The sequence below is a fragment of the Taudactylus pleione genome, unplaced genomic scaffold, assembly GCF_031769625.1.
Source record: "Taudactylus pleione unplaced genomic scaffold, aTauple2 ptg000306l, whole genome shotgun sequence".
In the NCBI taxonomy this organism is placed as follows: Eukaryota; Metazoa; Chordata; class Amphibia; order Anura; family Myobatrachidae; genus Taudactylus; species Taudactylus pleione.
The window spans coordinates 7771594-7843682 of record NW_028284707.1 but is presented as its reverse complement, the minus strand read 5'-3'; positions in this window follow the sequence as shown (position 1 = coordinate 7843682).

Sequence of the window (72089 nt, the reverse complement as noted above, 5' to 3'; positions counted from 1 at the left end):
AGTCATTACTCACTGACACATTTTAAAAGATTCACAGGTACTGTAGAGCTAATTATTTCACTTGTGATTCTATGAGGAGACCTAGAGAACATGCACTGTTTGGGGTCCTGAGGACCGAGTTTGAAAACCTGTGGTCTATGATATCTGTCCTAGTGAGATTTTTTACCACTTCGATAGCTGGGTGCACCTGAAGCATGAAAGTACACTATGGGACACAACTCCCTTGTTTCTAGCTGTTGTGAGATTAGTAGTCCAAGCGAAATGACGTTCTTCATCTTTCTTTGTAATAGGGTTGAAGAGATACTCCCTCTTCTTAGACAAGACACAGGGGGAGATGTACTAAGCCTTGGAAAGAGATAACGTGGACAGAGATAAAGTACCAACCAATCAGCTCCTTACTGTCACTTTACAGGCTGTGTTTGAAAAATGATAGTAAGAAGCAGATTGGTTGGTATAGTAGTTTATCAATCTCCAATTTATCACTTTCCAGAGCTTAGTACATCTTCCCCAAGGTGTTTTGATGAAAGTAGATGATTATAGTTATATCCCCTTTCTCTGAACTTCTTCATTACTAAGTTGTTCAGAAGCTTCTGCCAGATTGCTAGTAATACATACAATTGTAAACATTTGTTCAAGGCGGATGATGGCTACTGGCTTCCAGCATTTCTGTCTGCATCCTTATGAAACACTGAAGTGGTGACACAACCATTGGCCAAAGTGATCATCTGAAAAGTTAAGTTAATTACTGCTGCATTGATAAATGAACTTTATCGGTGAAGGTAATTGGTTGACCCAGAGTGTCCCAAACTCCACCATTACAGTCCACGTTTTAAGGATATTCATGCTGGAGTCCATATGGTTAAATCAAATTGACTGAGGTACTAATTAAGTCACCTGTGCTAAAACATGGATATACTTGAAACCTGGACTGTAATGGCAGAGTTTGGGAAACTTTGTAAGTGTTGCATCATGCTGAAAAATTATTCTTGGCCCCAATCCCCAACATATAGAGATTGTCTATGTAGCGAGTGTATTAGATTATATATTTACTAATCCTGGGTTTTAAAATTTTTTATTTTTTTTATGAAACATACTGTATATGCATTGGCCACATTTGACCACATCGCACATCATGATTGTTGGAGATACAATTCCTCATCATACAGGAAATAGTTGCGGGTCAGAGTGACTTGGAAAAGTTTATAAATGTGTTCAATCTCCAATCTCAAAGATGAGTTCAGATTGTCTATGAACATTTTAATTGCCACCAAATCAGATGTATAGAAACTATATCCCTCCATTGTGCACATAATGGTCCCATCACAGATGTAAGAGTGATTGTTCAGCAATGTTCTTTCAAGTAATGTTTTTACAGTTTATATTCTGTGTATTTTACAGACTCCCTGTGCCAAGGTAACTCAATTGGGCTAGGGATGGGCTGTCTATTCAGTTGGGACTGCAGTCTGCTCCAAAGTTTTTTTGACTACTGGCTGCTGCCATCTTGGAGTAGTAACCGGAGTTCCAGCTTTGGTCTCCACTAATGGGCACTGCCATTTTGCAGATGCCTCAACACCCCAGTCTCATCTCAGCTGACTAATACAGCCAATCACAGAGGCTAGTGGCCTATTTAAACCACTTCCTCTTTGTCAGGTCCTTGTCTAACTACAGGGATAAGACTCTGTGACTCTCCTGTGGTTTTCATCTACTGCTGCAACCTCCAGTGTTATCTTATGTGTACGAGACCTGGCCTGGATCCACCTCTGCACTTTCACAATGTGCCCTCGACTTATTGGCTTCCAATTCCATCTGCGAACCTCTGACCTTTAGCTTGATTTACCTCCACTTGAATTCTGCCTTTGTACTGCAAAATTACACTTTCACTACGACTCCCAGCTAGTTCTTTGGTATTCATCCAGGAGGTCATGACCTGCAGGGTTCCCACAGCAAAGCCCATATCTTCTTCACTGGAAGACCGGCAGTGAAGATCCCAGCAGGTAAGTATTTTAAGTATTCACTAACCTAACCCCCTAAACCTAACCCTCCCTTAGGGGTGCCGAACCCTAACCTCCAGCCCAAGTGCCTAACCCTAACCCCCCCTCTAAGTGCCTAAACCTAATCCCCTCTTCCCCACAGCCTAAACCTAAGTCTCTCGAGGTGGTGCCTAACCCTAACCTCCCCCTGGGGGTGCCTAACCCTAACCCCCCTTCCCCTAGCCTAACACTAACCCTCCCAGGGGGGTGCCAAACCCTAAGTCCCCCCCAAGAGCCCCTAACCTAACCTCCCCCTGCAGCTGTCTGCATCCGCTGCCCGGCTTATCTTCAATCGGTAGGCCGGGCGTCGGGCTCCTGGCATAGATAACATGACAGGCGTCAGGATTTCGATGCCTGTCATTAGACTCCTGCCGGGATTAGACAGTCGGTAAGCTGGTGGTTGGCATTTCACCATCGGCTTCCTGACTGCATTCCCTTCTTGTGGGGTTCCCTTTGTGAAAAACAGATTCCCATTAGACTCCCCTCAGATGAGTCTCGCTAAACCAATTGTAAATAATAGAATCCTTACAATTCATGTGAATTCTGACAGAGCATCTGTAAACCCATAAACGTATTCATATCCTCATTTACATGGGTGTTACTTAAGCTGTGTCAATTTGAACAGCTTCTGGAAGGTACAGGAGGCAACTCAATCAGAACTTTAAAAAAGTATCTTTCACTGACCCCTGTGAGGATACTTGAGGCGAGGCAGATAATAATAAAAAGTCTGTGTGTGTGTTAGTTTATTAAGCAATATTTCAATGTCACTTTAAAACTGTTTATATTACATATCAAAATGTTTGATATAATGATATCAATAGGAAAAAAATCTCAAAAAATAATTTATTTCAATAAACCTTTTTTTCTATTAAACAAAATATAACAACTTTTGCTTAATATTTTGATGACATTGGTGTATAGTTTATAAAAAAAAAACAATTTTGATGCTTTTGTACGATTAAAGTCTCATTTACTATTTCAAAGTTGTCATCTCTGTCCAAATTGAAGAGAGTGGGCTATTAATATCTTTCAAATATAGATGCTGCTTCATAGATAACTGCTTCCCAAATCAGGCAATATGGCTTTTATTGCATTATTAGCATTGAATTTTAAATTACTTCAAAGACCAAATGGCGGTGAAGCAGTGCATTATGTGTTGAAATCAGATGGTCATTCTCCCTGAAAAATGTCATCTATATTACGGTATCTATTCATGTACTAATCAAAACTGAATTAGCAGACACGAAAACTTCAAGCACCATTTGTCATCTGGAACTGGTGTTCATCAGCTGTGTTCCTCGCATTCTCTGCTGGGTGAGAGACAAAGTCAGGTCTAAAATTACCATAATATTCAGTGCTAAAGAGTAATGCATTTAAAAGTGAAATGCACAGAAAATTGAATGCCAACCAAGAATAAATGATGGCACCTTTTAAAATTAATTATAAAACATTTTTTTTCTCTCTCCCTGTCCTTCTCTTTCTGTCATCTTCATTCAGAGCACCTGTCACTTCTTTTCTCCATTTATAACCTGTGAGAAGAAAGGTTTTGAATATGAAACAAGACGCAGATCGTGTTTGAGGTTGATGAAATGTTTTGTTCCAAAACTCCAGTCTGTGGCAGAGAGTATCGATGGGAGACAGTACATACGCTCTCAGCTATTAGTGGGTAATTGCCAATGGCAGTAAGTTATTTTGGACTTTTATATTAAAAACACAAACTGTCGTTGGTCAATTTGGTCAATTTGGTTAAACTGAAAATATATATAATATATACAGCGTGTGATCTCCTTATCTGATCAAAGTCAAATCCAATATGGTTCTACATTATACCCCTTTTACACCAGAGCAAAAACCTGGGTTTTTGCTGGGTCTACCCGGGTTGCAGCTCAGTGTAAAAGGGTCCCTGAAAAATAACTTGGGTCAAATGACCCAGCAATCCAACCCAGGTAGCTATCAAGGTTGGACCCAGGATGGACCTTGGTAATGGTGCAGTGTAAATGGCGCAACCTGGGTTATACGACCTGGGTCATGCCTAAAATGAGCTGATTGGTGGTTGTGTTGCAGTCACCTTCCACTTTTTATGACCTCACAAGTTTAGCAGGGCAGACCCAGGTTCAGTGTGAATGGGGCTGACCTGAGATTGATGGTGCTGTGTAAACAGTTTCTGACCTGGGTTGGAACCATGTCTAAAAACCCAGGTCGGACCCGGGTTTTTGGTGGAAAAGAGGTACTAGTGAGCCCCATGGACATTCAAACTATGGAGGGTATTCGATTATCATGAATATGCAGCTGGGGAATGGGGGGAATTGTACTAAGCCTTGGGGAGAAATAAAGTGGAAAGAAATAAAGTACCAATTAAATTAGCTTTTCACTGTCAATTTACAGGCCGTTTTTTGAAAAATGACAGTTAGGAGCTGATTGGTTGGTACTTGATCTATCTCCACGGCTTAGTACATCTCCAATGGGCCTGATTTAGAGGTTAACAGTGTTGATTTCAGTCACAAGCAGCAGGTGTTTTCAGCCTGCTCATGCATCCGAGGCACACTGGGGGTCATTCAGACCCGCTCGTGAGCGGCAGTACGCTCGTAAGCGGGTCGATGCTCCCCACTGCGCATGCGCACAACGGAGGGAGCTATGTCGTGCGCATGCGCGAGACCCGGCGAGCGACGGGCTCTCCATCGCTCCGGGTCTCGCACCAAAGGGGGCGTGCTGTCGATGTTGATTGACAGCATGCCCCCTTTGGTGGGCGTGCCGGGGGCGTGCCTGCCAGATGGACGCATTCCCATGGGAACGCCTACCGTCTCAAGCCGGCCCCACTGACATCACTAGTGATGTCAGTGGGAGTGATTTTGGCTCTGATAGAGCCAAAATCACTCAAGGGCTTGCGGCAGCGAGACCCTACCGCAGGGTCTCCGTCGCAAGCCCGATGGTCGCGATGGTCAAGACCATCGCGACCATCATCATGGACGCTCGCTATAGCTGTGGGTGGTAACCCGCAGCTATGCGAGCGTCCATGATAACGCTCCAAAAAAAGGTAGGAGGGCCCTGATTCAGAGCGAGCGCTCTGGTCAGAGCGTTCAGCTCTGAATCAGGCCCTCTGCGCATGCGCCCCAATGGTTATCGCCGGGGGAGGCAGAATGATTTTGAACAAAGAGAATCATTTCTGCGGGCATTCTTGGGTGGTAATAGGGGGTGGCTAGCCAAACGCCGGTTTGTCACGGTCAAGATGTCACGGCCAGTGACTGCATCTTTTTAGCAGTTGAGGCACCAGTGACCATGTTCTGATGTACATTCTGAGCAACCATGGGGCTGATATTATGTCAATGGTGTGACCGATGTTTTGTCCGATGGCGCTGATGCTGTAAGTTATTAAGCAAAGTGGTGGATTTTAGTCGCAACAGGCGGGCATCTCTGTACGAATCGCATTGGCTACAGCATTAGCATAAAGACGCAGTCGCGCTGCATAAGAAGATGCAGTCATGGTGGCAGTACTGTCCATCTCTGAGTCATGGCCATGATGTGCAGCTGTGCATATCACAAGGGGATGGGTACGGGATGCCAGTGCTCAGGATCCCTGCGGTCAAAATCCCTACCAGGGCCATAACTAGGGTAGTGTGACCAGTGCCATTGGGTCTGTCAGTTTTCCTGTTTATTATAATTCTCACTTGTAGCTTCCTCCTCTTTTTATCCCCAGCATTTCCTGGCTGACCCTATCTCTTCCCTGGCCCTTCCCCATGAGGCCATGGCCCCTTTTCAGGTGCACTATCTTATGTCCCTATTTAAAAAATGGGGGGGTGGGTGCCAAAGTCTAGTTACGGCTCCGATCCCGATGCCAGCATCCCAACAGGGTTAGGATACTGACACATCGGTCAGTATCCTAACCCTCCCCCTCTTCCTACCTTTATCCTTAACCCTCCCTCCCTGCTGTCTAAACCTAGCCTCTCCCCCTAGTGTCTAAACCTAACCTCCCCATGCACCCTAAAGCTGACCCTCCATCCTTTGGGCCTGATTCAGACTCGCTCGCGAGCGCTGAGCGCTCGCAAGCGGGTCGATGTTGGCCCAGTGCGCATACGCACGAGGGAGCCGGCTCCGTCGTGCGCATGCGCGAGACCCGGATAGCGACGGCCAGGCCGTCGCTCCGGGTCTCGCTACAAAGGGGGCGTGCTGTCGATGGTGAGTGACAGCACGCCCCCTTTGGTGGGCGTGCCAGGGGCGTGGCTGGCCGTCTGGGGCCGGCCCCACTGACATCACAGCCGGGATAAAGCCACATCCCGGCTGTCTAGCTGCACCTCGGTCCACAAGACCGCACTTCAAGCTGTTACCATCTCAGTTCTCAAAGCCGCATCCTGGCTGTCTAGCCACATCTCAGCCTACTAAGCCGCATCTCAGTCTGTTTCCATCTCAGCTATCAAAGCTGCAACCAGGTTGTCTAGCCGCATCTTGGCCTACTAGGCCGCATCTCAGTCTGTTACCATCTCAGCTATCACAGCTGCATCCCGGCCGTCTAGCCGTACCTCGGCCCATAAAGTAGCACCTTAGTCTGTTACAATCTTGGCTCTCAAACCTGCATGCTAGCTGTCTAGCTGCACCTTGGCCCTCTAGGCCGTATCTCAGTCTGTTACCATCTCGGCTATAAAGCCGCATCCCGGCTGTCTAGCTGCACCTCGGTCCACAAGGCCGCACCTCAAGCTGTTACCATCTCAGTTCTCAAAGCCGCATCCTGGTTGTCTATCCACATCTCAGCCTACTAGGCTGCATCTCAGTCTGTTACCATCTCAGCTATCAAAGCTGCATCCAGGCTGTCTATGTGCACCTTGGCCTACAAGGCCGCATCACAGTCTATTACCATCTCAGCTTTCAAAGCCACATCCCAGCTGTCTAGCTGCACCTTGGCCCCCTCGGCTGCATCTTAGTCTTAGTCACAAGTGATGTCAGTGGGAGTGCTCTCGGCTCTGATAGAGCCGAAAGCACTCCAGGGTTTGCGGCAGATGAGACCCTACCACAAGGGTCTCGTCGCAAACCCATCTTTTTGTCCGCTCGCTATAGCTGTGGGTGGTCACCCACAGCTATGCGAGCGGCCAGGAGGCCGCTCAAAAAAACAGAGGGACGCCCCTGATTCAGAGCGAGCGCTCTGTCAGAGAGTCCAGCTCTGAATCAGGGCCTTAGTGCCTAACTCTCCCCCTATTGCCTAACTCTTACTCCTAAACTTACCCCTTCCCCTAACCCCAGTACTTACCATCGGGATGCTGGCGCCTGAATTCTGACAGGAGTCAGGATTCCGGCACCGGCATTCCTAGCACCGGCATCCCGACTGTCGGTATTTTGACCACCTCCCCATCACCAGTAATTACGGTACAGCAACATTGCAGTTTCCTGTGCACCTCTACTGTATAGCACACAAGGCAAAAATCTGCAATGTTAATGGCTTTGAGGTGCCAGAGGAATTATTGGAATGCCAGCACCTTGCAGCCATTGTCGCTAACTGAATACGCCTTTATAAGTGCAGTCATTTGATGTGTATGAGATCAATGCAATTTGGTCAGCAGGTTGTGCTGTTATATTGCTCACAGAATCAGTAGTGGGTCATTTGTGTATTTCTTTTTAAATCTCCCTAAGCTCTGTAATATATTGTTATAATATTAGACATATTTCGTATTATCCAAAATAATGCATAATGCAAGCTTAATTGTTGTTAAAATATTTGCTTTGTACAAAGGGCTGCAATTGTTATTAGAGAAAAGTGGCTTTAATCTGATTTGGTACTTCCCACCGAGTTCAGATATGAAAAGGGGGCAAAGCATAATTTTTCCAGAAAGCTCAGATCTCACATGTTGTGGATAGAAGGTCATTTTCTGGGACAACAACATTTTGTTGGGAAGAACTGAGCCACATCCAAGCGGTTCATCTCTAGTTAACTTATTATGGCTTTATCGGTCATAAGATCAGATTCAGAGATGATTGCTAACACAAAGCCTGATTCAGATATGGACGCTAATGCATATTTACTGTAGATCGAGCAAATTTTTTGCCATCATGCATGCATATAAACCGCACTGCACGTGCGCAACGATCGCATTGTGATATTACGAATGTACAGAGGATCCTATCACAAAATTACTGACAGGTTTTGCTTTGTTTTAGAACTCTTATCCCACACTCTCACTCCGTCATCTACTGTGTTCATTTTTGTGCTGCCTGCGGTGCTCCTGGTTGTGCTGTGCCTGTGGCCTCACCGCTCATTGTTGTCAGATATACCATCTCAGCCTGTTAGCATCTCGCCTCTCAAAGCCATATCCCTCTGTCTAGCTGCACCTCAGCCCACTAGGCCGCATCTCAGTCTGTTACCATTTCGGCTATCAAAGCTGCATCCCGGCTGTCTAGGCCAACCTTGGCCCATAAGGCCACACCTCAGTCTGTTGCCATCTTGGCTCTCTAAACCGAAACCCAGCTGTCTAGCTGCACCTCGGCCCATTAGGCGGCATCTCAGTCTGTTACCATCTCAACTATAAAAGCCGCATCCTTGCTGTTTAGCCGCACCTCGGCCCACAAGACCGCATCTCAAGCTTTTACCCTCTCGGCTCTCAAAGCTGCATCCCGGCTGTCTAGCCGCATCTTGGCCCACTTGGCTGCATCTCAGTCTGTTACCATCTCAGCTCTCAAAGCCGCATCCTGGTTGTCTAGCTGCGTCTTGGCCTACTAGGCCGCATTTCAGTCTATTACCATCTCGGCTTTCAAAGCCACATCCCAGCTGTCTAGCCGCACCTGGCCCACTAGGCCGATTCTCAGTCTGTTACCATCTCAGCTATCACAGCTGCATCCTGGCTGTCTAGCCGTACCTCAGCCCATAAAGTAGCACCTTAGTCTGTTACAATCTCAGCTCCCAAAGCTGCATGCTTGCTGTCTAGCTGCACCTGACCCACTAGGCCGTCTCTCAGTCTGCTACCATCTCGGCTATAAAGCCGCATCCCAGCTGTCTAGCTTCACCTCGGTCCACAAGGCTGCACCTAGAGCTGTTACCATCTCAGTTCTCAAAGCCACATCCCAGCTGTCACATCTCAGCCTACTAAGCCGCATCTCAGTCTGTTACCATCTCAGCTATCAAAGCTGCATCCAGGCTGTCTATGTGCACCTTGGCCAACAAGGCTGCTCCTCAAGCTGTTACCATCTTGGCTCTCAAAGCTGCATCCCGGCTGTCTAGCCGCATCTCGGCCTACTAGGCCGCATCTCCGTCTGCTACCATCTCAACTTTCAAAGCCGCATCCCGGTTGTCTAGCCGCATCTTGGCCTACTAGGCAGCATCTCAGTCTGTTACCATCTCAGCTATCAAAGCTGCATCCAGGCTGTCTATGTGCACCTTGGCCTACAAGGCCGCATCTCAGTCTATTAACATCTCAGCTTTCAAAGCCACATCCCAGCTGTCTAGCCGCACCTTGGCCCAGTCGGCTGACTCTTAGTCTGTTACCATCTCAGCTATCAAAGCTGTATCCCGGCGGTCTAGCCGCACCTCGGCCCATAAGTTAGCACCTTAGACTGTTAAAATCTCAGCTCTCAAAGCTGCATGGCAGCTGTTTAGCTGCACCTTGGCCCACTGGGCCGTATCTCAGTCTGTTACCATCGCGGCTATAAATCCGCATCACGGCTGTCTAGCTGCACCTCGGTGATGTTACCATCTCAGTTCTCAAAGCCACATCCTGGCTGTCTAGCCACATCTCAGCCTACTAGGCCGCATCTCAGTCTGTTACCATCTCAGCTATCAAAGCTCATCCAGGCTGTCTAGCTGTACCTTGGCCTACAAGGCCGCACCTCAAACTGTTACCATCTAAGCTCTCAAAGCTGCATCCCGGCTGTCTAGCCGCATCTCGGCCTACTACGCCGCATCTCTGTCTGTTACCATCTCGGATTTCAAAGCCACATCCCTGCTGTCTAGCTGCACCTTGGTCCACAAGGCCACATATCAGCCTGTTACCATCTCAGCTCTCAAAGCTGTATCCCAGCTGTCTAGCCGCACCTCGGGTCACAAGGCGACATCTTAGCTTGTTGCCACTGTAGCAGGGCTGAGTGCACCAGTGCGGTCACTCACCCTGCTACTAGGTATCCTCACCCTCCACGCCTGGATGGTGGGGGTGCCTTGGGGCAGCGGGAGCCCCGGGCATCAGAGTGGGGTGGGATCCAGAGAGATCCCAGCCCCGTTCGAGCGTGTGGCGGGGCCCATCCGCAAGCTGGCCAGCGGGTCAGGATCGGTCGTGATCCCACCCCCCATCCAGCGCAGCGTGCATGGAGGTAGCGGCGGATTGCCGCCGCTACTCCACGGGCATGATGGCAAGTCTGAATCCTGGAGGATTCAGACTCAGCCAATCAGCACGTGCCCCTTTGAATGTGGCGCCGACTGTGAACCAATCAGGGCTCACAGATCAGCAGCCAGCAGGGGATGGCCACGGCGAGCCAATCGTAGCTCGCCGCGTCATCACCCCGCCCCCTGGCGTCGGCTTGAATTAGCTGGCGCGAGGAGAGGACGAGAAGTGCGACGGCCGGGACGGAGCGGTGAAGAGCTCCCGAAGATAGGAGAAGGAAGACGTCGGAAGTCCCGCCGGGCGGCGGCCATCGAAAAAGAGCTCCCCCAGGCCGCCGCCCGCCGGGCGAAGAGCTGCAGACCGGCGCCCACCAGGAGTGAGGACGGAGAAGGTACCGGAGGCCCTGGGGCAGCAGTGTGCGACGCAAAAGAGCTAGCCCCGGCCACTGCTGCCCAGGTGAAGACTGCAGGAAGCCCGGAGGTGGCGGACGTTGTTCCACCTCCGGTGAAGACCACGCGGAGGCTGGGTCAGGCTCGGCTCCACCGGAGACCCCGGGACTGGTAAGTCCCTCACACCTCCCTAGACCACCAGGGTTCGGCGCTAGGCCGTCCCCCATTGTAGTTCGGCGCTAGGCCGTGGGTCATTGTAACTCGGCGCTAGGCCGTGGGTCATTGTAATTCGGCGCTAGGCCGTGGGTCATTGTAACTCGGCGCTAGGCCGTGGGTCATTGTAACTCGGCGCTAGGCCGTGGGTCATTGTAGTTCGGCGCTAGGCCATGGGTCATTGTAATTCGGCGGTAGGCCGTGTCTCATGGTAATTCGGCGGTAGGCCGTGTCTCATGGTAATTCGGCGCTAGGCCGTGGGTAATTGTAATTCGGCGGTAGGCCGTGTCTCATGGTAAGTCGGCGCTAGGCCGTGGGGTATGTTAATTCGGCACCAGGCCGTGGTCACTGTGAGTCTGTGTTAGGCCATAGGAGTTGTTGCTGTCGGCGTTAGGCCGTGATCTTTGTAGTTCGGCGCTAGGCCTTGGACAAGGGACAGTCAGGCTAGGCCACAGGTACGCAAGGGCAGAAGGCCCTAGAAGCATCGTGAAAATTGGTCAGGCGGTCAGGCCCCTATCAAAGGTAGACCGGGCTGGGACCAGGACGTTCTCCCCCTCAGTCAGGCCCCCATTAAAGGTAGGCTGTTGGTAAGTCGCTGCACCCCCCTCAGTTAGGCCCCCATTAAAGGTAGGCTGTTGGTAAGTCGCTGTATCTCCCACAGTCAGGCCCCCATTAAAGGTAGGCAGTGGTAAGGTATCTGTTATTGTATCGGGTACTGTGCAGGGCTCTTGCTGTTGTGTTCATCTACAGGTGCTGAGATCAGGACTCGTCCAGCAAAGGGACAAGATTATTTCTGGTGAGCGTAATTGTTTTGTTTGCTGTTTGTGTTGTGTGTCACCCAACTTCCCTTTTCCCTGTCGGGCGTTTTCGTTCGGGGTACACCCTTGTGCTTGGCACGTAGGTGTAGCCAGTCTGAGGCCACAAGTGCCAATGATGACCATCCACTGATCCCAGTGGAGGTCACCCCACCTCAGCACCTTGTTCTTTTCCAGGGCCAGGAGTGGAAACCCAGTTCGCGACTGTCCGCGTCCGACCTGTGCTCCAGGACCGTCGACGGGAGCGGCCTGAAGGTGAGAGTCTGGGAGTCAGGAGGTAAGTGCCCGAGTCCACCGGCACCGCAGCCGAGGCTCCACTCAGCCAGTTCAGGGGGACCCCCCCTCCCACCTCTTACACCACCTCGCCTCTAAAAGCCGTATCTCCATCAGTCACATAACATCTAGTCACCCTAGCTTAACCGTGCAAGCCTCTACTATCTCGAGTTAGTCCAGGCGGCCACCTAAGTACCAGTGAACTTGTCCAGTTCTATGGGAACAGCGGGTGGCTGGTGAAGACCTCATCTGAGTGATTCTAGAGGTCCTGCACGGTGAGGCCTAGGTGACCGTAACAGGCATGATATACTGCCACACAGTGTCCCCCATTAAACAAGATGCCACACAGTGCCCCCAGATCACATAATCCCACACAGTGTTCTCATTTTACATGACTGCCACACAATGCCCTCAGTTCACATGGAACAGTGCCTTCAGTTAGCATGGAACAGTGGGCCTGATTATTTCAGACCTGGTCACTAAGCTGCGCTCGCTCCCTGCCAAAAAGGTCCTTATATGCAAATTCTGCGATTGCACTGTCTGGCTTAAGGACGCCCTCTATGTCTTAGAGGGTGATGTCAGTGAGCGTATGTAGGAGTATAAAGCCGGCCACCTTTCTCTCTAAGCACACGTCATCTCCAAGAAGTGTGTGATTAATTGGGTACATCGAGACCCAGCGGAGCTGCACGCAGCACTTGAGGTAGCCCCTACCCCACCGCAAGCACTGTGATCGGTTCAGGCAACAAAACAACCAAGTGACGTGTTCAATGACGCTACTTTGCTAATTATGCACACCCATTAAACTCTGTTTTGATGCTCAGACATGCCTGCGTTCGCACATCCACTCCCCTGTTCACAAGCACCTTCCCCTGTCGCCACCCACAAACGGTGCTGTCACTCAAAGTAGCGTCCAGTCTGTGTACTACGAGCGCACGATTCCCGGCTGCAGTGACTGGTATGCGCATGCGTACTTTGACACATACACATGCGCAGATGTGTGATTATCGCCCCTAGCAAGCGTTCGCAACTTAGCGACTGGTTTTGAATCAGGCCCAGTGCCTTCAGTTCACATGTGACCACACCTTGCTCCCAGTTCACATGGTGTCATAGTGGCCCTAGTTCACGTTATACCACACAATGCTGGCACCCACTGCTACCCACCCTAAGGTTCTCTGGTAATCCGCTTTCAGAATGCCTTTGGGAGGCTCAACCTGTTTGTTGCATTCCATAACTCTGAGGAGCAGGGGTAGGAAAAATATGACATTCAGACCATATATGGTCTGCTATGCAATTGTGTCCACCCCATTGCTTCTTTTACCACTCTGATATGGTGATGCCTGAATTGAAGCAAACTCCCCCAGTGGGAGAAGCAGACAGACACCCATCAGTAGGAGATCTGGCATTAGAGACTGCACACAATATACAATTTTCTATACAGGTGGAGAGAGGAATTTTTCTGCTAAACCAGTATATTGGCAAAACATCTCTAGGGGGAGCAGTGAGAGAGCAGAGACAGCCAGTGACCAGTCAGTGGAAGCCATCATTGATTCAGCCTGTGGGCTTGTAAGAGATGGGGACATCAGTGACACAAGAAAGAAGGGGACATACATGATCTGAGGTTATCCACAAGAAATACTATTCTTTTATACCATCTGCATAGCAGTGTGCCACTAGTGAGAATTTACAGTAATACTAATATAATATAATAATAACTTTTCTTCTTTCATCTACCAACATTACAAAACTAAGTAATGGTTCTGCCTCTCCCCTGCTGTCAACAATCCACTAACACCTACAGTACATACCTTTGCGTACATAGCCCCAGATTCAAAGTCAGACGCTCTGAAAGAGTGCTCGCTCTGAATCAGGGCATTTTTTTTTTTTTTTTCTGGAGCGGCCTCCTGGCTATTGCGAGCGGCGAGGTTGATGGTCGCGATGGTCAAGACCATCGGGCTTGCGACGAGACTTTTGTGGTAGGGTCTCGTGGCCGCAAGCCCCAGAGAGCTTCTGGCTCTAATAGAGCCAGAAGCTCTCCCACTGACATCACTGGTGATGTCAGTGAGGCCGCCCACAAACGGCAGCCGTTCACATGGGAACGCCTCCGTTTGTGAAGCCACCCCCACACCACGCCTCCAAAACGGTGCGAGCTATCGATCAAAATTGACAGCCGCCCCCTTTTGGTGCGAGACCCGGAGCGACGGAGCGCCCGTCACTAGCTGGGTCTCGCGCATGTGCACGTCGGAGCCGACTCCGGCGTGCGCATGCGCAGTGGCCTAACATCGACCCGCTCGCGAGTGCATAGCGCTTGCGAGCGGGTCTGAATAAGGCCCAGAGCTCCCTATCTTTGTAATTCTCTAAAATTATTACTCTAGGTTCGTACCATAAATACCATTACAATTTCAAGGATAAGTATTGTACATATATGCAGTGTCAGACTGGGACATGAAGGGCCCACTGGGTGAATGCAGTGGTAAGGGCCCATGCTTAAGGGGAGTGGTCATCCACCAGAGGGGGTGTGGCCAGCCACCACAGACACTTGGCTAACCATTAAGCAAATCTTGATGTAGTCTCTATAGAAGGGAACCAAACCCCCATGATAGTCAGTGGTCCTGCTCCATAAAATAACTGACCATCTAATAGAGTATCAATCTATAATTTGAGTTCTGGAACCTGACATCTAGAAGAGAGGGGTGGGCCCACAGGTAGTGGTGCCGACCGGGGATTTCCCCTTTACCCCTGTGGGCCAGTCCAACCCTGCATGAATGTATCCATTGGGACCATGAACCCCCAATGGATACACATTAGAAGTTACAGCTATACCTGATCATACCATTGCCAGGGATTTCAATAATCCACTTTTAGTTTACACAGTGTATGTTCATTATTTTTAAAAAGCACAAATAACATGTCACTGGTTATTTAATAGGGTTATGATGACTGAATCGGTAAGTGTATCTTACCTTATCTCATGTACTATTCTGATTTATAGTATACAACATTTGCTACTAGTATATACTATATGGTCATAAAAATGTGTTTACATATTTATTATTTGTTGCAGGATAAAGAGAAAATGATTTACTGATTTTTTTTTTTTTTACCCGTTGACGTCTGTTCTAAGCCAATGTGTATTCTTTATTATTGAATAAACTTAAAATATATTATTGTGCTCCTGCTCTTGAGAGTGGGCAGAGGAGACACTTGTCTTAAATATTAGAATCACTTCATTGCTTTCCACCGTTATTGCTCTATGACTTTTCCCCTGAGTTTCTTTTATGAGACCAATGACATTTTGAATAGACAGGTAACTCATGAATTACATTCCCTAAGTGGCGACGTGCAGACTTTTGGACCTATATCATTAAGAATCTGGTGCCTTGTGGGTAATAAAAGTGAATAGTTATTGGTATAGACATTTAGTACATGGCTTATTCGAAGGTACAGATTAAAAAAAAATAAAAGCACCAACGTCGTACAGGTATTTCAAATTATTTTAAAGGACAGCGGAATACAAACAGTATTTTTAAATATGTTAGAGCTAAGACAAAATGTTTTTAAAACTTTCCTTGATGGGCAGAAGAGATCTGTTCCCTCTTTGCCTACTGACCTTCCAAATGACTGGCAAAATGGGTGTACATTATTAGGACTTTACAGGGTCAAGTGAACTAGAGGTCATTTATGAACATACAAAAAATGCACCCCTGTAATAGATTTATATTTGCTGAAATTAACCTTGTTATCTATCTCAGTCACACTGGGGTTCTTAATAGCATCACAGGCATACTTTTATAGGTTTGTTGGCCTGGCTGGAAATGCATTGGGGAACGAGTAAAAATGTCAATTGTAAGTCGAGCCTAGTGATGTTTTTAGAGATGTGTGCGGGCCCCCATGTTTTGTTTTTGGTTTTGGATCTGGATTCAGCTTCGTGTTTTGGTTATGGATTCGGATAAATATCTATAAAAATTGATTAAAAATCTTTAAGAATTGATAAAAAACAGATAAAATACTGTATCTGAATCCAAAACCAGAGTTAGGCTTTTAAATCCGAGTTTCGAACCGGAAACAGATCCGAACCAAGACCTGTTTCGAACCAGGACACAAAAGTGAGTCCGAACCTTGACCCAGTTCTACTCGGTACCCCTAAATATGGATGTGTTCTGATTTTCTGAAATCTGGACCTGCACATCTCTAATTTTTTTAAGGATAAATCCCGACTATGGGCCTGATTCAGAGCCGTTCGCTATTTGCGGTCGTTCGTTCAAAAACAAGGGGTGGCTATTCAAATGATCCGTTCGCAAATTGCAGTCTGTTCACACCTCTAAGTCTGAATGAGCGAGCAAAACATACGCTCGTTTATTTGATAAAAACGCCCACTGGCCGCTCGCACCATACGTCATGTCCACTATTTATTAGATTAATCGAGTACATCGTACAGCGTATGAACTGCTCGCTATTCTTGTGGTTGGTTTTTTCAACCGCTATTTTGCGAGCAGTTCTGAGTTAAAAAAAAACAAGTGACGTGGTCAATGACGCTGCTGTATTAATTATGCACTCCCTTAAAACGCCCGTTTTGACCTTTAAGCACCCCTGCGTTCGAATTCCACTCCCCCGTTTTCAAACACCTTCCCCTGTTACCACCCACATACGCCTCATTCTGTCACTCAAAATAGCAGGCACTCGCTATATAGTGTACAAACGATTTTCGGCCGCACTGACTGGTTCGCGCATGCGTACTAAAAACCGTACGCATGCGCAGATGTGCGAACATCGCTCGGAACGAGCGTACGGCCGCTAGCGAGCGGCTCTGAATGAGGGCCTATATTAGGTAAAAGGTTAGATATACCTCCTAAAATGCATTTTGTTCTATCCACATTTAGATCATATGCTAGGATTGAGGAACTTTTTAGACTTTACATCGGAAAAACATCGGTACGTTTACATAGACCAACACACAAATCCTTTATTTACTGTCATTCAATTTGAAATCGACCTTCAAATCGAACACCAAATCTCCAAATGAATAGACCAGCTTCATGCTTTCGATTTGAGCATGAGCAGATCGGATTGACACAGATACATGCAGACATCAGTGAGATGTATGCATGTATCTTACTGTAAAAAGCTAAGAAAGAGTTAAATTTATAAAAAAAAAAAAAGACGTGGGGTCACACCCTACAATAGAACCAGCCCTGGACTTTTCATAGCTAGTCCTGGTTGTTTAGGTACAGGGAAAAAAATACATAGGGTTCCACTGTACTTATTACAACCAGCACTGGTTTCTAGGAACCAGTCCTGGTTCTGGATTTACAGGGAAAAATTTGTGTAGGGTTCCCCAGTAAGATCGAGAACTAGCACCGGACCCTTTCTAGCGGGGGACTGATGCCACAGCCAGGGGAGCTCTATCACTGGGCCCCCAGCTGCAGCATCAGCCTTGACCACTAGTCAGCCCAGGCCAGGGATCCCTGGGGAGTTGGGGACCCCTCCAATGAAGGGGTCTCCCTTTCCAGGGCACCCCTAGCCAAGGTTGATAGCCCAGGGGTGGTGGGATGATAGTGTAGGTGTGGTGTAAAAAATAGACTGTAAAAACATTGGGCCTGATTCAGACCCACTCGCAAGCGGCTGTCCGCTCACAAGTGGGTCGATGTTGTGCTCTGCGCATGCGCACGACGGCGGGAGCTCCGTCGTGCACATGCGCCAGACGCGACGAGCGAAGGACTTTCCTTCGCTCGTTGTGTCTGATCAAAGGGGGGCGTGCTGTCGATGTTGATTGACAGCACACCCCCTTTGGTGGGCGTGCCGGGGGCGTGCCTCCCTGATGGGGGCGTTTCACACGGGAACGCCTCCCGTCAGAAGCCGGCCCACTGACATCACTAGTGATGTCAGTGGGAGTGATTTTGGCTCTGATAGAGCCAAAATCACTCCGGGGATTGCGGTTGAAAACCTCAACCGCAGGCTCCGGCTCGCAGTTTCGATGGTCGCGATGGGCACGACCATCGCGGCCATCAAACTGCACGCTCGTATAGGCTGTGGGTGGTGACCCACAGCTATACGAGCGTCCAGGAGGACGCTCCATTTTTATGGAGGGCGGCCCTCATTCAGAGCGTGCGCTCTGCTCAGAGCGTACGGCTCTGAATGAGGGCCATTGTCTTTACAGTAGAACTGCAGGTTCCAGCAAGCCTCCCCTGCATGCTGGTACTTGGAGAACCACAAGTACCAGCATGCAGGGCATTAAACACAAGACACACACACCGTGAGGTAAAGTTTTAATCCATATATACACACTCACACATACTCACCTACATTGCCTGGAGTGGTCCACTTCTCCCTGTAGGCATCCAAGGTCTTCTTAAAATAAAAAAATGAAAAACGCGACCCACGCACTAGATAACAACCAGGATGGTTATCTCCTGAATGAAGCGCTCAGACGTGGCTATTTCCTTTGAAAGTCCATACCTGAGCATTCATTGGTCAGCCCTCATTGGTCAGCCCTCATCTCTCAGCCAATGAACAGCTCCTCCATTGAAGTCAATGATGGGAGCCGCAAAGTAAACTTTAGTTACCCTGCGGCTCTCCATTGACTTCAATTATAGGAACCGTTCATTGGCTGAGAGAGGCAGGGGCTCACCTCTCTTAGCCAATGAATGCTCAGACACAGGCCTTCAAAGGAAGAAGCCACATCTAAGCACTTCATTCTGGAGATAACAACAATCCTGGTTGTTATCTAGTGCGTGGGTCGCGTATTTAATTTTTTTATTTTAAGAGGACCTAGGATGCCTATTTTGGAATGAAGAGGACAGAACCACGCATAGGAAAAGGTGAGTATGTTTTTTTCCCACAGGTACCATATGGAAATGCTACTGGACAAGTGAACCGATACTACAGGGATACATAGGTGAGTATGAGTACATGTGTGAGTGCATGTATGTTTAATAAAATAATATTTTGTACGGTGTGTGTGTCCTTTTTTAATATTGATTTTGCCATGGAACTACAGGTACCAGAGGGCCCTTAATGCCCCGCATGCTGGCACTTGTGGTTATCCAAGTACCAGCATGCATGGGAGGCTTGCTGGGACCTGCAGTTCCACAGCAAAAGACAATATTTTATATTTTTTCAAATGCACTACACTTACACTATCAACCTGCCACCCACTGCCCAGGGGTGGTGGGGATAGCCCCGGCTATCAGCCTAGGCTAGGGGTGCCCTATAGAGGGGGACTCCTTTACTGGAGGGGTCCCCAACTCCCCAGGGATCCCTGCCTTGGGCTGACTAGGGGTCAGGGCTGATGCTGCGGCTTGGGGGCCCAGTGATCGGGCTCCCCTGGCTATGGCATCAGTCCCTCCCACTAGAAAGGGTCCGGTGCTGGTTCTAGATCTTACAGGGGATCCCTACACAATTTTTTCCCTGCAAATCCAGAACCAGGACTGGTTCCCAGAGCCCAGTGCTGGTTGTATTAAGTATAGGGGAACCCTACATATTTTGTTCACTGTTCCAAACCGAACCAAATCAAATTAGATTTGAGAAATGCTTCTCAAAACAAATATTAGTAAATAAGGGATTTGAAGAGGGATTTGAACTTTTGATTTGAGCCGGTTTGGGGTGAGCTAGATCAAACTACAGGATGAAAGTCAAATTGACCCTTAATGTCTGGCTAGCCCCTGCTAGGAATCTTCTTAACAATAGAGAATTTGACTCTAGGGAGCCTCCTATTCCACGTAAACTTCATAAATGTTTGGCTTTTAAAACATCAATTGGCTTTCCAAAAATTATTTTTGTGTAATGTGAGGTAAAACAAGGCAATACCATTATCAAAATGCAAACATTATTACAGAGCCAAAGATTATGGCAAAACAGAGGAATAAAGGTGTACAAGTATCGACACATAAGCCAATTTACTGATGATACCCTATGACAGTATGTACTGGAAGAGAACAAATTGTGGTAGATATAATAAGGGAACCCTAACAGGTAATATAAAAGTTTATTATCTTAAAGTAAAACTTTAATACTATATGAAGAAAGAGGATTGAGGGAAAGGAAAGTGGAAGAGGAGAGGATCCGCTCAGCAGCAATAATGGTAAGTGGAGACTTACATATAAAGAATAATCAAATAGAATGTAGTTTGGATTCAGCCTCAAAATATAGGGCGAGATGTAATAGGGTCCAAGTTTTTAGTATGAGACAAACTCAGACCTTCTCTCACATGTAAAGGTCCGAGTTTGTCTCAAAACTCACCAAATGTAATAGCCTGACAACTTTTGAGTTTGAGACTATTACATAATGCGAGTCCCGGTGAGTTTTCTCCTATGAAAACTCAGACTTTTTAATGCGAGTAGCAGTATAAGGTCGAGTTATACAGAAGCCTTCACAGATCAGTAAGATCTGCGAAGGCTTCTGTGTTGTAAAAAAAAAAAGTACATAGTAACAAAAAAAAAAATTTGTGCATCCCCTCCACATAAGCATAACCAGTAGAGCCTGTCCTGGTTCTTAAAACACAGTGGTAAAAATGCATAGGGGTCCCCTGTATTTTAAGAACCAGCACTAGGCTCAGCTGAGCCAGTCCTGGTTGTGGAAATACTGGGGACAAAATGAGTAGGGGTCCACTGTATTTTCCATAATCAGCACCATTGTCCAGTCTCTAGGTGCCATATGGACTATATGCTGTTAACAGGAATCATATAAGGTCTTATTCAGAGGTGGACGAATTTGTAGTAGAAGCTGCAAATTTGCCGCAGCTGCTACTGCAAATTTATGTTAATGCTAAAGCTGATGGGCTACCTACTGAGATGCCCACCAACTGCAGCTCTAATAGTCGCACCAACAATCGGATATTGGTTGCACCATCAGACATTAGAGCAGCCCTATGGTTGCTCAGAATGTCACAAGGTAGTTGGCCGCCACTGCCAGCGTCTTTCAACGCAGTCCCTCACATCGACACAACCTGCTACAGCACCGCAGATAGTTACTCTCCCAGTCACCACCCAGGAACGCTCATCGAAACTGCATGGATGGCAGCCATCAGGATGCAGGCACAGAAATAAAACATGAGGCCTTTGCACCCGAAGTCTTAATTCCATCCACCTCTGCATCATGCCTATAGTTAGCGCGGATCATGTGACTTCCAATGTAAAGCAATCAGCATATGTGTAGTAAGTTTTAGTATTGATCCTGTGACATATGGAATTGGGTTTGTAAAGAAGGGAATATAAAGAGAAATCTGGAATCTGGATTCCAGTAATGATTTTGATAAGATCATGAATCTTTTTCTAAAATCCCTGTAACCTTTGGAGACATCCGCCTGCCCCGTTGGCCCGTTGAATCGCCAGCGTGACGCTGAAGAAGCTGAAGAAATAGATTGGATGCAGGTGGGCACTAGTTACCATCTACAGTACAGTATCTAGAACTTTAACCTTAATGAAACAAAGATCAAGGTGAAGCAAAGATCTCAGACCCAGTTGGACACCGTCACATAGCCGCTGTTCCCAGCAGTCAGACCCAGTTGGACAGTACATATACCAGCAGGTAATCCTGGTGTTAAGTGAAAAAAAGATAAGGCACAAAAGGTGGCTGCAATATTGTTACATGTGTACAGAGACTGTAGAGAAAAGTATTTTTCTCTTCAGTAACTTTTTCAATACATGTCGAAGATTGATTTAAGTGTCCAATGTCACTGGAACAAGTGCTTTGGACACTTATCTACTGATAACACATCTTCCCCTTTTATCTCCTAAAAACGACAGCTTGTGATGATTGCAGCATCATGTCACCTCCTGTGTGAGTTTCACATGGAGCCGATGCCCGGGATGACCCTTAAAAGGCAGCTACCAAGAAATTTGTCCCAGATGTTTAGAACATCATGTTAATTTTATTAATATGATGTAGCATGGATACCCAAGATAAGTCATATACTTTCTGTTTACTAGTTCAGTCTGACCACTGTACAGATGCATTGTGCCTTATTTTGAGTTGCATGCAATCAGCACGCCGTGACGATAATTATGTTGTTGAGCGATTATTTGCAACTGCGCATGTGCAAGAATCTCTGAAATCCCCTAGGGGACATGCGTCACACAGAGTATATGCACAAGGTGTTATTGTGATTGATTCAGACATTATCAGAAAGGTGGTGGACAAATGATGGGCGTTCCTGGGCGGTTACTGGGAGGTGGCTAGTTCTGCTGGCAAACATGGGACCTGATTCAGACCTGCTCACAAGATGCGATCACTCTCTGGTAAAAAGGGGCCGGATATTTAAATGAAGCGCTCATACTGCGTTGCGTAAGGACACCCACTATATTTTTAGCGAGCTACGTCAAAGTACGCCCGAAATGTCTGAAGATGCCCCCTTGCCACTCGCAACACACGTCATCTCTGGGAAATGAAGGATTAATCAAGACCATCGTGAGCCATCGGAGATGCTCGCAGCCCTTGGGGTTGCCTTACCCCGCCGCAAGCACAGCGATCAGCGCTGGCTGAAATACATCCAGGTGACATGTACAATGATGCAACTTTGCTATTTATGCACGCCCTTAAATGCCGTTTTGGCAGCCAGACACATCTGCGTTCGCACATCCACTCCCCCGTTCACAAGCACCTTCCCCTGTTACCACCCACAAACGGCGCTATCTGTCACTCAAAGCAGCAACCTGATAGTGGCTTATAAGTAGGGGTGAGCGGGTTCGGTTTTACTCGGATCTTTTTATTGGCTATCGCCGAACACGTGTTTTGGATAGCGAATGAAATCGAGCCGAAATTGCGGTAAAGTGGCGATAAGAACCGAGTAAAACCGAACCCGCTCACCCCTACTTATAAGCTACCAAAATCAGATCACTACGAATGGCTTGCGCATGCACACTGCGAATTATACGCATGCGCAGATGGGAGAAAACCGCTCAGAGCGAGCGAGCGTGCCTTAGCGAGCGGGTCTGAATCAGGTCCATGCTCTGTGTCAGTGTGTATTATGGGTGTGTTGAGGACATGTTAGTGCAAGCATAGGATGCCTTGGTCAGACACAGAAACTGCACCTGCCATAGGGCCGGTGCAAGTTTTGATGGTGTAACCGATGGCGCGGTATTAGGACACACCTATCAGTATAACAGGCGTGCACGGGCGCTAAAAGTGGGCGTCTCAGTCCTTCCACATTCAGCTGCACAGATGTAAACAAGGTGAGGAGGTTGAATCCCATTTGCATAAACTCGCTATATAGATGCTGCTGTGTTCACTTTTGATATTGAAAGGTAAATGGGAGTTATTGTTATTTATCATTAATTATTTAGCACCACAGAGTGTCTGTAGAGCTGAAAAGGGAAACTTACAATAAAATACACAAATAATACAATATATTCTAACAGACAGAGACATCAGTTGTAGCCTGTCTTAATCAAGGGTTACCACTCCTTATATTCAGTCTAGGGGCAGCTGGGGCTGTTTGCAGCTGGGGTTAAAAACACCAAGTGTTAAATGCACAAAGTGTGATTACATAACAGTTAATCAAACATTTATCCTGCATGAATATGGACTAATCATCTGTTTATTTCATTTCATCCCTCAGGTATGTGACTGTCTCATCTTGCTTATTGCACCGATATTCTGCATAGAACCTCATGCTTGTAATCGTGTGTGGATTCAAATGTATGTGACTGTCTCATCTTGCTTATTGCACCGATATTCTGCATAGAACCTCATGCTTGTAATCGTGTGTGGATTCAAATGTATGTGACTGTCTCATCTTGCTTATTGCACCGATATTCTGCATAGAACCTCATGCTTGTAATCGTGTGTGGATTCAAATGTATGTGACTGTCTCATCTTGCTTATTGCACCGATATTCTGCATAGAACCTCATGCTTGTAATCGTGTGTGGATTCAAATGTATGTGACTGTCTCATCTTGCTTATTGCACCGATATTCTGCATAGAACCTCATGCTTGCAATCGTGTGTGGATTCAAATGTATGTGACTGTATCTCTTGCATAGTTTTTTTTTTTTTTTCTCTTCCTGTATAGTCTGTATTGGTCAGTGAAGCATAGTTTATGGTATATATCTGGCCTGGTTTTTGCTCCAACTCAGAGCAAGTTATCTCCTTTGATCAGCAAGCCAATTGAGTCAGTTGTAGCCTGTCTTAATCAAGGGTTACCACTCCTTATATTCAGTCTATGGGCAACTGGGGCTGTTTGCAGCTAGGGTTAAAAACACCAAGTGTTAAATGCACAAAGTGTGATTACATAACAGTTAATCAAACATTTGAACAAACATTGACCAACATCTAAGGTAATTTCAGATTAAGTTACCATTACTTTAAAATTTGTCTAAAAAAAACATACCTAAAACTCACCATGTACTACACATTTCTTTTTTTCAACTCCCTCCTTTGTATTTTCTCTAAGGATATAACATCCCTAACTCTCCCTGCATCTCACCTCTCTGGGCACACTGCTGCCCTATTGGTCACTCACCTCCTCTAAAAACTAATGAGATTTCTTTTCATCAAAAATTGACTATTACAGCCTCATTGTGTCACTATAAAATTTTTTTACACACCTACAACTATATCTACTTCTCCATTCTTCTGCTTTTATTATCTGGTGACATATCACCAAATCCAGGCCCCACACACGGACAGCGGATATACTATGGAATCCTGCAAACCTCACATGTCTCCCATCACCCTCCAAATCAATAAATGTGCCTTATAGAATTCACACTTGATCACAACTTATTATTTTACATCTGAACATCTCTTTACAATAACTACTTTTACCAATTTCTACATTTACCTGAGACTGCTGGTTTATACGTTAACCAAACTCTCTAAATAGCCCTTCATGAAGTGGCTTCAGCTACCCATCAGACTTCACGTAAACTGATATAACAGCCATGGCTTTCCACAGACACCTACAAAAACTGCCTCTTAAAGTAGAATGTCAGTGGCATAAATCTTAATTCAAATGACTTCCACACATACTGTAAAATAGGAATCCACCCATCTGTCATCCTAACCCTCTGTCCCATGCTCACTTTCTACCCCATCCGTGTCACCCCTGTCTGTTTACCCATCCCCTCTAGAATGTAAGCTCTCACGAGCAGGGCCCTCTATCCTCTTGTGCTTATCCTTTCTTTACTTATACTATCTGCTCTATACTCAAAAGCACCTAACCCGTGACTTTTGCCATCCTGCTTCTGTTGCAGCAGTGTTTATATACCATGTACTTGTATTGCATTGTCTTAAACTGTATGACACTGTTTTCTTGTTCTGCTCAACTGTCTATGTACTATGTTTGTGCACTATGTTTATGTACTATGTAAGGCGCTGCGGAACCCTTGTGGCGCCATATAAATAAAGGATAATAATAATAATAATAATAAAAACCCAGTGAGATTTCTATGCATTTACAACAGGGACAGACAATAACAGCAGCATTTAATGATCCAGTACCCTAGGACTGTTAAGGTGTGTACACACACTAGACGATATTTTGCACAATTCGTCCGATTTCGATGCATCGGAACGACAAATCGTGTAAAACATGTCCAAATTGTGAGTGTCCACTCACGATCACGATGCCGATGCGCATACCCGCGGGTTGTACATTGCATCTTCAGATCTTGCCTACAGCAGGCAGGATTTGCCAATCTCGTGCACGACGCACTGAAAATCGTTAAGGACGCACAATAGTTCGTTGGTCAGATTGGACACTTTTTAGCACCATATCGTCTGCCGGGGAGAGTTCACGGGAAATCTCTCACAATATCGCATCGTGAGCACATCGTCTAGTGTGTATTCACCTTTAGACAGATATGCTGACTGCCAATGGAGGCTCGGCGAGAACTAGGTGGGCTCTGCTCTTGAGAACCTTACAGACAGTGTAGGGGATTGAGAGTAAAACTGGGAAGTGATAAGGAGGGAGGACAGAGAGCATGAGATAAGATTGTGAGGATAATTGGTTTATGCCTTACTTGTCTGCTGTTAGGTCAGACCTGCCTTGAGAAAGGCAAATGTTTACATTGGCATGGGTACCTATACCATTTGGATATGTAGCAGGGTCTGTAGGACCTCATAAGACCTGGCAGAAGTCGAAACTCCCATAGTCAGTCTCTTTCAATGTATAACTCTGGGCATCTGGGGCATATCTACCCCTTGGCTGGGATGGCACTTGCTCAGTGGGTGTTAGAAGCGCATTTCGCCAGAGATGGCTTGTTCACTAAGATGCTTCAGAAATTTTAAAAATATACCTGTCATTAGTGTGCTGGTTAAGTGCAATTTGGGAATCACTAAAATGTATGGTTTGATAGAAATGGAGCATCTAACCAATCTATCTCTGCTATATCACATTTATTATTATTATTATTATTATCAGTTATTTATATAGCGCACACATATTCCGCAGTGCTTTACACTCATATTATAGCTTAAATAATGGAGATTAAGATGAACATACCATAATTTATGTAGTTATTACAAAGGGGACATAAAGTACATATATTCATATACATGGGCAGTCTTAGGATGGAACCTTATTTAATTGGTCAGCCAGTCAGCAGAGACCTGGGTATGACATCACAATAAGGGGAGGAGCAAAGCTGATAAAAGGAATGTGAGCAGGTTGCTCTATGTCAGACTGGGGAATCAATTTCTAAGTTGAAGCCTGTACCTGTATTTCCTGCCATTTCTTCTGGCCAGAATTAGCTGCTTGTTGTATTCTGTAAGTTTTGCTCTGTTTTATTTGAAATTGAAACACATTTGTAACCTGTGAACCATTTTCTTTATATAATGTCTGTAACTAGGCATCGTACGTCTTTTGTAAATAAAGTATTTCTTTATTAGTCTATTTCATATTTGCTCCAGTCTTTTGAGGAAGCTATTAGATTGCTATGGTTATACTTTACATATTATTTGTTGCTAGAAGCAGGGGGAGACCAGTTAACTGCATGGTGATCTGTGTTGCTGAGCCTGCACAATTGTGATAGAGTGTTTGGGGACCTGTGGTCCTTTGTTTATTATGGGTGGTGGCAGAAAAGAGGTGTAGAGTATATAGGGCAGAGTGACAGAATATTCATTGTGAGTATTATATTCAACTCTGCCCTCACTGCATCAGGATGTATTTGCAATCACAGTCCTCATGCTAATATAGTACCAGTCAAGATGAATCAAATTACTGCTTCTGGCCACAGTCAGAGTGCAAACTCAAGGAAACCTACAGAGGTCCCTGACATTGAGGATACAGCATTCCAAAAAATGATCTGCTGTGCAGGGGGCACTGGGTATCTTTGGCACCCTTTCCTGACATCAACATTTGCCCTGTGTCTGGACAGCCTGGTTGTTGCATGTTGACGGATCTCCTCTGACTCATTCCCAGTTTTGTTGGGTCTTTCAACGCAGCATTTTGCTGCTTGGGTTGTCCTTAGCTGATTACTGTAGCCATTTCTTTTGGAATGGAGCCACCACATTTGCAGCATCTGTTGGACTTTCAGTGGCTGAGATCAAAGGTCTTATTCCTATATGCGGTACATCTGATTTCCCTCTGAGTTTTTCCAGTCATGGGCCCTCATTCAGAGCCGCTCGTTAGCGGCAGTACGCTCGTTCCGAGCGATGTTTGCACATCTGCGCATGCGTACGCTTTTTAGTACGCATGCGCGAACCAGTCAGTGCGGCCGAAAATCCTTTGTACGCTATATAGCGAGTGCCTGCTATTTTGAGTGACAGAATGAGGCGTATGTGGGTGGTAACAGGGGAAGGTGCTTGAAAATGGGGAGTGGAGATCCGAACGCAGGCGTGCTTAAAGGTCAAAACGGGCGTTTTATGGGTGTGTATATTTAAAACAGCAGCGTCATTGACCACGTCACTGGGTTATTTTATAGCCAGAACTGCACGCAAATTTGTGGTAGCAAACACCAACCACAAGAATAGCGAGCAGTTCATACGCTGGTCGATGTACTCGATTAATCTAATAAATAGCGGACATGACGTAGGATGCGTGCGGCCAGGGGGCGTTTTTAACAAATAAACGAGCGTATGTTTTGCTCGTTCGTTCAGACTTAGAGGTGTGAACACACTGCAATGTGCGTACGGATCATTTAAATAGCCACCCCTTGTTTTTAAACGAACGACCGCAAATAGCGTCCGGCTCTGAATGAGGGCCATGGTCCTTTGTAATTCTTTATTAATTTCTTATTGGTTGCTATGGACATCTTCTCTAACTGTCCACTTCTCCATGTTTTAAAAAGTTTCATACATCTCCCCCAAGGACATGTACATGACATTTGAGAAGATATCAACATGTTTCTGGTCTCGAAAGTGGGAGAAGTGCCCATATGTTCAAGAAAAAGTTCTGTATATAAATAATAAAAATATATATTACAGTATGTGCAATTAGTAATGTTGGAGTTGTTCACCTGTAATTCTTTTTTTTGTGTTTGCAACAATAGTCTCCATAGGTAGCACCTCCCATTATATATATATATATATATATATATATATATATATATATATATATTCAGGGTGTGCAGTCTAGGGCCCTTTTCTCCATACTCTATTTAGTGTGCTCCTATGCACACCTTAAGGCATGAGCCTCCTTAACCCTAGGCTAGCACCCCTTCCCACCGGTCCCCTATTGGTTTTACCCAGGGTTCTGGCATTTTGACTGCACTTTAGTAAGAGGTACAATCTAGGTAAGTCCTACAAATTTTTATACTGTAGTGCAGCTATGGGTTGATTTTTGTGGCATGGGTCCCCTGGATTGCTTAGATTGGGCTGCTTTAGGGCATTGCATTATAAACACATTTTTCTTTTCTTGCACTTTTAGCACCTCTATTGTTTGTTTAATATATATGTATTATTTTCACATCTTTATTTTTCACCTTAATATATGCAGCAGTAGCTCCTCTTAGCTATCTAACACGTTTTTACACTTCACCTTTCCTCATTAGAGTGATGCCCTGGGCTGGCTCAGCTGGGCTAGTTTGGGGGTGTCCTGTGCTCTGGATTTCAACCCCAGTATTTTAGGGACCTACCCTCAGAGGTTACCTGGGCACAGTGGGTAGGTCCATAACCATGGACATGATTATGCCAAAACCTCTATTTATTTATTGCAAAATTTTATTGCAAAATGTATTAAATATATAATTAGTAATGTTGGAGTTGTGCACCTGTAATTCTTCTTTTTTAGTATGTGCAACAACCAATATATATATACACAAGGGGCTCTGCAATGCACACCCTGCACCCATAAAACTTACCTCTCCGGAGTCACACATCGACTCCGGTGTCTGCACCTGTAAAAAATGGCTGGAAAATGGCCACCATGGCCATCTTCCCATTGTTTGCACATGCGCAGTACAGGGAAAATGACCACCATGGCCATTTTCCTGGTGTCCTGCGCATACGCTATAGACTCAGGGCACACTCTAGTGCCCAGAGTCTATAAGTGCGGTGCTGGTCGCGCACCGCTCAGTGCACAGCCATCACCGGATGGAGAGAAGGGACCACGTGATGGAGACTGCACATGGGCCCCCTCCTCTCTAGAAACTCCCCATATATATATATATATATATATATATATATTAGCTGACAAACCCTGTGTAGACCTTTAGATATTTACTGTTCCATTTCCATCTCACCAGTCCAATACAACATTAATCCTTCACCTCTATAGTAATGCATCACTGCTTCCCTCACCAGTATACTAACACATTCCACTACCTCACCTATGTAGTAAAACTTTTCCCTCTCTCACCTGTTTTGTAACATATTAGGCATTCCCCTTCCTCACCTGTGTAGAGATACAATCCCTCCCTCACACCTGTAGTAACACATACCCTCACTCACACCTGTAGTAACTTGTTCCCCTCCCTCACCTCTGGAGTAACACATTCCCCTCCCTCACCTATGTAGTACCACATTCCCTTCACTCAACTCTGTAGTAACACATTACTCCGACTCACCCCTGCAGTAACATATTCCCCTCCCTCATCCATGTTGTAACACATTCACTTCCTTCATCCCGTAGTAACACATTTGACATCCCCCTCTCTCACCTTTGTAGTAACACATTCCCCTCCCTCAACTGTGTAGTAACACATTTCTTTCCCTCACTATTCAAATTGGGGAGCCACAGCAACTGCCAGTGATGTTTGGCAGCACTTGGAATGACAGTTGGGGGTCTATTTACTAAGCAGTGTTAGGAGACAGAGTGAAAAGTGATAAGGTGCCAGCCAATCAGCTCCCAACTGTCATTTTCAAACACAGCCTGTGAGATGACAGATGGGAGCTGATTGGCTGGCACCTTATCACTTTCTTATCACTTTTCACTTTGTTTCCTAACATTTCTTAGTAAATAGACCCCTTGGTGTTTGAATATGAACTGTGCTGCAGGAACAATGAGACAGTCAGGCATGACATTGCATGGGGGGAGGAAACATTTTAGCCCTTTTCACCCCCTTAGGAGTAAAATTTTAAAAAAATCTCTTCTTAGTGGGCACCTACTGTACGCCATGGAAGGAATATAATCCCTTATTTTCATTTTTCTAGGTCCATGGGTTTGGGCTGGGCATTGACGAGAATATGTCATACTTGCCAACTTTACCTCATTGTCAGGGATACTCCCTGAAATAGTAGCAATCTCCCTGTCTTCCTAAAGAGTCTAGCAATCTCCCTGATTGCACCTTACCCCCATTATGAAGCTGTTATATTAAAAAAACAGAAATGTATACATTCAAATGGGATCATTAGTATAATTTCCCTGCATTGGTTAGCAGGCTGAATGATCCCTATGGTTACATGAGTTTTCTGAAAAGTATAAGTGTGTTTCCATCAACAAATAGATCTTACTGACTGCTTTGGGGCTAGTTTATTTTTGGATGTAAGTCAATTTTATGACACGCCTCTCAGATGTAGCAGTACACGCCCACTTTACCGCTGCGCTCATAGGTGCTGCTTTAACAATCTCCCTGAAATGCTTTTACAAAAGTAGGCAAGTATGATATAGGTATATATATATATATATATATATATATATATATATATGTACATATATATTTTTTTTATATACATACATAGTGCAATCTTATTATGTATACATTGTATGTGCAACACAAAGAGCAGCATGTTTTTGATTGAGACGTTGAACCACAATAAAGCTGCATGTTCTTCTTCACTCTGAAGCACATTTAAACCAGCTGTTTCCAAAAGTACACAAGTCTGCTAAGCCGCTGTTGGGTAACTGTTAAATGTTACAGCATGAAATGATCAGTGTAGCAGATGGTGAGGGAACGGTTTGGGAAATGGCAGCGTTAATACCACCAGACTAAGATGTTCTCTTCTGCTGTGGCATAAACAGACCGGGTGAATAATGAAGATTCTATAATAATCGTGTAAATCCCAACATTATTAAATTGATTCATCAGGGAGCTCTTAAACATGTGAAGTATTTCATGTACTATGAGAGATGTGCTAGATCACTTTGTGGTTTATGTTATAACCATCCTTTCTCTAATTAATGCAAACTTCTTCATTTCCTGGGAGCTCCATGTTCTTGGTTTAGAACAAGAGGAATACGCATTTATCTTTCTTTATAAATATTGGTTTTCAGAAAAGTGTTATTGTGGTGAAAAGGTACTTTAAAGATTATAGAGAGAAGGTGAATTTATACAGATAAATGAGATAGGTGCAAAGTTATCTGATGCGTGTATGGTGGCTTTTATTTTTTTTTACGACCAGGATTTCATTACGGGAAAATAAAATTCAACTTTGATGGTTTCATTTTAGTGGGTCTATTTGAGATTCAATAGTCATGCCTTGAATATCAGTCAAACTAACTACCTCCTGTATTCTCCTCTGAGTGTGTAAGATAACTTCCCCGTATCCATAAGATATTCATCTGGCGATGCTACATTAATGTTTTCTATATAAATTTCCACCAATAAAAATAATAGTTATTGTCATCATTTACAAAGACAACTAAGGCCATTGGAGCCATACATAAAAAAATATGAAGACCTCGTCTTACATTTTGTGTAATTGAATAATAAGGAGACAAATGTAGAAATAGAAGGAGTTTACATTTTTTTTATTTTATTTATGTATATTACATTTTTAATTGTTATTTAATTTTCAAAATGTTGACAGTCATTGATAGGGGACAATTATTTTTTAAAACAGTCTTTCTTCTACAATCCTTGCATCAATGGCTTAAAGTTCTCCTAGGAAAACTGTTCCTCATTAATTGTTAGCTGTAATGTGCAGGGCCCTTTCTCCTCCTCACATGTTCTCTCTCATCTAGTTTGCCCGAGCAGCCTTGTATTATACAGTACCTCTTGCATGCTTTGAAGTAAACTTAATGACTATACTGTACCTTGTCTATTACGTCTTGCATACTATGCTTTTTTTTTTTTTTAAATAACGCATTTATTCTTCTTGAATATTTTTCATACTGTTGTGCTTGTTGTGTGTTTTGCTTGTTGGTCCTATATACTTTGTTTTACTTCCCAGTTATATGGTGAAAGTTTGCTGATTCATTATAAGTAAACAGTAATAATAATAATAATAATAATAATAATAGTACTTATGAGCAAAAGATGTGATATTCTTAAGACTCAACTCAAGTATGTCAGTACTGCATTCACCTCTCACCGATTCAATCCGGTGATTGGCTTTAGTGAATCACCCCTTTAGTTCTGTCCAATATGTCATGTAGATGTCTGCTTTCCATATATATAAACAGATATATATATATATATATTAGAGATGAGCGGTTCGGATTCTGTGGAATCCGAACCGCTCCGAACATTGGGGATCCGAATCCACCCGAACCCTGTTCGGGTGTTCCCCGCCTGACTCGGATCCCCGTTCGGGGCCGAACGGCGGCCGCCTGATGTCGGATTCTCACTAGAGAATCCGACATCAGGGCTCCTATTGTGTAGGGCAGAGCGCTGTGATAGCGCTCTGCCCTACACAGATACAAACACACAGCCGCCAGCGCCAGCTGTGTGTTTGTTACAGCAGCCAATGAGAGTCACACAGACTCTCATTGGCTGCTGCACGGAGGGAGCCGGCTGGAGCTCACACATGAGCTCCGTCTTCCGGCTCCCTCCTCAGCGTGTGACAGCAGAGCGGACGGCGCGGGAGCGGGGATACAGGTAAGTTTTTTTTTTACTTGTGCAAGGGCCTGGGGCGCTACTGGGGTGTCTGCTACTGGGGGTCCATACTACTGGGGGGCCTGCTACTGGGGGGGGCTATACTACTGGGGGGTCTGCTACTGGGGGTGGCTATACTACTGGAGGGGGCTATACTACTGGGGGGGTCTTCTACTAGGGGGGGTCTGCTACTGGGGGTCCATACCACTGAGGGGCTATACTACTGGGGGGGGGATTACTACTGGGGGGTGGTCTGCTACTGGGGGGGCCATACTACTGAGGGGCCATACTACTGGGGGGGCCATACTGGGGGGGGCATACTACTGGGGGGGCTTACTACTACTGGGGGGGCATACTACTGGGGGGGGCTTACTACTACAGGGGGGGCCATACTACAGGGGGGGCTAATACTGGGGCAGCCTACTACTGGGGGGGGCTACTACTGGGGGGGGCCTACTACTGGGGTGGCATACTACTGGGGGGGCCATACTACTGGGGGTCATACTACTGGGGGGGCATACTACTGGGGGGGCCTGCTAATGGGGGTCATACTACTGGGTGGCATGCTAATGGGGGGCATACTACTGGGGGGGCCTGCAAATGGAGGGCTTACTACTGGGGGGCATTCTACTGGGGGCATACTACTGGGGGGCATACTACTGGGGGCACTGTATAGGGGACCCTACTACTAAGGGGACTGCATAGGGGGCACCACTGCTGGGGGCATTGTGTAAGGGACACCGCTACTGTGGGCATTGTGTAAAAGGGGCACTACTGTGGGCATTGTGTAAAAGGGGCACTACTGTGTGTCGTAACATAAATAAGAGACACTACTTTATGGTGTAATGTGAATCAGGCCCTATGTGTGGTGTAATGTGAATAAGATTGTGCACTGTGACTCTTTGGGCCGTAGCCCACTATGTAAACAAGTACTGTGACTCTGCTGGCCGTACCCACTGGGTGGGTGCACTACTTTTCATTTCTGCCACTGCTGTGTGGCAATGTGTCATAGATGTGCTTTATACTGTGGTGTCTGTGTCATTGTGCCGCTGCTTTGTCGCTTAGTAACCAGTCAGCTCACTGCAACCTTTGGCCAATAATGTTGAAAACAATATTATAAGCTGTGATATGGTCTAAATTGACTGGAAATTAATGTTATTGAGGTTAATAATACTCTAGGAAGAAAAAAATCCAAAACCAAATCCAAATCCAAAGCCAGTCACCGCAGTTTGGCAAATCCAAATCCAAAGCCGGACGACGAATTAGAACCAAATCCAAATCCGGCAAAAATGGTCCGGCGCACATCCCTAATATATATATATATATATATATATATATATATATATATATATATATATATATATATATATATATATATGCTTCCTTAAGAGTTAAACTCAGGTTCCACAATTCTTGTAGCCTTGATTTATAAACAAAAAGGAAAATTAATCGGCACTCGTGGTCCAAAGTAGTGCAAAATGTGCCCAGGTGCCCTCCAGGGGGATGGTAATATAAAAAGTAGTTTACGATCCTTAGGAGAAAGACTTAGGCGGCACTCAGGGACTTAAATGCAAACGTAGTTTTACAGCAATGCTTCAGAGCCCACCGGCTCTTTTATCAGGGTATTTATAAAGCTACAACTTCTTATGTTATGTAATTTTAATCAGGGTTATGGCAATAAAATGATGAACTGAAGGGTAATTAGTAATTGTTTAGGTAACCTTAGAATATGACACATGTGAAGTGCATGGGGTTAGATGGAGTAATTATCGGTTGCTGCTGGTGGCAAAGCTACTATAGGTTAAAACTAAGCAGATGATCAAATCGGCAGCAGGTAGGAAAGCCTTAATGAGTAAAATGTTAATAGGCTTGTTTGAAGAGGTGTGCCTTTAGTATGTATTTAAGGTTTGCACAGTTTTGAAGATAGTTATCAGTAGGCCAATGGTGTGGGAGAAGACGCTAATACAGGGAAGGGTCCATATGGCAGAAATTGGTAGGGTGTTAGGGAAATAACAAGTACATTATAACAATGACCATTGACGCACACAGGGGGGTTTCTGAGTGCCCAGAACTCACCTCCCACATATGATTCAAAAACATTTCTTTTAAATGGATACCATGCATGTGCAGCAGCTCTTCAGGGAGCTCTGATCATCAGACAGAGCGCTCTGTGCACCAGATAATAGAAGATGGCCAAGGGAGAGCTGCTTCATATGTGCAGTTGCAGCATGTCATTGCGGAACGTCAATCTCCTCCTTGGTCTTGTACACTGCAGTCTCAGCCCCAGATGGCGGTGGGTTTGGGCAGTGCTGCCGCAGAGTCACTCTGTACTTTAAGTCAGAGAGTGTGTATGTGGGTGGGCAGTAAGCGTGTGTTTATGTGGCTGGTGATGGTCTGAGTGTGTGAGGGAGGGGGCAGTCTGCAATCCCTGTGTTTGTGTGTGTGTCAGTCTGCAGTGCGAGAATCTCTGTGTGTATGAGTTTTCTGCAGGGCGAGATTGCGTGTGTGTGTGTGTCGGTGGTGGGAGGGTGAAGTCCAGGGCTTAAAGTGGTCCTAAAGAAGAGGCGGAACTCATCTCTCCCATCTCCTACTCCCCCCCCCGCCACACTAGTCTGACATGCCAAAACAAGTGTGAAAACTGTTCTTTACACACACACTCTGTTGGGTATAGGAAATAGCAAAGTGAATGGCTGGGGGCCGCCTAGACCCCAAGAAGCTTTGGGGGCTGTGACAGTGTGAAATACATTTTAGATGCTTTTTTAGCCCTCCTGACATCAGCTAAGACTACAATGTTAGATCACTTAAAAAGAAAAAAAAATGTTCTATATCAAAGTTCTATTTCTGCCGGGCCTCTGACTTTTTTTATGGGGTCCCCACAAACTAGTCTATATCACTTGGATGTTTTTTTGTAACCCCTATATATTGCCTTCGCTTGATTCTTTCCTTACCTATATGCTGGTTTCTCTGAAGAAATTGAGCCTCCCTAGGCAGACAGTGAGTGGCTCTTTGTCTGTGGGACTTCTGTGCAGGGACTTGGTTGAGGTGGAACTAATTCCACCAACCAGAGGTGACGGAACTCAGTTACACCCCGTTCATGCCCACTTTAACCCCTGGTGAAGTCTGTAGTCCAAGTTGGAAATACACACTTATATCCACTTATACATATGTGTAACCCCTCCCCGCCTTACAAATCCTGAGTTTGCAACTGAATACAGGGTCGCATAGATGGATCTAATCATCTCTGCAGTTGGAGCATTGGAGTACTAGAAGAGGTGAGAGAGCCGTCAGTGGTTTTGAGAGGGTGAATAACCGTAGGTGGATGAGTACCATTAAGAAGATTGGTTAGGAGGCATCATGTAAAGGTTTTAACCACCTAGTAAAGAGGTGTGGCTGCAGCGGAATCCAAAATTCAAATAGGGGAACTACACCAACTGCCACTCCAAATGCTGCCAAACATCGCCAGCTGTGAATCACAGGCAGTTGGTGTGGCTCCCTTGTTTGAATTTTGGACTGTGCTGTAGCCACACCCCTGGAGCCACCACTGCTGGTAGGCCTCATCCAAAGATGGTTGAAATTCCAAGTAGAAGACAGAATATTTTTTATCATTGGATACACAGGAGATTATGGAAGACTATGGCTTCTCTAATAACCAATTTGGCAGTTTGCCAAAAGAGAAGGGTACTCAACTGAGGCCCATATTCAATTGCAGGTGAAAAGTCCAGGACTTTTCACCTGCCGGACTTTCCACCTACATCGCGTGTCTTTGGCGAATAAACTTTCTGTGCGCGCCGCTTTTTGCCCTGTTCAATTCCAAAGGACGCAAAAACGGCACCTGGCTAAACTTGAAGAGGCGGAAAGTCCTCTCAAAAATGGGGAAATCAGCCTGACACCCCCTGTTCAATTCCAAAGGACGCGAAAACGGCACCTGGCTAAACTTGAAGGGCGGAAAGTCCTCTCAAAAATGGGGAAATCAGCCTGACACCCCACAAAAGATTCTCTGACATGGGGGATCACTATGGATACCCCCAAATTGCCCTGTTGGAAGTATATAGGGTATTTAAATTTTCTCAATAGGTGCTGTTTAGTGTATTTGCATAAGGGGTGAAGAATAGCATTTAGTAGTTTTAAAAAAAAAAAAAATAACTAGTTCCTGCAAACTTGGGGTACCTGAAAATGGGGGGAAGCATATTTTAAAGTTGTTAAAGTAAAGTTTTAATAATCGTGAAATATCTACCTGCCGCAAGCACCTGTAAAGTAAAAAACACCTGGGGCATACTTGGGGACCCCCCTGGAATCTATTTCGCTAGTTTTTAAGTTTGTCCCCCAACTCTGAACTTTTTTGCCCCCAAAACGAAAGTACTTTTTTGGGGTGTTCGTAAGTGTTTTTTAAATTTTTTTTGACAGTTCACCTTTGGGGGACTGTCTTAAGGCTGCACGGGGGTTCCCTGCAACATTGCACCCTAAAACCTCAATTCTGCACTTTTTTCCGCCTGCTATTCAGAGGTGAAATTTTTTTGCCTATTACATTGCATTGACTTTCCGCGTACGAAATGACGTCATCAGCGAAAACTTTTCACCGAGAACGGCTTTTCGTCTGCAATTGAATACAGGCCTGAGTGGGAAAGGTTATTGAGTCTGTATTCTTCCCACGCTGATTCAACCCTATAGCGGAGTTCATGGGAGTGGGAAAGGTGAGAGGTAAATCGCCAATTTCTGTAGGTACCCTTATCACTGGCTATGTGCAATATAGTTCAAACAAGTGCATGGTCGAAAATACATATTGCTTTTATAAGCGCCTCAGAGACCTTAGGAAAAAGAGTATTTGAAGGTAATATATAGTCAATAAATAGTCAAAAGAGAGTACACAATAGGAGCATAAACATTACAAATAATATATTTACGACCAGGGCCGTAGCTAGGGTAGTGCGGCTGGTGCCATGGCACCGCAGGGCAGGGGGTGCTGTTTGGGCCTGTCAATTTCCTGTTTATTATCATTCTCACTTGTAGCTTCCTCTTATTTCATCCCCAGCATCTCCTGGCCTCTCCTATCTTTTCTCTGGCCATGGCCCTATTTTGGGTGTATTATGTCCCTTTGAAAAATGGGGGGGCGCCAATGCTCTTTCTTGGCACAGGGCACCAAAAAGTCTAGTTACGGCTCTGTTTATGACCATTAAGGGAGATTATGGCTATGATAAAATAATCTTCAGGGTTAGCAATGATGTAGGGAACCTCTGTAACTGAATTTTTTTGCAAAAAACACAACACCTTGTACTATCACTGACCATTTTCTTGAAGAAATGCAAAATCAATATTCTGTTAAGATAAATAAAGGAGGATTTGCAACGTTTCACCATCTTGCTGGTAAGCTGATACCCCCTATGTTCCAGGATCAGATTTGATGTCTGTCATGGCTCATTGGAAATGAGTCAAAGTGAGTGTCAAATCAGAGGAAGGGGGGGGGGGAGACAAGAGGAAGGAGACAGTAGAAGACAAGGGAAGGTTGGAGATATAAATGAACAGAAACCAAAAAAATTTAGTATATAAGTATTAGAATATAACTTAAAACAATTAATTATTATATGCTTTGAACTAGAAAATGTGAGATAACTGGTATGGAGCTCTAAATGCACCACAACTAGACATTTTAAGCATTGTATAGTAAGCTAAAACATAGTGAACATACGGCCAGAGAGGAATGTTAGAAAAGAAAGTATTAGGTGAATTTCAAATAGAAAATAGCAGACAACAGTCCTGTTGATGGAGCAGTTCTGAAATGATTCCAGATAAGGAGATAGGATAACGCAAGCAAACTTCGAATTCCAGTTAGAAGGGTGTATTAAATGAAGGGTGATAGAGGGTCAGTGATATCAGGGATATAGTGATATACAGGCAGCCGCATCCACTGGAGTGGTAAAGTCCTTTTGAGAAGATCCATCATAAAGGTGGAGTCATAAAGGTGGAGTCTGACAGGATACATTATATCCCACCTTGATGAGTTGTGTGCAGATAGGAGAGAAATCTTTACTAGCGCTAATCAGTTCTACAGAGCAGTCCAGAAATATGAAAAGCTCATTTTCTTCCCAAGATATGGGACGTAATTTACGAGAGACAGACCAGAAAGAAACTTTGAATAGACAGTTCAGACAGCGGAACAGTGCCACTGGTGGGAATCAGAGGAGTGCAGAGTTAGGCCGGCCCAACGCACCCGCTCAATGACCAAATCTGGGCATTCTTCTAGATTGACCGGTGAAGTATTTTGGACAAAATGGGCCGAATCTACTACAGTAAATTCCGGCAGTCCCACAAGCCTATTATTGTTCCGACCAAAAAGTTTTCTAAATCATCAATTTTGTTCCATATTGGATGATTTTCTTTATGGAGCTTTTGGACTGTACAAAATGTTTAGGATCTGCAAAATCATGGAATATGGTTCTCGGCTCTGCTCCGTGACAGAGGCCCGCTGTGTGAAGTTGGTGAAGCTGCGCTGTTACAGTATATCTGAGACAGACTGCGTGAGTAGAGGCCCCATGGTAGTTTTAATGGCATCTACAGTGTCCTAATATGTAACAGATGTGTCTGGTGTATATCATACCCACAGGTGGCATTTAGCGCTGCTGCAACCTTCTTGGACCCTGAAGTCACAGCGTCTGTTTCTCTCTCCGGGGCCATGTGGGTCGGCATGGCGTATCTCCTGATGCGGGTACTTTGGTTTAGCCGGCATCGGGGTGGACAGAAATCTGGGTCTCATTCAGACCCGCTCGCGAGCGCAGGACAATAGTGATGTCAGTGGGAGTGATTTTGGCTCTGATAGAGCCAAAATCACTCCAGGGCTTGCGGCAGCGACACCCTAACGCAGGGTCTCGTCGCAAGCCCGATGGTCGCGATGGTCTTGACCATCGCAACCATCATCATGGACGCTCGCATAAGCTGTGGGTGGTAACCCACAGCTATGCGAGCGTCCAGGAGGACGCACCAAAAAAAAACCAAAAACGCCCTGATTCAGAGCGGGCGCTCGCTCAGAGCGTCCGGCTCTGAATCAGGCCCTCTGTCCAATAGACATCACTAGGCACTGTCCATAGCGAAAGGGGGAGGGGGGGGGTGGGTTACAGTTTTTAAAAGGTTAGTCAGCCATGTGTGCAGCGGAGCCCTATGATAGAACTGCTCACTCTATCAAACTGCAATTGGAAGTCCATAAAAATATTATTTTAAATATACAATATACTGTATTTATCAAATACAATTATATTGTACATTTTTAGCACAGTTAATATCTTTCATTTATTAATTTACTGTAGACTATATTTCTAATTGCCTGTTCTGAATGCTTATCCCCCATGGGAATGTAATTGATTCCAACACTAACCAATTTAAAAGTGTGTCATTGTCAATACCTGTCATGTGTCATAAAAGAAAAGTCTACAGATTGAATGATTTTTCATTTGGGGAGTGCTGGTAGGAAAATGGAATCTATGGTATCAAGTTATTAATCAGTATTTAGAAAAATGTTCTCCCTTTACCCTTTTCTTTCTCCCTAGTTATCAGAAAAGCCATATAATTGGAAGCCAGCCTTCCTAATGTTCTCTTCTCGATTTAGTGTTTGTAGATTAAGGAATAAATCTAGTGGATGGAAGTTCCTTGATTTATCACCTTGATTTGCCTTAGATTTATTAAATTCTTATCTTTACAAGCTCACTGACCTAGTGGGAATTTAATTGAAGTTATAATTGCTATTATGCTGCTACTGCGCATGTGCTGCTGGTTGTGAGTTAACAGAGACTGAGGCATTCAGACTGGCCAGTTGCTGCTCGTCCTCCTGAACTTTAAGCTGCTACTTTCTTTTGTAGTACTTAATTTCTATAAATAACATTTCTAATTTAATGACTCATATTTAATGAAAAGGAGGGATGTTAATGCAATAGCTATCTTACTGTTTTTAGCATTGGCTTTCTAATTTAATAGATTTTGATGATTGTCGTAATCACCTGACAATTTGCTGAAAACTGTATAACTATTAATGAGGGAAACAGTCTGGTTTGCTTCAGAATTTGTCAGATTTGACCAAAACAGCTTTAAAAATAAAAACTGAAATTCAATATGTGATTCACTTAGCTTCCTATTGAAGTCTATGAACCCTGCAGGCCCGGAGGCCAACACTTGTTGGCGCTGTGGAGAACAAGGGGAGCCTTTTACAACTGAAAAGAGAATTGTTGTTCGGACATGTGTAGAGAGACGCAGAGGAGCGGAGCTGGAAAATGGGAGAGAGGTGCAAAGTTCTGACAGATTAGACTGGGCAAGCGAAATTGCTGAAGTGTTGTCAAGAGACAGGTCCACTGTGTGGAGCACTGGGGACTTGCAAATATGGTAATGCAGCAGGACACATCACACCTCCTGCTGTTTTGCATATCTGAGCTGCGTTGCCCAACGCAGCATCGGATACTCTGTGGACCATCGGTGGACTACTGACCCATGGGGTCCCGCAGCCGGCCGCCGCAGATTAGAGTAAGAGGCCAGGAAATCTCTGTCAGCCAACAGAGAATCTGGCCTCTTCCCTCCCTCCAATGGCAGCGACACACCTCCATTTCGGGAAACGGAGGTCATCGATGCCCCCTCCCCGCCTACAAACACCAGTAGACTGTCAATCACTGACAGTCTGCTGACAGTCTGCATGCGAGTTTGCAGACCCGTTCTTCACATGTGCACAACGGGTCATGCGCCTGCACAGATTCCCGAACATTGGGAATCCGCGTTCAGCAGTGCACTTGCTGAATTAGGCCCTGAGTTTGATAATCCCTGGAAGGAGACTCATAGAGAGAGATACTGTATAACAGGGCCATAGCTAGGGTGGTGCGGCCAGTGCCACCGCACAGAGTGGAGCAGCCCTGAGTGTGGAACCCGGCCATCCACCATAATGTTCTAAGGGTCTCTGAACAAAGCCAGCACAGGCTCAGTGTCTAACTCTGGCTGCGCTGGCTGAGGGAAAGAGGGGAGGGCCGCAGGGAGGATGATGCGGCTGGTGCCTCACTCACCAGGTTCAGCATCTGCCATCCCCACTCAGAGATGGATTAAGGGGGGTATAGGGGGCGAGTACACCCAAGCCCTCTGGTTTCGGGGGCCCCCCAGCCGGAGCTGCTCCCCCCAGCTGTAGCTGCTTCCCTTGCATGACAGGACCAGTCCGGTGTTTGTGACTGGTCCTGGCCTGTGCCTGCACCGCTGCTGTAATCAACAAGAAAGACGCAGGCATTGACTACCCAGCCGGAACAATAAAGTTTTCTTCCCTGCGGGCCGTTATGACGTCAGTGTGGTGAAGCAGAACAGACTCTCAGAGAAAGACTGACTGTGAGGAGCCTGTTGTTGCCGCCACCATGAGAAGGACTCTGGAGGAGCATCATCGAGGTAAGTGAAGGAGGGGAGAGGGGAAAGCGTTTGAGGCTATAGAGAGACACAGGAGGGAGGACTGAGGCTATTGGGAGACAGGGATTGAGCTGGGGGCTATAGACAAACATGGGGGCAGGGTTGAGGTTCTGCAGAGACATGGCATGAGCTGAGGGTACAGGGCACCAAAATGCCTAGCTACGGCTCTGCTGTATAATGCTAAAATCTGGCTAATAGTGCACTCAGGACTGAGATATTATTACGGTTAGAGTACTGAAGATAGTTGTACTCTAAGGACTGAGATATACAATTACTAGAGAGCTGAAGCTACTGTTATTCTGTGAATTCAGGATGACCAGCATTAGATTGTGGATTACAAATACATGCTTGTAAAAGGACAGTGACTACCTAGCAAGAGAGTACTCCAATGAAATAACTCTGTGCTCACCTACAAGTAAATAACTGATCAGTTTGTTGTATAATAATATAGGGTCATATTTAATTGCTGGCGAAAAGCCATTTTCGGCAAAAAAGTTTTGCCGGTGATGTCATTTCGCCAGGCGAGAACTTATCCCTGTTTTCAATTCCAAAGACTTTTCGCACCACGCCTTGTAACCAGCGGAAAAAAAGGTGAAAAAAAGTGCATGTTTGGGGTGCAAAGTTATGGGAACACACCTGCAGCCATGGGACTGTCCCCCCAAAGGTAAACTGCATCAAAAAAAGTAAAAAAAATACTTTAGATCACCCCTAAAAAGTACTTTAATTTTGGGGGCGAAAAAAACAAAGTTGGGGGACAAACTTAAAAACTAGCGAAATAGACTCCAGGGGGTCCCCCAAGTCTGCCCCAGGTCTTTTTTTGTTTGCAGGTGTTTGTAGAAGGTGCATTTTTTAAAAATTTTGAAACATCACTTTAGCGATTTTTATCCATGCTTGCACCAATTTTCATGTACCCCAAATTTGCTGGGACTCCTTATTTTAGCCACAAAAATGGCTAAATGCTTTTTTTCACCACTTGTGTAAAGACGCTAATTAACAGCAATTGAGAGCATTTCAGCACCCCAAATACCTATAGAAGGGCTATTCAGGGGTATACATAGTGATCCCCCATGTCAGTGGATCTTTTGGGGGTGTCAGGCTGAGTTCCCCAAATCTGACAGCACTTTTCACCTGTTTGAGTTTTGCCGGGATGCGTTTTCACGTCATTTGCAATTGAATAGGGCGAAAAGCGGGGACGAGTGCGATATTTTTACGGAGGCAAAACCAGCGATGGCGGCAATTGAATATGAGTCATAGTCTGCTATTTCTTATATGTGCTTTTGTGAAAGTTACTGTGTATATTCAAAGTAAAATGTGTTGAAGTCATTGAGAAATTGCAAGAGGTGCTGTAGCAGCTAAAGTTGAGAAGTGTATATATTTGGCAAGAGACACACAGTTTATTTGCTTATTCATCATAGTATGATAAGAAATGTACTGCATATTTTCATTTCATTTGTGTCATAGTAAGTGATAATTATTTTCTACTTGTTTGCAAATTATTCTTTATTGCGTAAAGTCCACTGTCATTTGTATGCTGATAACTATTTTTGTGCATACTTTTTCCCTGGAAAAACATCCTCTTATGCCCTTTAATACATTTGTCAAATTGTTCTGCTTGTCAAGGCTGTCACTTTAAGTCATTTTTACTGTGTATGGGACTAGCCTCTCTGCTACAGTGTGAGAAGGACAAGCCAGCAGAGTCGTTGCCAGAAGAAAGCATGATCCACTGGAGTTGCTACCTCTACTGTAAGGTACAACTGACTTATCTGTGCCCACACTAACAATCCGGGTACCACACATACTGCAAATCCTCTTTTACAATCTATAAATAAGTAAAATATAACAAAACATAACAAATTGAAGATATTTACATTACAAACTACATTTTATACCATTTTACATTTGTGTGACGTGCAATCATACTGTAAGGGGTAAATTTACTAAGAATCGATTTAGTCCTGATTTGTCCCTTTTTTCAACTCGGATAGAGTCGATCAAAAACGGCTGTTTTTTTCACTAAAAAAATCCCAGTTTTGACAGGATTGCTTTGATTGATGGTATATTTGGTCAATCTTTTCTGATTTGAAGTCCCGATTTAAACGGCCGAATTTGTGTCCCGAACAAGCAGCCTGCACATATCAGTGATATATGTACAGACTGTTTGATAATTTTTTTTATTTTTAGGGTTACATTTTAAAAAAAAAATGATGTGGGGCCCCCCCCCCCAAAGGCTAACCAGCCCCGAACTTGCCAGCCTGTCCTGGTACCTTTTGGGAGGGACTTCACATCATTTTTTTTTAAATTAACCATTACAACACAGGTTCCATTCAGAAGCATACACAAATCACACTGATTTGTGTATGTTGAATGACAACTCGCAGCTCAGGAGGTGATGCATTGAAAACTTCTACTGAGTCCCCAATTTGAGTGTAAAACGGGCGACTTTAGCAAAACGAATAATAGTAATTTCCCGATTTGTATGAAATAAGTGAAAAGTACTTCCGAATTGAGCCAATGGGGATATAATTTCTATTGTTCAAAACGGCCGAATTTGTGGCATGAAACCACCTTTCAAACTGAAAAAATGAATAAATCACCCGACTTTAATGATAGTAAATTCCCGATTTGCAGAAAAGTGATATTTTCACCCGAAAATGCAAATCGGGACCAACACGGATCTTAGTAAATTTACCCCTAAGTGTCCTGTAGGAATGTGAAATGTACAGTAGTAGTTTGCAATTATTTTGAGTTCATTGCAGCCCGTAATATGGTAATTTCTCATTAGTACTTGTATGAGTTTAAGCTCCCTTAATAGCCCTTTATCCTCAATGCAGTAATTCAAAGCTATGGCACAAGGTGTTTGTCATAAGTGAAGTAACTCAGCAGATTCCTTATAATGGTATCAAACCTTCAAAAGAGTGGAGAAGCTGAGATGTTGCCCATAGCAACTAATCAGCTCCTACAGTAGCTAGCATTATTCAAGTACACTGTACAAAATTATGGAAGCTGCTTGGTTGCTATGAGAAACGTCTCCACTTGTCTGTTTTAGAAGTTTTAGTAAATCTACTCCCAAATCACCTCTTCTCTACCACAATTTGCACATGTTCCATATGCTCGTGCTTTCAGTCACACTCCCAAGTCAGTCATATTCAAGTTCTAGATATTAAATGTCTGAGCTAAAGGAGATGTACCAAAGCTTGGAGAGAGATAAAGTACCCACCAATCAGCTTCTGTCATTTTTCAAATACATGCTGTAAAATGACAGAAATAGATTGGTTGGTACTTTATCTCGCTACACTTTATTTCTGTCTAAGGTATGGTACATCACCCCCTGTATCTATAGCCATTTTATCTCTCTCCAAGGTTTGATACATCTCCCCCAAAATGTCAGAAGCATAAACACGCTGCAACATAAGCCTGTCATCAAAGCTGGCCCTGGGCATAGGTCATATAGGCAAATGCATGGGGAGTCATTGCTCCAAGGAGGCACCCAACAGGCACAGTGGCCATCCGTCATTTAGGGAGCACCAGCTAAAATATTTCCTAAGGCACCACATTGGCCAGGGCTGGCTCTACCTGTTTTTATCCTTTTTCTCTTCTCCATGTATCATTACACATTAAGGAAATAAGTAATGGTTTGGTTACCACCAGTGGCGGCTCCTATCTACTTAGAGGAGGGGGGCCGCCGCCGAGAAGACTCACCCCGAGGAGGACTCACCAGTCACCGGCGCAGCTACTGGCTGGGTCCTGGTGCCTGAAAAATCGATGTGATAGGCACCAGGACCTGCACATTTTCACCAGCTTCCAAAGGGCTGCATTGTCTGCAGCCCCTAGGAGCTGGGTAGGGCTGTCTAAAAGACAGAGCAGCGGCTTCCTCCTGGAAGCCGCTCTCTGCAATAGCAGCCCGGACTCGCAGTCCCAGGGGGAGGAGACACCTCCCCCTGGGACTGCATGTTGTGTATCTGACTGGCAGATGGCGCTTCCAATAGGAAGCCACTGCCAGTCACACAGTGTAGAGAGTGCAGTCACGGACTGCACTGACTACACTGAGGTGGTGGACTTTGCTGGGGGGGCTGCAGCCTCGCAGCATCTAGGCAAAATCTACCACTGGTTACCACTGTTGGATATATGGCCAATATCCTGCCTTTTCTTATTCCTTTGGGAGCAAATTGATTTTGGATACTTGATCACCACGATCATTGTTTGGCCATGGAGTCAATGTTCTGTTTACACATTACAAATGGCAAGTCAGTGATATCAGCACCTGCAGGTCATTCTGGTAGACTCATCAGGTCAAAGGAGACTGCATTGTAATTAGGGTCATTTAGACATTGCACCCGTGATGTACTGTATGAATGTGTGTACTGTATGTGATCCTTTATTGCTGCAGTATACAGTATAAGTACTGGAGGTAGAATGTAGATGGCAGAGCCTGTATTGATGTATTGTACAGCAGCCTGTTCAATCCAGTAGTGATTATGTTGTTGAAAATACAGTACTCCCATTGGCAGGCAATGATCATAATTACAGTTCACTAATTGCATTTTGATTACTAGGGAGGAAATCTATTCAACATTATGGACGAGGTTTGCCATTCCAGATTGTTAAATCACGTCCATCTATATCACAAGTTTTCCCTCACGCCCTATAGAGGTGCACAGGAAAAGGTGCGATGTCAGGACTACTGCGATTGGTCAATGCATAAAATAAAAATAACATAAGCTGTGGGCTTATTTTAAGTTCATCAATGCAGAACTTCACCGCCTTTTGCTGTTCCAGCAGTTGCCAGCCTTGTTTTTGTCTTGACAGACCACTGGCTTGTTGTTATGGTACCTTAACAGTCTTTGCAGTCTAGTCTTTCTGTTGGCACCCTGCTTTTATACAAAGTAATGGAAATGAAATCTACTTTACCTGTAGGTGTCTATTCAAAGTTGTGAGCTCCTCTTTTCAAACACAGCCTTTTAAATTACAGTTAGGAGCTGATTGGTTGGTACCATATCTCTCTCCAGTTTGTCTCTCTCCAAGGCTTGATACATCTTGCCTCCAGGCTTAGTCAGAGGGTAAAGTCAATGAATGGGGAGGCACTGGCTAGTATCAGAGCCGGATTTACAGACACACATATACTGTATATGAACCTACCCCACTTTCACAGATCTCCCCCCTCACACTGATGCCCCACACACATATTCCTTATAGCACAGTTCCCCCTAACACATATCTCCCGCTACCACAGAAGATCTCCCTAGCATAAAAGATTTCCCCCATACACACAGATCTTACCCTAGCAGTGGACCCTCCTCACCTTTTTTTCCTTTGTGTGTTTCCTCTTTCTGCAAATTCCAATTTGCTTCCCTCCACAGTGCTGCTGCTGAGCTCTGATGTCTGAGTACAGTACTTTCTGGACTGTCACCTGATCGTCAGAGTTGTCCATCAGAGCTCAAGGCACTCCCCATGCCTCCATTAGATCTCTTTCTGTGTTTTATTGGCAGCTTCGTGGCCCAGCCCGCGGCTCTAGGCAGTATCTGAGCTATCAGAGGTGAGGCTGAGCTCTTACTGCCTCATCTCTTGTCTTTCCTTGTAGTTCCAGGGAGTGCTGTAATTTTGGTGAGTTTTGCCTATAAACATGATCAGAATAATAAAAGAAGATATTTATAAGTTATAAATATCTTCTTTATATTATTCTAATCAGTTTTATAGTCAAAACTCTGTATCCTGGCAGGGAGTATGATAGGGGAGGCTCTGCCTACCCTGCCTACCCTGACTACATGTCCCTGGACTTAGTACATCTACCCCATTGTCTCCTAGGGAGACCAGTAATATGGCACAAAATTGTCGTGACTAGTTTTATTAGACTCAAGTAAAATAATAAAAGGAAAAAAATAAATCCTAGCTTGTTTGGCACATAGCAACATAAAGTATACAACATCTCTATTTGTGGTGGACCTAGTGTCCAACCACAGACACAACAGTTGTAAGGACAGGTCTCTAATTTATAAGAAGTCTCTCTCTACACATTGGTTTCTTGCATCTTTCCCCAGGTAGTTAGAGACATACTGTAGACTGACACATCCCTTTATGTACACCTTGTAGCAGGGACGGACTGAAGTTGTATATCAGCCCTGGTAGTTCGCCCTGCACTCGCATGTGAATGGGGGCGTGGTTAATGCAAGGGGGTGTGCCCAGAGTCATGGGGACTGGCCTCACGGCACTCCCCGTCTCTTCCCAGCCCAGCACACCCGCCGCCGCCTATACACGCCTCCTGCCCTTTTGTCTCCATGATATCTTAATGATTCCGGAGCCGTTGGGTGGAGGCAGTGGCGTCACAAGGGGGGTGCGGGGGGTGCGGGCCGCACTGGGTGTCACCCTCCAAGGGGGTGACACCAAAAGCCACACACTCCTGCCTGCACCTCTCCACCAGACTCCTGCCCGCACCGCACACGCCGGATTACCAATGGGGCAGGTCCTCAGCCCAAGAGGCCACTAATCGCTATGCTGCTGTAGACAGGAATCTTCTTTTCCTGCTACAGCAGCTTGCCAGTGTTCATACAAGGCTCCGCCCCCTAGTCTCAGGCTCCACCTCCTAGTCACAGGCTCCGCCCCCGTTAACGCTGGCCGCGACCCCTCCCCCTCCGGATCCAGGATCATCGGCACCTGCCCCATGGGGAAGTTTGAAGAATCGGGCCCCCTCTCACATGCAGTTCCCCCATCTCAGCAACCCGCTAGTTTACTTTGTCTGCCGCCCTGTACAGCTGTCCCGACCCCAGCTCTCCTCTCCTGCTCTCATTGGCTGGGCATAGTGTGCATGCAGTGCACTGCACAAAGAAGAAACTTATGTGAGAGAAAGTGGCAGCGCCGTCGTGCACACATTGCACTTAGCCTAAGGTACCTCAGCCCTTCTCACCTGTAAAGTCTGTCCCACTGTCCTCCTCTTTGCCATTCCTGCCTCTACCCCCTCCCCATATATGTGCCTCTGCCCCCTTCCTATATGTTGCTCTGCTCTTTACTCCTTCCCCGTATATGTGCTTTTGCTCCTTACCCATGTCTGTGTCTCTTCCCATCCCCATATCTGTGCCTATGCCCCCTTACCATATCTGTGACTCTGCCCCACTCCCCATCTGTGCCTCTGCCCCCTACCTATCAATGCCCCTGTCCCTTTTTCCTCTGTGTGCTGCCTCTCCACATTGTGCCTCTGCCCACATTATCTATGCTATAAAAGTGCAAACCTCTGCTAATAAGCATGAGTTAACTAATTACAATGCTTATTAGCAGAGGTTTGCACTTTTATAACCTACAAGGACGTTTGCCATGTTTTCATCTGAGACATGTCTTGTATAACCTCAGTGCACCAGTCCTTATATTTTCGGTAATATGGCCTTTGCGAGCGCGGGGGATTACTTCTCTTTTTTAACCTCTCTTTGCTAACTTCTCTTACTATACTGCTTTGTAATTTGGTCTTAATTCACAGTGCACTTTCCTATGGATACACGCTGTTACCCGGATGGCGTCCTTGGCTGCCTAGCAACGTGACGCTGCCGGCTCAGTGATGTCATCCAAGTGAGACATGCAGGACAAGCCAGCGCATCCACTAGCTTCAGTTTCTTCACATTCATGGTGGGCTTCTACATCTATATTAAGGTAAGCTGTTCATTTTATCTTTTTTCTTTCACCTCTACACCTTGACAAAGGGGCGTCCTAGCCCCAAAACGTCAGAAGTCATGTTTTTGATGTAAATCAATACAGTTGTTTTTCTCATTTGAATCACACCAAGTGCCACTGCTTGTTTGTAGATAAGTGATATATATATAGTGTGTGTGTCTTGGTCCGTGTATATATATATATTTTTTTTTGTGGAAGGGGGGTGTCACCATGCATTACAGCACCGGGTGACACCAACCCTAGTGACGCCTCTGGGTGGAGGACTTTTCCGTCCCCCCTCCTCGAGCTGGTCCTAAAGCCATCGGTCCTTCTGGCATATGCCTTGTAGCTTTAGCTGCTAATCAGCTGCACCACACTACACAATTTCCCTGAAATTTAAAAACCATAAGATATAAGCTTGAGACAGTCTCTGTTAGGGGCTGGTGAATAATGGTTAACAGACACCACCATCAATCACATGATCAGTTCTTTTTCTCAGGTGATTATGATCATAAAGGCATCTCAAAGTCATTTCGGTTTGGTAACTAATTTCGACCTTCAATATGACAACATTCATAATGTCGACACCGACAAAATGCTGACATAGAGTAAATGATCTCCAAAATGTTGCTTTGCATTTTGCATTACCTTTCTTTACTTTGATAATGGAATGGACATTAATGTCTCCTGAGCATTCTTAGACCACCTATTTAGGTAGTGATGTTCATGGTGTGAGCTTTTAATTTGTTTAGCATTTCATATGCAGTATATATTTATATGAAATTTGTTTAAAATGAAAAATAGAGCTTATATGGGAGATGTTTCAAGCAGTTTAAAGAATGCAGAAATGAACAATAGGAGAAGTTGCCCATAGCAATCAATCAGCTTCTGAAGTACCTATTAGTTTGTAGAATGTGCTTGGTAAATGCTACCTCAAAGCTGATTGGTTGCTATGTATAGGCAACTTCTCCACGCTTTACACTGTTTGATACATCTCCCCCTGTGTTTTCTTTTTGTACCGCAGTTGAGCAAAAATCAACTTCTTATTTATCACATCATTTAAAAAGTTACAAGATTTATACAAAGTTGTGCACTGAGCAAGCAGAGGGACGTATGGCATCTGATTTAATATCTCTATGTGTCACCTACTAAGCGCTGGATGAGAATCAAGGCAGACACTGTACTATGGGCCTGGTACAAAACTGTACGCAAATCCCGTCGCGTCTGCCTCTTTTTAAGCAGATACTGTGAGTTAATAAGCAAATGTCGCAGCTTCCTGGATATGTATTGAGACGCCCACTGGCGGCATTGCAAATCCAGGCAGCCATGTAAAAAGTTGCAGCAGCTACGAGCAAAGATGCAACATCGGTCTCAGATGAGATGATCATCAGCCCCCTGAGTAACGCTATGGCTTTTCAGAATGGCCGATGGAACTAAGACGCCGGCAACAGTGAAACTGCGTACAAAGGCGCAGTTGCTGGATATGACACGCCTATGAAACGGCCGTGACATGGCCGCATTTCTATAACCACCCCTTCGTTACCACCCACAAACGGTCCATAACTGACAATCAGTGTGCGTCTAAATTCTCTCTGCGAGCGACATCACAGGGGCACATGCGCCACGCGACTCAGACGCATGCGCTGTAATAGAAACATTGGCCAACTGCGTAAATATCCACATAGCATACATCTCTGTATCACGCCCTGTGCTAGTGGCAATAAAAGCTTTAAAAGACACATTTGTTCCAAATTCTGTATTTCCTGTAAGATAAACTTTATGTTATTTTAAACCATGTTGCTGACATCTAGAATTATCGTTTTAGCATAATATTCCTGTAAGTGAGTCACTTTTCCTGATTTATTATGTAACATTTAACAGTAAACGGCCTTTAGTTACAGATATCACACAATTTGTGTTACATTCTCCATGCTTAAACAGCTTTACAATTCAATAAACAGAAAATTATTTGTACGCTGAAGACCTAAAACAAGCAAAATGTAGACACTTTAAATGGTATAACGTGCATAATAAAACGATAGCAAAACAAAATTAGCTTGGAAAAATGTACGTTGTTATGTATCACAATGCATACAACCACATAAATTATTTTCCCTTCTTGGAAGTGACTTAGAATGCAGTGAAAATGATACATGCGGGGGAAAAATAATAATTGCAAATGTGCTTTGAAAGGAAAATTTCAATTTATTTATTAAATACATTCCATGAATAATGAACAGCAAAAAAAATTTGTAATAATTAGGGAAAGGTTCATAAGTGCTCTTTCAAAACTGAGGAAATTAAATATGCAAATTAATTATTATCAGAGACGCAGTTATCAGACAAATGAGTGAACAAAGATTGCGCTTTACAATTCATCATTGTTTAAGACAGGTGCAAGTTCTAAGTTAAAGACAAAATTACAATGCTGAGTTAGGCAGATGCTGGCTTTTTACTTCTGTTTTTTTTTCATGATAATTAGATGAAAATTCATTGTACATGAAAATGTGCTGCAAATTCTTAAATATTTATTTATTATAGAGCAATGAAGCAATCTCTGATTTGCAGTGTTTATAAACTATCCAATAAATATGCATTAACTATTTGCTATGGTAGTTTTATGTGCCCCATAAGGAAGAGGGCATAAACCATTTTACAGATGGGAACAACTTGTCATCTTTTATTTCTTTCTAATATCATTTAGATGGACATTAGAGGTTAAAATAAAATTTCCTGCCCACCCCCCTATCCACGGGGTCTGCTCATTTAGAAGCCTAAATACAATGTACATTTATTAAAGCAAATATTCTAGAAAAATCCACTGTAGCTAAACAGATGTCCCTAATACTCTGTTTTGTGCTCTCTGTGACACTAATACCATGTGATCACTCAGAGCCAATCTGCTGAGTGCTGGCAGACTTCTTACAGTTATACAGTATGCCACATGTATCAGGAGCACTGTGAGCAGGCTCCTTCTAATACGTGTGATGTTCACACTCTCATTAATACTTATAGTTAAAAATCCAGATGATGACTTACTGTACTTCATGTTGGTATATGCAAATATATACATATTTAAGAAATGATCACAGTGTCAGACTGGGGCAGGAAGGGCCCACCAGAGAATACAGTAGTAGGAGTCCAAGCTTTAGGGGTGTGGCCAACCACCACAAAGGGACTTGGCCAACCATTAGAGAGGACATGCAACATTCAGGGTTCCTTTATAAAGGAGGAGACAGGGGTGTGTCAGATTCACCCACTTTGATTGGCAGGTGGGCTAATCTTGGTGTAGTTTCCATAGAAATACACCAAGCACCCAAGTTCATCCATGATCCTGCTCCATCAAGTTGCTGACCCTTAGAGGAGAGGATAGACCTCATCTGGGATTTCCCCTGTACACCTGTGGACCAGTCTGACACTATATGCAGTATATACAGTTGAGTGCATATACTGTATCAGTCAGTGATGTGCGGTCAGGTGAGGCAGAGCCTTTCCTGTCATACTTAGGTATACTCCAGAGTCTTGACTATAAAAATTATAAGAAAAATGTAAAGAAAATATTATAAATATCTTCTTTGTATTATTCTAGTCATTTTTATAGTCAAAACTCTGAAGTAAAAAGTGTCCCCCTGTCTACCTTTTCCACACATCCCTGATCAATACACACCAAATTTCCAGTACTATATACTGCTGCACCTTTGTATAATGCCCACATGAGCCCTTGGGTTCACACATATATATATATATATATATATATATATATATATTATATATATATATATATATATATATATATATATATATATGTGTGTGTGTAAATCTGGCTCTGATACTAGCCAGTGGCTCCCCAGCCATTTACCTCACCCCATGTCACTGGTATCAGTATATCTTATTGCTCCTTGGAATCTTATGTCTTTCCCTGGTGTCAAGACAGATTGCTTTAAACTGTGCTATTTGGGGGAGTTATCCCTGGAATATGTTCAGTGATAAACTAGTATTTCACACCAAACAAACCACTTACACATATTGGGGCAAATGTAGAGTTGCATTCAAGTTCATGTTGCGGCGAGATCTTGCATGGTTTTCCAGAGCGGAGCATACTGAAGAACTTGATGTTGAAGGGGTATATTCTGGGGCATTAGCCCCTAGGTTTAGTAAGGGCATGTTGTTTGAATTGTGGGCTATGTTGATTTGCTTGTATGCCGACATCCGCCTGTTTTCATACTGATGTCTTGCTGATGCAAGTAAGGGCCTGGTGCAAAAGTGACTGATAGCTGATAGTGATGGTGAAAACGGGGAGTGGAGATCCGATCGCAGGCGTGCTTAAAGGTCAAAACTGGCGTTTTATGGGTGTGCATAATTAAAACAGCAGCGTCATTGACCACGTCACTGGGTTATTTTGTAGCCAGAACTGCTCGCAAAATTGTGGTAGCAAAAATCAACCACAAGAATAGCGAGCAGTTCATATTCATACGCTGGTCGATGTACTCGATTAATCTAATAAATAGCGGACATGACGTAGGATGCGAGCGGCCAGGTGGCATAGTTTCCCAAAAAATGACCGCAAGTTTTGTTCGCTCGTTCAGACCTAGAGGCTTGAACAGACCGCAAAGAGCGAACGGATCATTTAAATAGCCACCCTTATTTTCTGGACGAGCGAGCGCTAATTGCGTCCGGCTCTGAATCAGGCCCCAAGTGTATGGATAGGGTTGGTCAGGGCTAGATTAAGAATGGGGCAGACGGTACCACAGCCCCATGCATCCACGTTCAAAAAGGTCCATCACCATGGCAGCATGATGATGGCTAGCAACCCAGCTGGCCACACTGTTAGCCATGAATCATAAGTATTAAAATGTTATTTCTAATTTCCTCACAAAATGATAATTTATTCTTAAATATTCAGGAGCACATTTATTATAATCTGCATATGAAATGTGGTTGTGATCTGAAAAAGGATGTATTCAGATCAGGGTGCCCGGACAGAGCTGATGGTGAATCGCCTCTCCACACTGCTGAAGGCTTGAGCAAAGGCGAAAGCCTTCATAATCTGGCAACACAATGAGGAGACTTCTGTAGCTCAGACATAGGCTTTGCTGTACTGTCAGCAGCTGTACAGTGCCGGTGTGTTATGGCAGGGGAGAGGGGGAGAATGGATGGATCTGCAAAGAGTCCTCTCTTCAGCACCCCTCCAGGGCAGAACAGGTCAAAAAAATAGGGGAGCGATCTGCAAAGATCCCTCTCCTCAGCCTCCCTACCCGAAGGAGCAGACTGGTGGACAGGAAAGAGATCAGCAAAGATCCCTGTCTTCAGCTTCCATGCCAGACAGAGCAGACAGTAGAATGGGATATGGATCTGCAAAGATCCCTCTCTTCAGCCTACCTCAAGGGCAGAGTATAGCAAGAGAATGAGGAGGGGATCTGCAAAGATCCCTCTCCTCAGCCTCCCTACGAGGCATAGCAGAGTAGAAGAACAGGGGAGGGATCTGCAAAGATCCCTCTTCTCCGCCTTCCTGCCGGTCAGAGAAGACAGAAGAACAGGGTAGAATTCTGCAAAGATCCATCTCCCCAGCCTCCTGTCAGTCAGAGAAGACAGTAGAATGAGGGGATATCTACAAAGATCCTGCTCATCAGCCTCCCTCCAGGGCAGAGCAGGCAGGTGAATGGGGAAGGAATCTACAAAGATCCCTCTCTTCAGAGGGAGGGATCTGCATAGATCAATCCTCCCTACCTTCTTGCTGGGCAGAGCAGACAGGAGTACGGGGGAGGGATCTGCAAAAATCCCTCCCCTCAGCCTTTCTGCTGGGCAGAGCAGACAGGAGAACAGAGGAGGGTTCTGCAAAGATCCTTCTCCCATATGCAGAATTGAGGAAAGTCTCTGCCTTCACCATCTGAAGATAGCGTTAGTTTAGTGAGGCTCATTCTGATTATTTCACAATTTTGCACTGGAAAATCTCACCTACTGTAATTGCATTTCCCATTAAAGTTATGGGAAATGCAATTTAGGAGATTTTTACAAAATGTCTTCTAAAAGCCCTGTGGTACTGTTCATTTAAGTGATACTAAAATAATATGAAAAAAGAGTGAAAAAAAAATCAGTGTTCACATTGTTTTAGTAAAACAAAACTGATACTGTAAATATGGCCTTTAAGGAGAAATTGTGTAGGGGGAGTATACACCCACATGGCACTGGCCACACCCTCACAACACTGGTCACAGCTGCTCTGCAATTATTACTCTTAACATATTGATGCAAGATAGAGAATTTCAACCTACTTAGACAGTATTTTGCCATTGACAGTTCTCTGCAAAGGAATCTGGAATATTGCAATCTGGACAGATTTATGTAAGTACAGTTTAAACATTTAGTTTATTTTTTTCACTCTCTTATTTAGTAATTTGCACAGCTTGGTTTTTACTTGCTCTTTAAACATGTAACTGTTTTACAGTGGACAAAAGGTTTGGGATATTTCCACGGAAAATTTAAACGAGACACAGAACCTGGTATTTAAAAAAAATTTGAAGGGCAATTTCATCCTCTTATTCTTTTAGCCTAACGTCTTTAGCGCTGAATGAAATAATCAGCTTAAATATATGTGCACTAATGATGTGTTTGTTATGAATATAGCCCACAAGTCCTTCATCAATGTGACAGGAAAGAACAATCTTGTTTAATTCAGCACTCGGAGATGACTGTTTATGGTGACTTTTTTGGAGAGTAATGATACATTACAGAACATTTGCAAAAAACAGAGATTTGCTTTTCTTACAAAACACAGTCGCCTCTTCTAACAATGTTTTAATTTTGGAGAAAACAGCTGATGAATTTGCAAAGAAAATAAAAATGCATATTCGGTGGAGAGACGTGGTGAATCTGCAAACGGTAATGTAGTCAGTAAGGGTAATGCAGTAACCTCACTCAATGAATATACTGTATTTCAGATTTTTTTCATGATTACAAAGGAGAGTTCTCACTTTCCACTTCTATGAAGACACTCTGGGTGTGATTCAGAGAAGGACGCTAATATCTCTGCCGCTGCATCTTTGCATGTGGCGCCTGTGCAAAATTATGCAAACGCCATAGAAGGCATCTAAGGTAAAAAGGCTCCCATTACCAGCTACTCTCATCTGCTGCATCCAAGATGCAGCATCAGATCCTCTGCAAAAACATCGGACATCTGAGTAACCCTCACATTACTCTCGGCGTCTGACAAAATCACGGTGTCGGGGCCTGTAAAGCTGCATCCAAGGACACAGGCATTGGCTTAAAGCACGCCCAGAAGTTGGAGCCAACAAACCCCCATTATGTTGAACACACCCCTTCCCCGCCTCATCATTACCCCCAAATGCTAGTAGTTTGTCAATCATGCTGTGGCATTTAGGGCACTGTGATTGGAGGCGCAGGAGATCTGCACATGTGCAGCGTGGCTTCTGCGCAGATCATTAAACATCGGAGATTTATATAAATATTGGATTTATGTAAATCACTGAATCAGGCCCTATGCGCGTTTGCTTTCACTATCAATCACAGAAGTGTGGACATAGGCCCTCATTCAGAGCCGTACGCTCTGAGCAGAGCGCACGCTCTGAATGAGGGCCGCCCTCCATGAAAATGGAGCGTCCTCCTGGACGCTCGTATAGCTGTGGGTCACCACCCACAGGCTATACGAGCGTGCAGTTTGATGGCCGCGATGGTCTTGACCATCGCGACCATCGAAACTGCGTACAAAAGCCTGTTTTTGAGTTTTTCAACCACAAGGTTCGGAGTGATTTTGGCTCTATCAGAGCCAAAATCACTTCCACTGACATCACTAGTGATGTCAGTGGGCCGGCTTCTGACGGGAGGCGTTCCCGTGAGAACGCCCCCGTCAGGGAGGCACGCCCACCAAAGGGGGCGTGCTGTCAGTCAACATCGACAGCACGCCCCCTTTGAAGAGACACTACGAGCGAAGGAAAAATCCTTCACTCGTCGCGTCTGGCGCATGCACACGACGGAGCTCCCTCCGTCGTGCGCATGCTCAGTGCAGAACATCGACCCACTTGCGAGCGGGCAGCCGCTCGCGAGTGGGTCTGAATCAGGCCCTTAGATCGGAGTATACAAGCTGTCAAGGGGAAAATAGTTCATTTAAACTTTAAATGTCTGCCTACCATGACTTCGGACCCCCCCCACAGAAAAATAACAAAACTAGAATTACAAATTTTCTCCTAAATTTTGGTTGTCTTATTGTCAAATCATGAAAGTAAGGAGAAATCTGGAATGTATTCATTTCACGTGGCATGTGGATATATTTTCATCAGCTTTATGCCTCTAAATGCTTTTAAATGTGTAATCATTACCTAAATGGCGCAAACTCATCCCATTGAAGAAGGGTTGGTAAAAGCCAGAGAAAGGCCACCATTTCCAACAGAAGTGGGTGCCAACTAGGGCGTCCCATTCTGTTGGCAATGGTGGCCTTTCTCAGGTGTGGCACTTATAGTACTGTTAGTTTTGTTATTATTTTCCTTTAATTATTGGGCACCACAAGGGGACCGCAGCACAGTACAAAGGGCCTGATTCACTACCGATCGCAACTGCGATTGCAATAGCGATTACGCATGCAGTCTCATTGCGATAGTATGCTAATCCATGGCAATCGCTATGCAGTTATAGCACAATATAGGGATGTCCACCTTACCTTACATACTCTCATAATGTTTAGCAAGACTGCAAAACCATCGGTAACATCGAGTACAATCGGAGCCTCACGCACACTTGCACAAGCTCTGACCTTACTCAGGAATTGCTAACTTTGTTGCACACTGTGTTTACTCAAGCTGCGTATGGCATTGCAGTGGCCAATTTACACACACCCCTGTAACGGCGTTCAAATGCATTGGCACTCATGCATTTCGCCGACAACCCCCCATCACCACCCACAAACGGTACTTCCTGTCAATCACTCTGCGATGGGTCTGCGTAGTCACTGCGATCACAGCCCCAATCACAGTGGCCAGTTTGCGAGCCCTCACTGTGATGCATACACATGTGCAGAGCACAACAACCAGCCAATTGAGTGTGTAATCAGCGAATTGCAGTTGCAATCGGTAATGAATCGGTCCCAAAGTGCATAAAAAAGTACAAGGCAAACATAAGACTACATAAAGTGCATAGGAAAATATATTATAGATATAAGACAAACAATATAAAGTGGTAGCTACTAGAAAACCAGTACACGATGAAACTGTACCCCATTCAATGGGCACTGTCGACAGGTTCAGAGTAAATGATTGCAAAATACCAAGTAGGAGGAGATGAGTACACAAGGGAAGAGCGGTCTGCTCGTGAGAGTTTACAATGTGTAGAGGAGGGGTAGTCAAACATGGATGACACTGAAGGATCGGTCAGTCTGCTGGGATAAAAGGGGCTAATTAAGAGGAAATCTGTGGAGGAAGTTGGGAAGTGGCATCACACAGCCATGGTTTGTGGGACGATCCATGGAAAATGGCTGCATGGAGCATGACCTTCGCTTTCTGAAAATATATTATAGAGTGAATTATTTTCAATACCTAGCAGAGCCGGATTTAGACCTCATGGGGCCCTAGGCAAAATACCTGTTTGGGGCCCCCCTGCCTCAAATAATCCATAGCATTATACCTTGGCGTGTGTGCAGTGCCATCATGGTGCGTACGCAGTCTACCGATAATCGCTCAGCCCATAATTATTAACTATTCAATTTTAAATCAGATTGCACAACATAAAAACGACATAAACCAATCTATAGTACTACTATAGATTGATTTATGTCGTTTGTATATTGTGCAATCTGATTTAAAATTGAATAGTTAATTATGGGCTGAGCGATTACAGAGTAATTGAGAATAAGGCCGGCTACGCACTTGCACAATATCGGCCCGATTTGGCCAAATCGGAACGACAAATCGGACATATTGTGCAGTGTGCTTGCCTGAATTGTGCACTCTCGCGGTCGCATGCGATATTGTGTAATTTGCTGTGCTGCACAGCTAATCACATGATATCACATAAGGCGCCATACATATTAATTAAGGACGGAACAAGTGATCGTTCCGTCGTTCATTAAATCATGCAGTGTGTACCGGCAATCATGCGATGCCCAGGGTGAAGATAAATCACCCTGAACATCGGCACGATTGCTGGCCGCTCAGGTGTTTACCCACCCTAACACTGTACCCTACCTGGCTGGCTGCTGTGCTTCCCGGAGATCAGGGGCCTCTGCAGCTCTGCCTGTCCCTCCGGCCTCTGTGTGCTGCTGGTGGGCGGTAGCAAGCCTGGCAGTGGCACTGTGCAGAGGCTGATGTGCATGCTGGGTGGGTTTCTAAATATACATAAATATACAGTATATAAATTATATATATATATATTAGGGATGTGCAGGCTCGGATAGGTTCGAGTTTGCACGTGGAGTTCGGATTTTTCCCTCCAAAAAAACGGAACTCAGAACGAGGCAAAACGTCATCTTACATGGACGAACATCATCATTCCTGGACAAAAGACCAGGAATGATGATGTTCGTCCATGTAAGATGACGTTTTGCCTCGTTCTGAGTTCCGTTTTTTTGGAGGGAAAAATCCGAACTCCACGTGCAAACTCGAACCTATCCGAGCCTGCACATCCCTAATATATATATATATATATATATATATATATATATATATATATACACGCATATATATATACATACAGTTCAATAGTCTGGCACTCACTGGTTTTGAAGCAACTGCCTGGGTGCTCCCGCATGAAAAATACACAAGCCTGATCCTGTGCTCATATAAGCACACGAACAAACGGGTCACTCCAGGTCTGGTCAATAGAAAATTTCTCACCTCCGGAGATAGCGTCTTGTGCACATGAGGGGATATAAGGTAAGCACAGCGTGTATTGCGTTTTTACTATTGCAACCTTGACAAAGGGACTCTGCGCAGTCCCGAAACGTTGGAATATGCAGCAAGCGTAAAAATTTTCTATTGACCAGACCTGGAGTGACCCGTTTGTTCGTGTGCTTATATGAGTGCAGGATCAGGCTTGTATATGTATGTATGTATGTATGTATATATATATATATATACATACATACACACACACATATATATGTATATATACTGTATATATATATACACACATACATAATATATAACATACACACTAACGCATAAACAGTCTGCACAAACATATATATATATATATATATATATATAGTTATATACACATTATATAGCATACACACTAACACATAAACAGTCTACACACACATACAGTATATATACATAATATATAACATACACACTAACAGTCTATACATACACGTAACATACATATACACTAAAATATACACAGTACACACATACATACATACATAGACACTAACACATACATACAAACATACATACTGTATACACACTCTAAAACAGTACACATACATAATGTACTTACACTCAATGAAGCAGCTGCAGCAGGTACAGGGCAGGTTGCTAATTGTGCAGACACCTTGCTTCATTAGTCCCCGCCCCCTTGTGACGTAATGCCGTGACTCGCGGGTATGTGGGGGCGGAGCTTGTTGTTTTGGCTCCGCCCATATTGTGGACAGTGCAGTCGGAAATTAGTGTGTGGTCCGGAACCCGGAGCTAGCTCCCGCTGGGCGACGGACCCGGTGATCCACCCTCCTCCCGCGGCTATGCACAGTCACTCTGCCAGCGCAGGCAGAGGGACTGTCTGAAAATGTAGGCAGGACCGTGCGCAGTGCTCCTCTGGGGGCATTTTGACCGGCTTGAATTCTTGGGCCAAAGGGGCCTGTCCACGGGCCCCTTGGATCCTGCCGGGCCCTAGGCGAGCACCTAGGTTGCCTGGTGGGAAATCCGGCCCTGATACCTAGGAATGCTGCTTAAATAACCACTAGATCTAAAATTACAGCTACCTTATTTAAAAGAACTTCTAATAACATCAGAACAAATATATATGGTAAAGTTGCAATAAGTTAACAAAAACCAGGGAGCCAGGTAAATCCCTGGCGGTCTCCACTAGCTGTGGATCACTGCCCCTACCAGTAATTGAGGAATGTGAAGGAAGGCTTGAGGAGGAGGGTAAGTGCTCAGGGAGGAGGCACCAGGGAAGTGAGAACTGGGAAGAAATGGCAGGATACAGAAAAGTGAGAACTAGGGAGGAGGGAGAGCAGAGTAGAAGGAACATAGGATAGGCTCTACAGTATAAATGAAGTAAAAATGGAGATAACTGTTTGCAGCCTGACTGGTTCCTTTGTATATTATGAAATAAGAGTATTTTTTGCAGTTGGTGATATTACAGTGGTCTGGAGGGTGTGGATAGGCCATGAAATTACAGTGGCTTGGAGTGGGGCATACATTATACTGGGGAGGGTTGGAGATATTCCAGTAGGATGGGAGAAACAGTGCTGTGCATATTACAGGTTGCTTGAAAGGAATTGACTGGTGAAAAAACAGTTGGCTTGCTGGAGTCTGGATTTTTCAGTGGGTTTAGTTGGCTGTTAAGGGTGGGAATATTTTTGTCGAATGGGAAGAGTGGGGATTTTACCGTGGAATGAGCGCAGTGGAGAGGCGGCCACAGGAGAGGGCATGAGTGCAATCTCCATATGGGCCTCATCCTCTCAAGTGGTTGACGAAGGTTTCTAGACTTTGGAACTATTTCTACTGAACATGAGCAGGTCTCAGGAAACATGGCACTTGCACCATGTTTCCTGAGACCTGTGCATGTTTTTTCTACTGTGCATGTGTAAAGCGATGTCCTGTGTCATTTTCCTGTAGATTTGTGCAGAATCACTGACGCAGGACTCTGGAGAGGTGAGTATTACACTTTGGTGCAGGGTATGCGGTGCAGCCCCTCTGGACCCAGGGTCCAGGTAGTCCACACAGCACAGCGTGCATCCATGTTCTGTATTATTTTTATTTACCTCTTCATAGTCCCGCAGTGGCAGCAGCAGCACTGCACAGATCACAGCGTAGTAAAAAAATAGCCAGAAAAATGGCCACCACACTTTTTTCCCTGGAAACCTGAACACTGCTTGTGCCACCGTATAGAGAGGAGGGAGCCCAGATGGACACTGCACATGGGCCCGCTCCTCTCTTAATATGCCCCTGTGTATGGGTTATTCATTTAGTTAGGGTGAGTTCTAGCCATTTAATAGTACAAGATATCAATTTATGGATAGGGTGATCGGGGACAGTTTATAGTATATGATAGTGGTAGCTATTTTATTTACATGGGGTAATGGTAATGCCTGTGTAAGGTAATGGGATGGTTCTATTTAGTTAATGCTGGGGGAGTTTGTAGGTTATTGATTAAACATGGGGTGAGTTTATGGAGGAGGGCTATTTATTATTTGTGAATACTAATTATTCAATGTTAGGGTGGGAAACATATTTTATATTGAATGTTAATGTTATTATATTTATTTCAGGTCTGGTTGCAGGGAGGGAAGATTATTTAATAAATATGGGGGGGTTATAAATTTCATGTCAAGGCCGGTTTGGGGGAGGGATGTTTTTCAGTATTCACTCATTGCTATCCTTTCCATATCATGTACCTTTGCCTTTTTTCAAACAGGGCTCCAATAGTCCAGCATCCAAAGGAGTAGCAACAGGTAAAGAAATCTGTAAGAACAGGTTGGAGTAAATTGGACAGTCTGACAAATGCTCGGTTTCTGGTAGGGCAGGCCCACATTTTGGTTACTGCCCCACTCAGGCAGGACTTTGTGTTCCACTAGAATAAAAAATAAAGACATTATTTGTGCCATTTTTAAAAAAGTATAAAAATGGGCATATTTATCACACAGTATTTGTGTGATATCCTCCGAAAACAGCCTCTTTCAGGGACTATCACAAATACTAAGGATCCCTTGGATTTATGTATGGGGGACCACAGCAGATATTGGAGAAAGTACAGTACATGGACCTGGGCCTATCCTGAGCCATGAAGGTTTAACTACACACTAGATATGGGTCAGCCATGCCACCTCAGAGCACCACTTCTGCAGGGTTCACCTGGTGAGGCATGGCCAAACTCTGCACCCATATTATACTTACCTCTCTGGAGTTCCACATTGGTACAGGTTTCTGTGCTGTAAAAAACATCTGGAAAATGGCCGCCACAGCCGTTTTCCCAACTTTTGCGCATGCGCAGTACAGGGAAAATGGCCGCTGCAGCCATTTTCCCGGTGACCTGTGCATGCGCTATAGACTCTGGGTACACTCTAGTGCCCAGAGTCTATTAGTGTAATGCTGGTCGCGCACCACTCAGTGCGCTGCCGGCCGCCGAACGGAGAGGAGGGGGCCTATGACGGACACTGCACACGGGCCCCCTCCTCTCTAGAAAAGCCCTTGTGTACAATTATGACCATAATGTTATTTACAATCATGATTAAAGTTATAATGCCGACATATTGCTGTCAACCCTGAAACTGTCAAAAGCATCAATGTCGACAATACTTATGTATCCCATAGAAACAAGTAATAAACATGTTTATACCTAAACAGATTTGATGGTATTCAGAAATGTTGACATCCGGAATGTTGACATGTTCAGAATATTGACATTCCACATATTGACATGGACATAATGTCAATGGGTCAAAAATTCTGACATTATGAATGTTGACAGTCAGGATGTGAACACAAAAGATTAGGGTTAGGGACAGGCTAGAATTAGACTTAGAGTACAATAGAGCTGAGGATATTCTGACTGTCGACATTCATAATGTCAACATTTTGGACATGTCAACATTACATCAGTGTCGATATTTTGAATGTCAACATTCTGAATATTGACATGTACCGCACCCAATATACCACACCTAATTTGATAGATATATTAAAAGTCTGTTATTAAAATGAGAGAATTTGAAACAACTTTCTATTGACAACAAATTGATCATTCTAATGCACTGTTGCTGGATTCAAGTCAATGGCCCTCATTCAGAGCCGTACGCTCTGAGCAGAGCGCACGCTCTGAATGAGGGCCGGGCTCCATTTTCATGGAGCGTCCTCCTAGACGCTCGCATAGCTGTGGGTCACCACCCACAGGCTATACGAGCGTGCTTTGTGATGGCCGCGATGGTCGAGACCATCGCGACCATCGAATTTGCGAGCCGGAGCCTGCGGTTGAGGTTCTCAACCGCAAGCTCCGGAGTGATTTTGGCTCTATCAGAGCCAAAATCACTCCCACTGACATCACTAGTGATGTCAGTGGGCCGGCTTCTGACGGGAGGCGTTCCCGTGGGAACGCCCCCGTCAGGGAGGCACGCCCCCGGCACGCCCACCAAAGGGGGCGTGCTGTCAATCAACATTGACAGCACGCCCCCTTTGATCGGACACAACGAGCGAAAGACTTTCCTTCGCTCGTCGCGTCTGGCGCATGCGCACGACGGAGCTCCCTCCGTCGTGCGCATGCTCAGTGCATAACATCGACCCACTTGTGAGCGGACAGCCGCTCGTGAGTGGGTCTGAATCAGGCCCAATATTCTTTAGTCCTAGAACAAATCCTTTTGATTTAATTTGAGTTATTTTTGCTTATGAAATCCAGAATAGAACAAAATACCAGTGATAAAGCTCTGTGTGTGTCCGCCAAGTGGAAATAAATCCCCTGTAGAAATTAACCCCTAGAAAAATTACAGAAGAAAACTTAAGAACATTCAAATATTTTGGAGAAAAGTGCTATATAAATAAAAATTATTTTATTATTATTATTATTATTACAGTATTATTATTATTTTGTTTTTGTGATTTGCAAACTGCCACATACTGCTATTAAGGTAAAACACCCAGAAGAGCACCTGGTTCTGAGACAAACTTTCTCAAACAACATGTTGGCCTTTCGGAGAGACTACACTGACCTATTAATTGTAGGAGAAATATATATATATATATATATATAAAAAAAAATTTTATTAAGAAAGCAAATTTACTGTATATTTTTTAATAAGATGGCAAAATTATTTTATTATTTTATTAAGAAGCTGCTATGAATCTAGAATTTTAGTAAGGGGCACTAATAATAATTTGTTTTTACTATCGGGGAGAATATTTATTTAATTAATAATATGGGAAAGAATGCGCACCTATGCGCTTGCTGGTATTTGTAGTACCACAAATGTTCACTAAAATGATGCCTAAAGTGTTGCACCCATCATACCGTACATAATTTATTATTGCTTCTCTTAAATTTATAATGCAATACTGCTCCCTTAAGAATATCATATTTTAATATCACTCCCTTCATAAATTCCTATGTTAGTTTTAAGCTTTACCACCAGTTGAAGAACCTGCTGTCTCCGGTCTTCTTGATTCTTTCTCTGATATTGTATCTCAAAGAAAATACATCATACTTCATTAAAGAAAGCATCTAGCAACTACAAGAAATTTGCTGATCGCAAACGTTTGGCTGTTACTCTTCTATGACCCGGAGATAGGATCTGGCTTTCCACCAAGAATTTGAGTTTGACAGTTCCAAGTATAAAACTAGCTCTGAGTTTCATTGGTCCGTATCGTATCTTAAAGGTAGCATACAAAATGTAATTACCTTCCCAGCATATTTCCTTGCTTCAACCTTTAGTTCTCAATCAATTCCATCACACTCCACCTAAAACTCCACAGGTTTATACTCAACGTGGGATTCAGTTTGAGATGGAATGGGTTCTTGATTCCAGACATCATTTGGGTAATCTTCAGTATTTGATTGACTGGAAGGGCTACGGCCCAGAAGAACAACATGGATAAAAGCCTCTGATGTTCATGCTCTGTTTGTTTATTTGTGCTTTTCACAAGAAGATTCCTGCTAAACCTACAAGGTGTTCAGAGTCCATGCAAAGAAGCAGGTACTGTCAGGATTCAGCCTGAGATCAGCCGTTACTCACTGCAGCGCCGTCGCATGGTCAGATGCCAGGTGCGGCGGCAGGTGACATGCTGAGTATTATCATCGGTACCCTGTTGACTTCCATGCAATTTTCCATATCGTAGTTTGGCAGTCATGGGCACAGCCATGTTGTCTTCTCACCTGTCTTCTCAATATTCTTCAGTGATATTCAACATCAGTCACTACTGTTATTCTCCAGTGATATTCAACATCAGTCACTACCAATATTCTTCAGGAATATTCAACATCGGTCACTACCGAGACTCTCCAGTCATATTCTACATCAGTCACTACCGATATTCTTCAGTATTGTTCTACATCATTCACCATTGATAATCTCCAGCCATTCAGTGGTCTTTCTTATCTTCCTGTCAGTTGATAATACCTGGGTCCCTGATCAGGAGGCCACAACCTGTCCATTGGGTGTAGCTAAACCTATATCCCAATTGAAGGGGTCACTGGTGAAAACCACCACTGAGTTAGATTTCACACCTCTGGTCAGGTCTCATCAACACCTGGAATTAGCCGATGAGGAAGTCGATGTACTTACTCCTCGTCTACTGCTGCCTCCCCACCTAGTCACCCCAACTCCCAATGCTCTGACTGGAAATCTCAAGGGCCAGGTCGTGACAGTTTGTTCAGACCAAATGGATGCTGAGGGTCTCCAAGGTGCCGGGGCAATACAGAACCTTGCCTCTCATATAGAGAATCAAGAAGCAGCTCAGAAACAGGTGGCACACTATCTTCAGGAACTTTATACTCAATTAATTACTATTAAGTCCACCCTAGCTTCAGTGGTTCCAACTTTTTCCATAACTATACCATTGAATTCTCCTCTTGTGTCATCTCCTCAGAAGTCTTGTCTTTAATTACTTACCACCAATAATTTTGATGGGAATCTTAGATTCTGCCATGGTTTCATTAATCAGTGTGAGATTCAATTTTAATGACTGTCTCAAAATTTTCCCACACCAAAATCAAAATTAGCTTATGTTATTTCTTTACTCTCCGGATCGGCTCTGGATTGGGTCTCTCCTTTGTGGGAATGTGCGGACGCTTTGGTCTCCAGTTATGAGGATTTCATTTGTTCTTTTAAAAGGATCTTTGATGATCCAGGCAGGTCTATTTCTGCCTCTTCAGATATTCTATGGATTTGCCAGGGCTCACGCACAGTGGGTCAGTACAGGTTCCAATATCAAACCATTGCATCCGAGCTGGAATGGAATGATGGGCTGCTTTCTTATATGGTTTGTCCAAAAAATTGGAAGATGAGTTTGCTCCTCGAGACCTACCTGATTCACTCTCAGAATAAATTTCTCTCAGTATTAAAATTGATCCTTGTCATAGAGAAAAACTGTTACTTAAGTGGCAGAAGGATCGTAGCAAGGATTGTCCTATTTCTACCAATATGAAACCTTTTCCACCCAAGGATGGACTTATGCAGATAAACCATTCTCGTTTGACTACAGCAGAAGGGACTCGCCGTATCTGTGATAAGCTTTGCAGTTACTGTGCCATTCCAGGACAATTCATTGGCGCTTGTCCTCAGTTCTCGGGTAATGGAAAACCTTGACCGGTTCTACAGTAGGAGCATCTGGTTGGGGGTTCTATCTAACCTCTCTCACTTAGCTTATTCTTTGTAGCCTGTCAAAGTCTGTGCTGGGTTCCGCACTAAGAGATTTAATGCTTTAATTGACTCTGGAGCAGCGGGTAATTTTATCTCAGAAACTTTGGTGCATGATCTTAACATTCCCATTAAACCACTTCCACAGACATTGGCCCTCTCCGCCATCGATGGCATTACTATCCCGGGAGGTACCATAATGTCAGTTTTGCTACCCATTTCACTCAGTATTGGTGCTTTGCATTAGGAAGAAATTGAGCTTCTCGTGCTACCCAAGTGTACTCATGTTCTAGTTCTTGTATTAACTTGGCTCCAGACACATAGGAGCTTATTCAGACCCAGTCGTTAGCTCTAAGAGCTCGCAACCAGGTCAATGTTGCTCCAGTGCGCATGCGCACGATGGAGCTGGCTCCATCATGCGCATGCGTGAGACCCGGCTAACGATGGGTGATCTGTCGTTAGGGGTCTCGTAGCAGACGGGGCGAGCTGTCAATGTTGAGTGACAGCTCGCTCCGTTTGCTGGGCAGGCCGGGGGCGTGCCCGGCCAAACGGAGGTGTTCCTGTCGGAACGCTTGCCGTTTGGGGGCAGCCCCACTGACATCATCAGTGATGTCAGTGGGGAGCTTCCTGCTCAAACAGCAGGAAGCTCCCTGGGGCTTAAGGTGGACGAGGACCCTACCTTGTTGTTAGCCCCAATGGTCTTGACCATCGCGACCATCACCCTTAGTGGTCATTAGAGCTGTGGGTGTTAACCCACAGCCTAACGACTGACATGGAGGCAGCCGTTCAGGATGCAAGTGGCCGCCCTGTTTCAGAAAGACTGCTTGCATCCTACGACCACCTCTGAATGAGGCCCATAGTCCTACTATTGATTGGTCTACCATGCATATTCTGGCATGCTGCCCCAATTGCCAAAAAGTCTTCCTCGAATAGTTCCTTTAAGGACTCATCAAACTACTCCTGAGATCTCTTCTCACACAGCTCCAGTTTCTGTGGGTAAAAGTTCTAAACAAGGCCTTCAGCTGCCCAAGCCATACAAAGAGTTTTGTGATGTTCTTTGTGATCATGCCATTGATAAACTACCACCTCACCACCCATGGGATTGTGCCATTGAATTAGTGTCTGCAAAGGTTCCACCGTGTGGTCATGTCTATCCACTCTCAGTTCCAGAAACTGTAGCCATGTCTGATTTTATCAGAGAAAACTTCATTTGGCCATCTACGTTTCCCACCGGAGATGTTTTTTTCTCTGTGGAAAAAAAGGATGGGGGCCTTAAGCCTTGTACCAACTACCATGGATTAAATAAGATCACTGTGAAGAATCAGTATCCTGTTCCTCTCATTTCTGATCTCTTCGATGTGTGTGGTGCCACCATCTTTACTAAACTAGATCTTCGAGGGGCCTACAACCTGATTCAGATAAAGAAAGGCAATGGAAGACTGCGTTCAATACTCGCGATGGCCACTTCAAGTATTTAATGATGCCTTTTGGGCTTAGCAATGCCCCAGCAGTCTTCCAGGGTTATGCGAATGAGATTTATCGAGATATTCTTTATCATCTGTAGTGGTCTATCTGGACGATATTTTGATTTTTTTCAAGGGACATCCAGTCTCACTGTCTTCATATATAAGAGATCTTCTCTCGTCTTTGAGCCCATCACCTTTTTGGAAAGATTTCTAAGTGTATTTTTGAAAAGCCTTCTGTGCCATTTCTTGGTCATATCATTTCAGGGGAATCTTTACAGATGGATCCAGAAAAGCTGAATGCTATTCAAGATTGGTAGCAACCTAATTCTTTGAAAGGTGTTCAACAGTTCCTTGGTTTTTCAAACTATTACCGAAGGTTTATCCACAACTTTTCCATCATAGTGGCCCCCATTACAGTACTTACTAAGAAAGGGGCTAATCCTTCTTGTTGGTCGCCATCCCCTCTCAAACAGGTTTTGTCTTCTGCTCCTATCTTGTGTCAACTGGATTTGAATAAACCTTTTACAGATGAAGTAAATGCCTCCTCAGTCAGCGTGGGAGCCATGTTATCTCGAATATCTGAGGATGAACGGAATCATCCCTGTGGATATATTTCCCGCAAGTTTTGTCCAGCGGAAAGAAACTATGCTATTGGTGACCAGAAATTATTGGCCATGAAACTTGACATCTATTGGAAGGAGCCAAGTTCCTGGTAACTATATTTACAGATCACAAGAATCTGCTATATTTGAAGATGGCTCAACGTCTTAATCCCAGGCAGGCCCGCTGTGCTCTCTTCTTCTCCAGGTTTAATTTTAAGGTCCTATTTCATCCAGGAGTACAGAATTGGAAAGCTGACATGCTTTTTAGATCCTTTTTAGCTCTGGAAGAAGAGGAAAATTAACATAAAAAACATTCATTTCTCACTGCTCTAGTGTTTACACACACTCAAGTTAGTTCTGTTCCTCCTCCTGGCAAAGTCTTTGTGGCTCCCAATCTTTGTAAAAAATTACTTACTTACAGCCCATGCCTCTCTATTTGCAGGTCATTCTGGCATTCATGAAACCTTTAAACTCCTTCAATGTTCCTACTGGTGGCCAACCATGAAAGAGGATGTCAGTAATTTTATTGTCACCTGTGCAAAGTGTGCTCAGCACAAATTTGTTCAGTGAAAAGCAGATTCTGTAGAGTCCATGGACTCATTTATCTATGGACTTCATTTCTGAGTTACCTTCCTCCAAGGGTCACAATATGATTTTGGTATTGGTGGACCGATTTTCTAAAATGGCTCACTTCAAACCTCTGGTTGGTCTCCCTTTGGCACCACAGTTAGCCAAAGTCTTTCTTTGGGAAATATTTTGTCTGCATGGCCTACCTAAAGAAATCATGTCTGACTGTGGTGTACAATTTGCGGCTAGATTTTTGCAAGCCTTGTGTTATTCCTGTGACATAAAATTTAAATTTTCCTCTACCTATCATCCGCAGACTAATGGGCAGACAGAAAGAATTAACCAAGAACTGGAGACTTTCATCAGATTATTAATATCTTCTTTTTAAGATGATTGGTTTGACCTGCTGCCTTGGGCAGAATTTGCTCATAATTATTGTTACCACACATCCACGATTTCGGCTCCTTTTTTTTGCTGTTTTTGGAAAGCATTCTCATGTCCGAGAGTTTCAAGCTTTACCACAAGTTGAAGTACCTGCTGTCTCCAGTCTTCTTGAATCTGTATCCGATACTGTATCTCAAAGAACATACATTCTTCATTAAAGAAAGCGTCTAGCAACTACAAAAATTTTTTTGATTGCAAACATTTGGCTGTTCCTCTTCTATGACCTGGAGATAGGATCTGGCTTTCCACCAATAATTTTAGATTGAGAGTTCCAAGTATGAAACTAGCTCTGCGTTTCATTGGTATCTTAAAG